This window comes from Anneissia japonica, unplaced genomic scaffold (assembly GCF_011630105.1).
Source record: "Anneissia japonica isolate Jap-2015-1 unplaced genomic scaffold, ASM1163010v1 scaffold287634_len692169_cov176, whole genome shotgun sequence".
NCBI classification, from domain to species: Eukaryota; Metazoa; Echinodermata; class Crinoidea; order Comatulida; family Comatulidae; genus Anneissia; species Anneissia japonica.
The window spans coordinates 530769-602857 of NW_022739883.1; the positions used below are offsets into that span (position 1 = coordinate 530769).

At 35.4% G+C, this 72089-nt stretch overlaps 6 protein-coding genes across 8 annotated transcripts in view; 3 read left to right on the forward strand and 3 right to left on the reverse strand.

Moving 5' to 3' along the window:
* The window catches only part of LOC117118108 (growth factor receptor-bound protein 2-like), a 12860-nt gene extending 4904 nt beyond the window's left edge, over positions 1–7956 (reverse strand). Inside the window, exons 1-5 of the mRNA XM_033262606.1 lie at positions 7613–7956; positions 3806–3903; positions 2317–2442; positions 1733–1895; positions 1–1165 (exon numbers count right to left, since the gene is read on the reverse strand). The exon at positions 1–1165 is cut by the window's left edge and continues 4904 nt beyond it. Coding sequence (XP_033118497.1) covers positions 992–1165; positions 1733–1895; positions 2317–2442; positions 3806–3903; positions 7613–7690 — 639 coding nt within the window. The 5' untranslated portion in view covers positions 7691–7956 and the 3' untranslated portion in view covers positions 1–991. The remainder of the gene's footprint in view (positions 1166–1732; positions 1896–2316; positions 2443–3805; positions 3904–7612) is intronic.
* Positions 7957–12245: 4289 nt separating this feature from the next.
* LOC117118101 (TATA-binding protein-associated factor 172-like) lies at positions 12246–33797 on the reverse strand. Its single transcript, XM_033262596.1, has 41 exons — positions 33720–33797; positions 32333–32409; positions 31745–31868; positions 31456–31579; positions 30539–30679; positions 29754–29923; positions 29516–29655; positions 29006–29129; positions 28691–28849; positions 28405–28500; positions 27957–28133; positions 27529–27669; positions 26622–26873; positions 26024–26131; positions 25438–25587; positions 24871–25007; positions 24398–24578; positions 23868–23978; positions 23605–23663; positions 23050–23214; positions 22785–22902; positions 22296–22574; positions 21407–21692; positions 21072–21178; positions 20604–20805; positions 20281–20429; positions 19907–20059; positions 19674–19811; positions 19351–19502; positions 19011–19088; positions 18769–18898; positions 18454–18595; positions 17979–18109; positions 17618–17740; positions 17042–17190; positions 16494–16637; positions 16095–16172; positions 15443–15572; positions 15130–15221; positions 14627–14735; positions 12246–14210 (listed from the first exon to the last, which is right to left on the reverse strand). Exons 2-41 carry the CDS (start codon positions 32344–32346, stop codon positions 14064–14066), a joined length of 5610 nt encoding a protein of 1869 aa, XP_033118487.1. The 5' UTR covers positions 32347–32409; positions 33720–33797; the 3' UTR covers positions 12246–14063.
* Position 33798: 1 nt separating this feature from the next.
* Positions 33799–37135, forward strand: LOC117118104 (nucleolar protein 12-like). The gene is made up of 5 exons (XM_033262600.1): positions 33799–33994; positions 35920–36080; positions 36216–36340; positions 36446–36561; positions 36674–37135. Exons 1-5 carry the CDS (start codon positions 33894–33896, stop codon positions 36825–36827), a joined length of 657 nt encoding a protein of 218 aa, XP_033118491.1. The 5' UTR covers positions 33799–33893; the 3' UTR covers positions 36828–37135.
* A 174-nt stretch (positions 37136–37309) lies between these two features.
* On the forward strand, positions 37310–49192 carry LOC117118102 (CMT1A duplicated region transcript 1 protein-like). Of its 3 annotated transcripts, none has more exons than XM_033262597.1 (10): positions 37310–37587; positions 38486–39071; positions 42076–42527; positions 43091–43326; positions 43496–43699; positions 44521–44642; positions 45174–45322; positions 45719–45870; positions 46017–46175; positions 46664–49192. In XM_033262597.1, the coding sequence occupies exons 2-10, from the start codon at positions 38534–38536 to the stop codon at positions 48183–48185; spliced, it is 3534 nt and encodes a 1177-aa protein (XP_033118488.1). In that variant the 5' UTR covers positions 37310–37587; positions 38486–38533; the 3' UTR covers positions 48186–49192. The 3 variants fall into 3 exon arrangements, with proteins under 3 accessions (XP_033118488.1, XP_033118490.1, XP_033118489.1); XM_033262599.1 differs by lacking the exon at positions 37310–37587 and adding an exon at positions 37616–37790; XM_033262598.1 differs by lacking the exon at positions 37310–37587 and adding an exon at positions 37805–38035.
* A 1022-nt stretch (positions 49193–50214) lies between these two features.
* LOC117118091 lies at positions 50215–59058 on the reverse strand. The gene is made up of 7 exons (XM_033262587.1): positions 58729–59058; positions 57314–57613; positions 55778–55974; positions 55120–55249; positions 53722–53806; positions 53028–53233; positions 50215–52615 (listed from the first exon to the last, which is right to left on the reverse strand). Exons 1-7 carry the CDS (start codon positions 58835–58837, stop codon positions 52338–52340), a joined length of 1305 nt encoding a protein of 434 aa, XP_033118478.1. The 5' UTR covers positions 58838–59058; the 3' UTR covers positions 50215–52337.
* A 3268-nt stretch (positions 59059–62326) lies between these two features.
* The window catches only part of LOC117118094 (chromosome transmission fidelity protein 18 homolog), a 23082-nt gene continuing 13319 nt past the window's right edge, over positions 62327–72089 (forward strand). Inside the window, exons 1-11 of the mRNA XM_033262591.1 lie at positions 62327–62531; positions 63810–64020; positions 65013–65118; positions 66044–66211; positions 66516–66649; positions 66932–67055; positions 67891–68003; positions 68771–68864; positions 69517–69615; positions 70830–70957; positions 71819–71979. Coding sequence (XP_033118482.1) covers positions 62453–62531; positions 63810–64020; positions 65013–65118; positions 66044–66211; positions 66516–66649; positions 66932–67055; positions 67891–68003; positions 68771–68864; positions 69517–69615; positions 70830–70957; positions 71819–71979 — 1417 coding nt within the window. The 5' untranslated portion in view covers positions 62327–62452. The remainder of the gene's footprint in view (positions 62532–63809; positions 64021–65012; positions 65119–66043; positions 66212–66515; positions 66650–66931; positions 67056–67890; positions 68004–68770; positions 68865–69516; positions 69616–70829; positions 70958–71818; positions 71980–72089) is intronic.

Here is a 72089-nt window from a genome sequence, read left to right on the forward strand (position 1 = left end):
CATTGAAATCTCCAAAAATAAGATAGTATGTTTCTTCCTAATTATATCAATTTAAAGCATTGAGAAAAATTAAATTCTTTAACATTTTTTCCCCACCTTTCTCAGACGATCTGTAAAAAAATAAGTTCACAAAACAAAATATAAAAAAGTCTCGCCTACTGTAATTCATTGGTATTAAAAGTCATGATTCTTTATAAAAATCGGGTCCCCTTACATGATTCTCTGATTAATACTACACACACATAAAGACAAAAAAATATATAAATGGCAAAAAATTAAAATCTTTATAGACTACTGATTAAAAATAATATTTATCATTCACAGGTGCATACCAAACCAGACATTATAATGAAAATGCTTACTTCAAATAGTAAACCTTGACTCTTATAATTATCCATAGTCTTAAAAAGGAAAATAGAAGTAATATTATTATTAAGCGATATTCAATGATTTACTCATGATAAACACTTCAGGAAGAAGATCATCTGACTGTAAATTTAGATTATCTACACATTGTACTGTATAAATTTGGCACACTAAAAAGAAAACAAAATTTGTGTTATGACACGATGCTTTATAAAAATCAGGTGCCCTTACATGATTCTCTGATTACTACTACACACACATAAGACAAAAAAAAAATATAAATGGCAAAAATTATGATCTTTTTAGACTCCTGATTAAAAGTAATATTGATCATTCATAGGTACTGTACATACCAAACCAGACATATATAATGAAAATGTTTATTTTAAAATACAAACCTTGAATCTAATCATAGTCTTAAAAAGGAAAATAGAAGTAATATTTAGCATTATTCAATATGATTGTGACTCGCGATAAAACTTTAGATAGAAGACCATGTGATTGTAAATTTTGATTATCTATGCATTGTGTTGTATAAATTTGGCACACTATAAAGAAAAAAAAATTGGTGTTATGACACTATGCATTTGTTCTTGGCACCACAACTGTGTACCAGTTTCAATTCTTAATTACATTTTTGCACGTAAGGTGTCGGGAACATTCCTTCTTTTCCATTCAGACAACCTCTCCACCAGTTAGCATCCGAATCGTCTAAAACATCGATGACGTCGCCCAAGTTAAAGCTCAATTCTCCATCTTCTTGTGGGACAAAGTCAAACATGGCTTTGACTCTGCATATCTGCAATAGAAAAGTTACACATATTATGTGTATTACAGTACTTATGGCACTCTATTTACTGAGGGTGACCCAAAACAATGGTATGCTGACAATCATGGCGTCCTCATGTAAAAACATACAACAATCACAAAAACAAAACAAAAAAAATATAAAGAGAGTGCACTGCTATACATTTAAATATACTGTGAATAATCAATCAATAATTTATGTACAATGAAAAAACAATGCATTAATTAATAACTCAATAAAAAATAGGATTAAAATAGGATTAAAAAAATATATAAAAAAAGAATATAAAATCTATCAAAAATGTAGTTGTATTTTACATTCACACTCCAGTTAACCTATTGCTAAATATCAATTTTATTGCTAAATATCAATTTTACCAAGGTAACACTACCCATTAGACTTATAAATGGGATGAAAGAAACAGAATAAAATATATGGATTTTCTACTAATATGTCAGTGCAAAATGACATATAAGCATAGAGAATGAGGACCACACACATTACAGATGGTTCACTGTATACTTTTACACGATAAAGATAAATATAAATTTTTCTTACTGTTCGCCTCATATCTTTTAAATGTATTGTTTGTGTCCGACTGACTGACGAGTTTCGGTGGTACTGAATAAGCTCATTTAGAGAATTGAATTTGACAACCCACAGGAAGTACTTCCCAGCTCCATCTCGTAACACTTTAAAATGTTGAACTTTATCCCCATATCTAGTAGAAACAAAAAAGTACATACAGTGTATATATTACAGAATGGAAAAGTTTATTGTGACAAGGGCTAAAAACTACTTTACAGTGAATGCTTGACCACCATCAAAATGAATTATTATATATTTATTTATTCTTGATACCATAGGCACCTTCAGCACTAGTAGGTTTGGATAGGTACATACCAATGATTACTATTATATAATTAAATTTATATAAACAAAAATAAGCTTAAATTGTAAAATAAGCTGGTACTATAGATGCTGTAATGCACACTGTACTAACCTGCACTTGCAAAGAGAAAATTATTCAAATATTTTAAGTTAAAAATATTCAATGTTTTTATTTCAGATAGTATAACTTTTAATTCTTCCGTATCCAGAGATCCACACAATGTAAAATTTGTGGGTATACTGGCACTTACTTTACTGAAAGCGAGAATTCTCCAGGGCTGCTTTCGCTTTCTCGTACCAAAAAATGGCCGTTAACAAACTGATCTGCACCGAGGATTTCTTCAGCTTTTGAACGAGGTATCTTGCCGTAATACCAACTGTTGAGTAAAAAGTAAAGTAATTTACTGCACAGTTTGCCCTCCAACTGGAAACCACTTTGAGGGTCGCTTTGTGTTAAAAGATTGATGATTGTAATTTGTTCTTTGAAAAATTAGTCTCGGATTAGAGGGGTCTCGGAATTAGAGGGGTCTCGAATTTGAGGGGGGCACAGTACAGTGGTTTTTAGTATTTTCATTTTGCTGGTTTTAAATCAGCTGTGAAACAGAATATTACATTCATGATGGTGGTCAATATGATGATTTACTGCTTGAATGAGAAACCTGATAGCTTTGATAGCCATGTGATTCCCTGATTGCGTCGAGGAGTTCTACTGTATACAATACAACGATTGCACTAAAACACAGTAGCACCAGTGTAGCAATTTCCAGGAAACCAGGATTTAGAATTTGTGGAAAGTACTCTGTTTACCTTAGCTACGGCAGGCCTTTTTCCGGTAATCTTAAAGCTTTGTTTTTATTATTGCATTTCCTGCTTTATTTTCAATTTTTTTTAGGACAAGCTACAATCCTACAGTACAGTCGCTCAGCCCCCCCCCCCCTGGACCCTGCCCCCGTAAGGTTCTTGAAAAAGCAGATCATCTAAAATGCCTGGAAATGAATTTTAAATTGTTATTGTTAATAATTATTATTTATAATAATTATTTTTTATTAAATTTAACAGTTATTAGGCTATAATACTTATAGCATATAAATTTTTGATGTTTACTATTATTAGCCTATTAATTATTATTATTCATTAGGCTATTACATTTCTCTTATTATTTATCAATGTTATTACAGTATAGTCATTATTTATTATTATTGTAATTGAAGGTCCTTGGATTAGCAGTTGTATGTTCTTTTTTAGCAATACTATTTGTATTTTGTGGGGGTAGACCAACCAACTTGAGCTGATCATACTACTGTAGGATTGTCTGCTTATAAATGCTATGTCACATGTGGAGTGTAGTGGTCAGCAGTGGCAAATTTAAGAAAGTGTGCGGTGGGAACAATCCCCATCCCAAATAATCACGCCCCCCTCCCCAGTCACCCCCAAAAACCACGCTCAAGTAGTTAAAAATCACCTTATTTTGCTAGCTACTGTAGCGCCCTTCACCTAATCATCGAGTCCCTCCCATGTGACCTTCGCGCCCCTCATCAGCCTCCAATTTTAAGACTCCTAGATATGGTATGCGACTGGTGGTCAGTCGCCTGTCAGTTCTGGTTGGAAACCATCACCGATCACCATGTTAACAATCCTAATCATCATAATACTGCTGAAAGCAAATACTTATTGTATATGATGCCATTACAAGAGTATTTTAAACTTTCTATTCACTTTAAGCACAGAAATCAAACTCACTCATGACATTTCATAGTGATGTAATTTTTTGGCACAAGTCCTTCTCGTCCCTCATGTTCTGCCTTAAACCAGTTCCTATCATGGTCTTTGTTTAAAATCTGTAAAAAAGAAATATTAATTATTCAAATTTGGCACAAGATCTAAGGTTTGTGTTAATATACAAGTCAATTGAGCAATTCCCTTGACATAAACCAGGAGTGGGCATAAGAATCGGTTGGAGGGCCAAAGTAAATTTTCGATTTAACACTGCGGGCCACACCCAAACTTTGATGTTTATAGTGTGCTTCCAAAAACCTTCATGCACTCCTTTTATATCACTTTATTCTCAGTTTTAACCTTACTTTTTAACAGATGATCGGTGTAGGGACGTAAAAAACAAGATGTTTTCTAGTCAAAAATGTTTGGCAGACCGCACTCAGGGTTTTTAATTCATTTTCCTGGGGCACATAAAAAATAACTGTCGGACCACAGACCGTACCTTGCCCACCTGTGACGTAAACGATCCACCCCGGCTTACTCAATCACTCCAACGACCTGGCCTAAAAACTAGGCTCGTTAGTTTGGAACTTACAATGAATTAGTTTGGGAAGAATATGCAGATTGTATAACAAATACTCAAGGGTAGGACACCATGTGTACGTACAGTACATTATGGATTTTTTATCATTTAAAACAAAGCAAAATGGATGAATATAAAACACTGGCTCTCAGGCCTAATGTTACAGCAGATAGCTTTATCCAACAGTGTTGAGTCTGACCAGTGGATCTGTGTCGTACAAATGTAGCAGGAAATACTGTACATGAGAATTCCTGCTGATAAATTAAACTTGAACCTGCTGATTAATACCAAATCTACAGAGACCAAAACCAGGATGCACAGTATGTTGACAAATCAATTGTCAAAGACTTTATTCTCCATGTGGTAATCAGGAAATGGGTTAGGGATCAAAAGTCAACTAATGTATGAGACATTTAAGCCATTGGTCACATTGAGGCCAGATAAAATAGAATACTGTAGTCGCCTTTGCGAGCAACGAATTTCCATGAAGGATGAAATAAGAGTCCTGAGTGTCAGGGCTAAAAAAAGCGCGCGACCATGCGACTGACGGTCGGAGGCATCATGAATGTCCCGGAAGCATTTTTAGGGGGAAAAAAATTTAAAAAATAAACTGCTGGGCTATAATGTACAGATAAAATTTTGTGCTGGAGGCATTTTATTAAGACAACTTTCATGGTCAGAGGCACAAACATTATTTTTCCGGATTTTTCAACCCACTTTCTGTTTTTTTTTACAGTTGTTCCAAAAAAACCTTTAAAAATTAGCTGAGAAATTAGCTGACAGTAGTAAGCCTAGCCTTAGATAACAAAAAAGTTTTTTTTTCAAAATGAACGACACCCACCTGTACCACTTTCCCTCCCACAACCAATCTGTGATAGGAATCTGTGGTAGCAGAAAATCTTTGCCTAGTGTATTGTACATATGGAATGCATTCCATAGGACGACATACAGTACGTGCTACAGTATGTGCATTGTATGTGCATTAGTATTGTGCATTGTATGAATCTTGTATTGAATTCTTAGTTTACACATTCAATAGCCCAGAAGTCTATGTATTGTTTTGATATATATTCTGTACAAAAAAACCCAATCATTTTTTTCCTCACAAGCAAATACAGTCCCGTATATATTTTTGTCTTTATATACGCTGTGTTTATACACTTACTGCATCATCAATTCTATCTTTTTCATCAATAACAATTTATTTCATTACAGTTCGTGAATTTAATGTATCTAATTCAATTTTTGAATTATTTTTTTTGTGAATTGATTTATGAACTGTGATTAAAAAGGGAAATTTATTAATAATTTGATAATGGATAAGTTAAGCTTACTGTATATAAAAATCAATTTTAATGCTGTATTTATTTTATTATAATCTGTTTTTTATGTATTTATTGTAATTCAATCAAATTTAGCTATTTGCTGCCAATTATAAATTATCCTGAATAAATATATACAGTAGCCTAATATAAAATTGAATGACATTGCAATAATTCAAAATAAATCCATAAAAACCTATTACTGTATAACCAAAGGTATGGATAAAAGTTAAGCTTACTGCATACAATATAACAATGAATAGCTAATGCAATAAACTGTATTTTTATGTATTTTATTGTTAATACCGTAAGCAGATTGTCTTATAAAAATACCATATTCTGTTGTACTGTATGTACAGGGGTTGCGGACACATTCGTGTTATGACGCAACCCCTGGACCGTTTGATGTCAAATAAATAAATGAAAAAAAATTTATATGAATAAATGCCCCAGCATTTATTGCTGAGAAGGGTTTTTGAAGGGGTGGGCATTAATTTGAGGGAGGCATTTATTTATTTTCTTTGGGTGTAAAAAGATACGGGAGAGTGGGGTTAGCTGGAACGCATTGTTTGTTGAAACATTGATATTTTGTGACATACATAAAACAAATTTGTCAGTACACTATTACCTACAGTACTGTAATGGTAGGTATCGAGGGGGGGGGGCATTTATGTGGCAGAACTGTCCATACGATTCATATTTATGGCAGATCATTTTAATCATAATTTTTATCATAAATTGTGTACACGTTTGCTGTGATTTTTCCCCTACAAACTTGATTCAATGATGCCAAAAAAATTCAGATCAAATAAAAACAATACGTAGCATATACCGTAGTTCCCAGGGTATAATCCAACCCCCCCACCATGAATGCGAAATTGGCTCGATTTTTGAGGGGTGGGATTATACCAGGGGATTCCTATGTGCATGAACAGAACGAAAATGATGATCGTTCTGCGAGTTGGCAGATGCATTTGAACAACTGCCCTACAATTCAATGGCCTATCCAAAACTATATTCCCGTGAAGAAATCAGAGTTTACTCAAACATCAAAGGGTACAGAACACCCTAATGCCTAGGTGCTTAGCTAGAAATCCCATATCTTTGGGTGGGGTGGGATTACACTGTATATCCAAGGTGGGACTATACCCGATCTCTCTAAACAATCTCTTTACTTCTCCAATCGCCATGTAGCCATTGGATGGTAGGCCTAACCATTAAACAAGAGCGCCCTCAACTCATTCTGTTCGAGGGTCTGTGAATCACACTTTTCACATCGTAAAATGACATCATTTTAGTGACATAGAAAGGATAATTACAAAATAGTTATTAAACCTGGGGGTTGGGAAATGGGGAGGTCGAAAACTGAAGTGGTCGAAAACTAACGCAGGTCGAAAATAAGCGACTTACCCTAGGCCTAGTCAGCTAGACCTAGGCCTTTTCCTAGGCTAGGCAGTAGTACAGGCTGGGCCCTAGTAACAGTAAAGAGCCAGAAATTTCAAGCAAACTTGCCTGATCATACATTTGGCCCGATATATAATTATAGGAAATAAAATATTGAATTGTCTTAAAATGGACCATCATTAGGTGGTACTCCAGCCGGAGTTTATAAATTACACTATCAAGATCAAGACCGATCGTCTCATCATGGATTTAAACAATATTAACAATCCTGGACCAGATTGTCTTTGTTTCTAGCAAGCCTAGGCTAAGCCACCCAGGGGCTTTCTTAGCAGCAGTAGCCTAGTCCTAGGCTAGGCCTAGAGGCCTAGACCCCGGGCCCTTGTCTGCCTAGGCTACGCTGACTATCACATGTGAAATGATTAAAATAGCATTCTAGGTTAGCAGACGAGCAAAGAAAATATGCCTTTAATTATAAATATGTACTTCAGCCTACATATTACTATGTTATTGGATACAATTTACCTTTAAAACGTAGCCTTTGCGAAATGAAAGTTCGTCATCATCTGACGCTGTAAAATCATAAGTTGCTATGGCTTCCATTGCCGATAGTGTTCGAAAATTAGTGTTTGTGAGTTAAAATACCCAAATACCACAAGTATATCACTTCAATCAACACATGAAGGTCGGCACTATTGGTTCAATAGTGTAGTTTTACTATAAAATAAGATAATAATTTCCTTTCAAGGCGAGAAAAACACGCTAAATGTGGATGTTGTCGTATTTCCTATTACAATTACCGCAATGGATTCTGGGTGTGATGATGTATTCTATAGCTTCCTGGTACGACGGCGGTACACAACAGTATTGTCGTTTTCCAATAGCTGTACTGCTGCTGTAGCAGTATGTACTTAGTCATCAGCGAGTATAGGTTCTGTATGACGTTATGGGAATCTGGGAAGTTCCAAAGTATACAAAAAGAGGCTCGCTTAAAGTTATGCAATGTCATGTGAACTGTTAATTCTGTAGAAGGGCTGTCTCTTATACACATCTAGATGTGTATAAGAGACAGATCCTTCAACTAATAATTACATAGCTGAAATTAAGGAGGTAATCGTAATTGTGATACTAGAATTAGTTTTCTTATATTTCGTTTTAACAGTTAAACATTTAAACATAAGTCATCAGTTAATATTAAGTCATCTTTAAAAAATTCAGTGGCGATCGAATCAAGAATCAAATAGGGGGCCCTGGAGGGGACTTGACAGATGCGGATACAGGTGCACGTCTTTAGTAGCCCACAACAAGCCAGAGGAGGCTCCATGGTTTGCCGATGCCCCCGACGGGAGATTTGATGTGGAGTGCGATCGCACCGTCTGCACCCCTGTATCCGCCGAAGTTTCTCCCCGACGAATGTGGTTTCTCCGGGAGTGTGGGGGGGGGGACGTATGTGCAGCTCCCCCCGACGCCCGCCCCAATGGCGCTATCCCTGACCTCAGCCCCACGATAGTTGGGGCCGAGTTACGAGATTTAAAGCCGGTGAATAGTAAAGTATAGGCCTAAAGATAATAAAAAATATTATGCTTTCTAATAATTTGGGACAGTGGGAAATTCAAGTGTAAATAGAAAAAAAGAGATCGGTACCTATAATATTTTATACTGCTGTTAATTCTTATACTCTTAAATTGATATACCGAGTTTCGGCATATGGGATTCGGCAAACTGGATCTCCCAACATTTTGTAATTTGGCAAAGTCTGCAAGTCTGCAATTTGGCATTCGGCCAACTGGGCAAGTAGAGTCAGTTCTCTGGTGTCTATATTCTAATTGAAATCGGTACTGAAGTTGCGCAACAGAGACGGGGGGGGGGGGATGTTGAGCCTCCAGCCAGGCACCATCCCATCCATAATTTGAGAAAAATAACACTCAAATCCGTACCGTACTCATATCATCTCATTTGTCAGGACGGTGTGTCTCTGCACATTCATTCTCCCCTCCCCATCAGCCCTTGATAATACAAGTAATGAGTCCAGTCGGTCTGGGTCAGATAGGCCTACCCCTCTGAATTTTAATAAATCAAAAATTATAATAAAAAAATTAAGGGGAAAAAAAGCAAATATACATTTTGAGAGTGCCATTTTCGTCTGGTGTCATAATCACAGATTGTCATTTGGGGTTGAAGTGGTCTACACCTTCAGTCCGTGAAACCCCTCCTTGGGACTCCTCTATTTCGAGATATTGGACCCGAAACTGGAGGATGCTCCTTAATTATGAACTTCTGAAGTGTATCTGAAGATTTTGTTTTATATATTGTTCTATAGTAAATCTAAGCTCAATAGAATACACTGTATATTTTACATTGACAGTGGCGGATCCAGGAAATTGAAAGAGGGGGGCCAGGGAGGGACTTTGACAGATGGAGGGTACCACCCTAGCCCGACCATAGTTGGGGCTGAGATAAGAAAATTTACGATGTCACCTCAGAAGGCCGGAAATGGCACTCTCAGACTTAAAATTTAAATGTAATTTTCTTTTTTTCTCCAATTTTTTACAATTTTGATAAATTTAGGGAAGTCCCAGGCCGGGTGCCTCCCACTACTTCCTTGAATCCACCACTGATTAAAAGAAAATAACAAAACAGGTGCCGACCAAAACGTGGTCTCCGTCCATCGGAAGTTTGAAATATATTCAAATATTCATAGTTGGTTATTGCATATACGACTCGACGTGAAACTACCACGATTGACCAGTGGCGGATTCAAGGGGACCCATTCGGCCCGCCCCCTCCTAATTTTTTAAAATTATAATAAAAATGTAGAAAAAAAGAAAATTATATTTTAAGTCTGACAGTGCCATTTCCGGCCATCTTGAGGTGCCATAGGCCTATCATAAATGTTCTTACCCTCCATCTGTGAAAGTCCTACAAGTCGCTGAAAAACTTTTGAATGTGGTTCGGGGGAAAAATATGACAATTTAGTGATTTCAAAGGCTTTAATCGATGTTAGGGTCTACTAATGGGCCCCGAGGAATTGTGGCTTTTCTCGAGTCCTGGATCGCGGAGTTGGGGATGGGCGGGGGGGGGGGATCCACTGCATGCGCCACCCCTGGTCAACTCTTCTTCAAATTTCAGGTTCCGCCATTCAGTATACATTATGTAATCTCTTCTCTCCTGATCTGATGAAACAAAAAACACACCCCAACCTAATTACTGAAGTGTGTTTAGATTTTTTCCGCTTATGATTACTGTAGATAGATGATTTGGTGCTTTGTGTGTGATACAATAGAAATATCTTGAGCAATTCAACTGTGTCATTTCCTATTATTTCTTCTTTATGTGGTATTGAGAATGTATTGGAGGCGTATAATCGGACGCAGATCAGTTTACTCTTCTAGAAGGCCCCGTGGTTATTTATACGACAGACAATACTCAGGCTACGGAAATTTATCATTATCATAATGAATTTTCCATATTTGGTTATATAGTCCATAGACACTGATAATGTTTTTTTATTTTAAACACAATAATTCATTAGTAGGCCTATTTATAGAAAAAAAAAAAAAAAAAACGTGGAAGAATATTTTATGTCGCACATTTTATTGATTTAAAACCTGCTTCCGACTCTGATGACACCACCGTTTTCTTATATTTGTTTTGAAAAAGCATATTTAAAACAAAATAATATTTTGAAAATAATTATTATTTCAATATTATGTACAATTTCATTCACCCACGTCAAAACCGGTAACACTAATAAGTAATCCATTCAGAGATGTTAAATAAGTATCCAACAAGGGTCACCATTGTCTTCTTCTGAAAATATAAACAAAATTCAATTTGGCAATATATTCTCAACCACTTACAGATGACCTTGTCCATATTAACGACACAGTTTTTGGATTGCTCACTCGAGCACATATTGTGACAAATGGGTCCTACAGTTAATATAAAAAAAGTAATATAGTTGTTTTTAAAAATAGGGAAAATTTAAAAAGACTTAAAATGGAGGGTGTATTATTAGAAGTAGTTAATTTTATAAATATCTTTGTGTTGTTTTCAGTTTCAGTGGTACCTGGACGGAAGCTATGAGTTCGAATTTTATTAAGCAAACAAAGCCTTTTTTACTTTTAAGGCCTGTTTACTTTATGACGATAACGATCAACGATAAAAAGTAATTGTTCATATACAAAATAAAAGAAATGAGAAGTTTGTACACTAGCACGATTCGATAACGATTTATCGTGCATACGATAAAAAAATAATTTCACAAATCAATTAAAATGAAGTCATAATCATGCGAAAACAATAACATTGCTTTTACTACTACGGCAATCGGGCCTAAACCCTTAACAAACCCTTAATTTACGTTTTATTAAAAAGTGGACTCGGCAATCTGGCATTCAGCAAACTGGGTTTCGGAAATCTGGCCTAACCTTATCATTGAAAAGTTACGGTACATTTATATTTTCCTAGTACAATACATGTACTAAGATAGTATAATATACATACGCCAAGTATCGAAATACACGCCATCGTGTCGGGATTTAATATTTCGACATTAATTATGTGATCATCAGAAATTCCTGATGATAACGTAATTAATGTCGAAATATTGACTCCCGACACAATGGCCTGCATTTCGATACTTGGAGTATGTATTATACTATCTTATCTGAGATTAATCAGTGAATCTTTAGATGCATGTACTAATTAACTAATACGAAAAAGCTAGTGACCTTCGGAGTTTCCAAAGTTTACTTGATAATCGTGAAACCAGATTTCCGTCTTTCCAATATCAATTTAATAGGAATTCCGTCTTTCCATGGAGTAGTTTAAACTTATTTTGCCATAGTCATTCCTGGAATCTTCCATAGTCATTCCTGAAATCTTCCTGGAATTTTGCCATTCCGACATAAATTATTATTATATTTATTTAGAATTCTGTCTTTTCAGGATAAATTACCTTAGAATTCCGCTTTTTTCAAGGATATTGTATCTGGCTCTCCCCCACCCCCGCCCCTCTTGAATCCGCCACTGCTAATATCAGGTACATGCTTACAAAATATGGATTTTATTTCTGATTTGAAAATATAATGAATTAATTAATTTTGCTACTGGCTGAGCTGACAACAACCACATGAATTAAAAGAACAAGATCAAGTGAAATGTATAAGATTTTAATCTCTTTCAAATAAACTTTAAATAAGGCATGTCTTTTTCACTCATGTTTTCTTCTCAACACGAATACATTTTTTTTCTAAAATGAAAATGTAATATAAAAGTATGTCTTAATTTAATAACATATAAAATAGAAAAAGAAGGAAACAACCTATTAAAAAGTATTTACAATAAATTTTATACATATTGAATTGAATTGTGAAAAAATCTAGTCTTTACACAGAGCATAAATGCTCAATAAACGAAGTCTTGCATCACATAAGGGAGTGGTTTTTAGTTTTGAGAAAACAAACACACTGTAAGCATTTTAACTGCCTAGCAACAGCTCAATTCCACAACTTTCAGATTTCTATAGGCCTACATTGCCCATGTTCGTTCAAAATTAAATTTCAAAATAGTATTTTGAGATGGCTGGGCCCCCTACCCCCAATTGTGGAAGAGTTCCTTCCTACCATCAAGAATTAACACAAACCGTTGAGGAGAAAAAAATTCCAAAATAATTTTTACACATTATGAGGCACTAAAATCAAAATGGCTTTTCCCCATGTAACCCTCGAACCCTCCGCAGGCAAAACCTTGAACCACCACTGTTTCACAGAATATTACATCTTTACCAATCATAATTACTTTATTAGATATCGCTCTGATTCACCACATTGAATATTACTCTTAAATAACAGAGTGTTACTCAGTTCATCCAACTCAGCATTTCCTTAGATTTGCTTGGTCCACCTCTTAACCATTAGCGTTTCTTCAAAACATCAACTAATGTTACTCCAAAAACGGAAACTTAAAAACTAGAGGTCGGATCACTTAAGTTGAAACGGTTTATAGAAAGTTATAAACATAGCTGTTGTAAAGAATTTACAAAATATTTGTTTTCAAATATTTAGCTCCGTCATTTTTCGGTTGAATTACGAAAATATAAGTGATATTAGCGTGTTTTCAGCGGGATTTGTGGAGTTGTTTATTTACGTCATAACTTTGCCTATACCAATCCATTTGCTTAAGGTTGAAGCAGAAACAGAAAGGCAATCATTTCTATATTAAATATAATCTCATTGGATAACATTTTCTTCCGTCATTTTTGCATTTTCTTATAGGCTTTGAAAAAGGAAAACTGACAGAGGTCACAGCCGGCCCAGGAATCCAGGCGCGTTACATTTTGTGAACTGATACAAATATGGTACCTGCTGAATCAAAGACTTGTTAAAATTCAACAAATGAATACGCTTGATATTGGACGTCCATTTTTACAGTGTTATGAATAGATTGGGAATTTATTTTTAATAGTGTTCACAAGTTAACGAAGTGCATTTTTATATACCCTTTTCGGATAATGAAATCGTCCAAACATTGCGCCGTGCGGTGCACTCAATCTGTTCATTTTTGCCTTTCGTACATGCGCACAGTATTAAAATTGTTTTGTGGTCAAAACAGCCTAAACAAAATGATATGTCATTCTCATATTGTTTGCATCCCAAATTTCCCCTGAGGCCTTGTTCAACTTATGTTAGTGACTGTATAAAGCTGGACAGGTCATACTCATTCTCATATTGTTTCTAATGAGTATCACTCAACCTTATGTTAGTGATTGCATAAAGCGGGACAGGTCATACTCATTCTCATACTGTTTCTAATGAGTCCCGCTCAACTTATGTTAGTGATTGCATAAAGCTGGACAGGTCATACTCATTCTCATACTGTTTCTAACGAGTCCCGCTCAACTTATGTTAGTGACTGTATAAAGCTAGACAGGTCATACTCATTCTCATATTGTTGCTAATGAGTCCCGCTCAACTTATGTTAGTGACTGCATAAAGCTGGACAGGTCATACTCATTCTCATATTGCTTGTCATCCCACAGCTCGCCTAGGTTAGACATCACTGCTTTCATGGACTGGGGTGTGTCCTTCTCCTCTGTTTGATCAATGGAACTCTGGTTACCCTGGTAAATAGGAAAACAAGCACATTTTTTCATATCTTATAAAAGTGAACAATAAAATCCTGTCCAGACTATTAAATTTTATTTGACAAAAACATGTGACATGCCTAAATATGGCCTGATGACATCACATCATGGCCATATATGGGTATATTATAACTATATATGGGCATACAAAAGTTTTTTGTCCAAGAAAATTTGATAATCTAGACGGCTTCACATAGGATATATTTAAGTGCCGCTTTCTAATAAGCGCTAAAGTGAAATATAAGGTGAAATTAAAAAGACTTTCATCCCAAATAGATTATAATATTACATTAAACAACATTCATACTATTTATGATATCACATCATGACCATATATAGACACATCATGAATATATATGGGCATACAACTGGTTTTTTAAAAATCATTTTACCTTGTCTAGAGAGAAGAGATCTAGCAGCTGCTCTGTAGCCATTGACTGAAGGGCTGAGTTGTCTTGACTTATGACAGTATTAGCAATGTTCATTTTAAACTTCTGAAGCCTGTAAAAACATGAAATTAATTTTTTTTAAATAGTGGAGTTCTATAGTTTAATGGTGGTGCCAGGATTTGTCTGACATGGGCTTTTGCTGTCCCCAACGAGAGCGTAAATGGGTGTGGTCAGACGTCACTCAAAATCTGCTAAAAGTGATATATGGGGTGAAGTGATCCAGCGGACGAATCCTCCGGAAACTATGACAATTTAGGGGTTTCATAGGCTTATTTAACCGATTTTAGAGTCTACTAATATGTAAACATTACAAATAATTTTTTCTTCTGCCCGACGAATTATGTCTTTCCCCCGACAGACGGGGATCTCCTGGCCCAGCTGACACCACCCCTGATCTCAGCCCCACAAATTTTATTACTATAACGTTAAAAAAATATTTTACTCACCCCATTATTTTCTCTTCTAAGGTTCCCTTGGTGATCAAACGATATACGTTCACTACCTTTTTCTGACCAATCCTATGTGCACGATCCATTGCCTAGAAATTTAAAAAAGAAATGTTATCATCCAATAAGTGCAAATTCAATGTACAACATACTGATACTATTATGAAACAAGACACATGCAGTAAAATACTGTTTACTGAAACATATGTATAACACACAATATTGCTGCTTTGCTGGATTGAAAATTATGGTTGGAATTAAACAAAAAATTAAATGCCAATCTGTTCTGTTTGTATAACGGTACGCAGCCTACCTGCAAATCCTTTGTTGGATTCCAATCATGTTCCACAAAAATCACAGTGTCTGCCCCAGTTAAATTGAGCCCAAGGCCACCAACGTGTGTTGTTAGTAAAAGAATATCAATAGATGGGTCATTGTTAAACCTTTAAAAGAGATATGAAAATAATATATCACATTATAGTTTTAGGTTTGTCAAGATCAAGGGAAAAAACAGCTTTATCATCTTAATTTCATAGAGTTTTATTAATAGTTGTTGAAATGTGGTTGCAGTATTTTGCTATAATATACCAACCATACAGTAATAATAAACACCTTATAGTTTCAAGTGCATGTCTACATGTCAAAGATCATGGCATATGAACATAAATGTACATAGCTACCATCTGCATTTTATAGTTTTATTGTTAAATAGTTGTTGCAGAGTGATTGCAGTAATCATCTACTATGTACCCTAATACTAATCAAAACTATTAAGTAATTAACACTTTTTTAAAAAATCAGAAAATAGTACAAGCTGTATAATGGTCTATTTTGTCTTAACCTTTGACATAATCATGTGTACTAAAAACTAGAAAGCACTTATAAAGAATATTCTGAAAATTAATGTTATATAATGTAATAAATGTTATAATTACTATAAAAATTTATAATTATGATGCAGATACCTGTTTACAATGTCATGCCTACTACCAGCTGGGACACTTCCATCTAAGCGCCTGTAAGTTACTTTTGGTAGATGGGATCTGAAAAACAGCAGCTAATTAGTTTTAAAATGTGCTGGCTGTTGTAAGTTACACAATAAAGAGTTTTACAATGAGATTTATTGATTGTATCAATTGTTTTAGGCCCAAGGAGCAACAGTCACTTCTTTAAGTGGCATATCCCTTCACAAGTCCAACATAAGCACAAGATTCTCATCGTAGTCAAGTCTCAGAAACAATCCTGTTACCGTGACAGGAATTGAACCCAGGACCCTGGAATTGGAAGGCAAGCACCTTAACCACTCAACCCTTCCCACGATTTCAATCAATAGCTGTCACATTGACAGGTTAGCATTTACTTACTTCAGAAGGTCTTTCTCCACAATGTCCAGCATGCTCTTCAGCTGGCAGAAGAGTAGCACTCGATGTTGACAGACAACAGCGCCACCGATCTCATCCTGGTTGTCCTCATCATTACCACCTATGCCGCAGTCAAGTAGAAGTTGTCTAAAAAATAACAAGCCAGTAGTAAAATACTGTACATAAAATCATCGGTAATGAATAATGAATAGCAACTGTAGCTACATTAATCTAAATTAAAACAATACATATTTTTATTTCCCTCACTTCCAACAGCAAGTACACCTGCTACTAGCAAGTACACCTGCTACTCTCTTTATGGGACTTAGGGAGTGGAGTTGATTTTGTCAATATGTCAATACACTCAGCACTTTAAAGACTACCCATAAATTTATTAAATTCTCTGTCTTTCTTCTACATTGTGGACTTCCCCAAGAGACTGAGATAATTCCTGAAGAGGTCCAAAGTGTGGACGAAAGCTTGTCACATCCTTTGCCCTTGTGCCTAAACCTGAATAAAATATAAACTTGACTAAGAAAAGTGGAGCTTACTTGAGAGCAGTTAGCTTCGGTGCATGTTGGATGTCATTGAGTGATGAGTTCTGCTCCTTTAATTGCCGAGTGATGTTATCGTACTGTGGATGCTTCTGATTCACCACTAATAATGGATGGTTACAAACTTTACGAAGATATTGGAGTGCCTGATGTACAAAATAACATACCGTATTTATTCAAATAAACGCCCCGCTTTCAATAAACATCCCCCTCAAGAGCCTCAATTGCAATAAATGTACCCCTCAAACAAACACCCCCTCAACAATACTTCTCAACTGGTAAGTATGTGTGGGTGCAAAGAATAGTCTACATGTAACTTTTAACTTTGATAACCAGAATTTTTTAATTCTGATATAATTTACATGAATAATTGTTTTGGAAAAGCACAATGCTGCAACTGAGTATGTCATTAATATTATTATTGCATTTCACTTCAGTCACAACAAGGATGTGTGTAGTCATTATCCACAGCAGAATACAATGTTCAGTGGCCTTATTTACTCAAAGTGCACATTACCAATTGAGGTTAATTAACAATACTATAATTCTTACAAATAGATTATTGGTACAGACCTGGAAAATGTGTGTGGATCCTTTCTGTGGAATTCTTTGTTTATTTTCACCTTCGTTGCTATGGACAGCATCCTCAACCCCCCTCTTGGCTCTTGACTTAGCAAAGTCCTCGTAGAGTTGAACCTGTTAAGAAAGAACACAATGATATCAATCAATCAATTAACCAATCAGGTTCATTTCTCCATTACTGTGTTAAGTCCTTCTCTAAAAGGTAACACTAATGTACGTTTGAAGGCTTTTCTGTCTGTAAACTGCTCATGCAGGAACCAAATCCTTGTCAAAACTTGGAGGGTTTTGCATCCTGAATACTTGCATATGACTGACATGTTATATAGAATGTCATTCACGTTGCTCCACCTACCTGGAGGGGACTCAGCTCACAGTAATAATCCTGGATGATTTTGGGTGGAAGATCATCTAGTACATCTTCTTTGAGTCGACGCAGGAGGAATGGAAGAACCTGTCGATGGAGGGCTTCCATTGCAAGAGCACCTATGGACAGGAGAAATATACTTGATGGGAGTAACATCATCATTATTATATCATTATCATCATCATCACTATAAAATCATTGTCAAAATCATCTTTATTATCATCATGCAGAAGATATTTGCAGGCAAGTGTCCAAGAAGTTTATCAGGGTCCAACTAAAGTGTATAGAATTGCAAGAAGTCGGACTGTTGAGATTTAGTTGAAACAGAATCCTATCTCGAAAAGTATTACCACAAATTAGAGGGCGCCCTTCAAAAGAACGTAAAAGGCATCCATATCGAACATGTGCTCAAGTTTTTAAACCTATTCAAATTCTAATAGAGCGCCAGGTTTATGATTCTTACCAGCTTCTTGTTCTTTGGTGGAGCTCTTTGCATCTTTGCTTTGTAGAATTGGCTTAGCATAACGAGCAATGAACTGTTTTTCAGTCCCCAGAAATCCAGGCATTAAAAAATCAAACAATGACCACAACTCCAGGACATTATTCTATAAAAGAAAAAGTATGCTTATGTTGATACAATTAAATTTAATACTTAATGCATTTAACTATATGTACATTTACATTATATATTTTACTTTTAAAATAAAAAAAAATAATTAAAACAAGAAAAATAATCCTAAACTTAATGACGCTTTTCAATATAAGGAGATTCCATTACCTGAATAGGTGTGCCAGATAAGATCAGTCTGTGGTTTGCTATAAGCTGCTTAATAGATTTAGCTATTTTTGTTTTGCCATTCTTGATAATATGCCCTTCATCCAGAATACAATAGTTCCATTTGATATCTCTGAACGATAAGAAAATAATTCACAGTTTGAAAATCAAACAGATTATTAAAGAGAAATTATATATCTTTCTTTACATAGACATTTGAGGAAAATGAATTGATGAAAACTAACCCGAAGAAATCAATATCATTTCTGAGTATATCATAAGAAACCACTACTAAGTTGCAACGCTTCATCTTACTTCTCAATCTGAAAGAAAATCAAGATTGAAATTACAAAAGAATCATTAAAATTCCTAATTTTTCCAGGGCCCAAACTTAGACATGCCAGTGTTTTTACCTAATGTGTGCATCGTTTGGCTTCTTGATAAATATATGCCCTCTTTTCTTGTTTTTTTTTCCAATTACAACTGCTCACTTGTTTTGCGCATAGAGACTCCTGTATTTTGCGCAATGTAAATGTATAACCTTTAACCTTTAATATAATGTACAGTATGCACTACTACTCTTACCTGATGCGTTCATTTGGGGGTCCAGTATAATGCAGAGGGTGGAGGTGCTCCTTGGCACAAAACTTCTCTACTTCGTACACCCAGTGACCTGTCAATGTGGTCGGGCAGATCACAATGGATGGAAGCCGGGCACAAGCTGGGTTCTGGGAAGCCTTAAAGATAACAAAACAACACTGATAAAATATATGTGAACCCATTAACTCAAATCAGCAATACTCGGCCTCCTAATTCATATTGATCCCATTACTTTGGTCAAATGGCTAAAAATAGATTAATCTTAGTGATATTTACCAGCAATCAACCCTCTACAACTCTCCACTTACTTTGTATTCCTTTTGTCGCAGGAAGTGATCTCCAGCAATGATACAAAGAGACATTAATGTCTTGCCTAAGCCCATGTCATCACAGAGAATTCCATGTAATTTGTACTTATTCAGAAAAGCCAGCCAGTTAATACCATCCTTAAAAAAATTTAAAAAAATTTTAATTAGTGACCTTAAGAGCATTGCATACAGCAGATAAATATATTATTTAATGTCACTGCTTCTTCCCATACCTGTTGGTATTTGCGGAGTTCAGCTTTGATTGCTACTGGTACCCTGTAATTCTCTAACTTACTGCTATCTAACAATTGTTCTAAGAAGCACCTCTCTCGCACCTTCTGCTCTATCAAGGTTGCTGTCATTGAAGGTGGGTCTGGAATACCAGCCTGGAAAAAATAAAGTTGTTGGTGAAAATTAAATAAAAGTAAACTTTCAACAATTTGTCTTCTGATTTTTGACTGTGATATAGAATGATCAAGCCCATTATAGCACAGTACTGCTTTGTATGGCAAATGCAGGAATCTTTTTGCTTATGGAGGTGCAGCCAGCCATCTTATTAAACTCTTATTATGATTTTACATTGTGCTTTTCAGGATGATATACTCACCTCTAGAGGCATAAGCCGGATGAGTGTCGCAAAGCACTGTGTGGCCATCAAACGAACGCACTCTACTTGATCACTCATTCTACCTAGGACTGGTACAACCAGGAGCACGATATAAGGCACAAGATCAATGCCCAAAAGGTCAATAACATCTGAAGGTGGTGTCAAGACAACAACAATTCTTTAACCAAAACTAGATTGATCCGGTTTTATCCAGATACATCTAGTTGTTACACGGTGTTCAAAATAACATATGTATAATACCACATAAATATAACAATTACATTACACCTATACAAACATTTGTGATCTTAATGAAAGGATACTAGCTAAAGCCTCAATCGCACCCTGACGTTTGATCTCATTGTCTGCTGCATCAAGCATTGGTTTAACATCCTCTAATATCTTATTCATACAGGCTACTGTTGACACTTTGCTTAATACTCCAAGGCAACGAGAGGCAAGATGGCGGACAGCTGTGTATGGGTAACTCAGACAGGCAATGATATATGGAAGTAGACTTTCTAACTGTAAAATTAAAGTAATTGGAGAACATGGTAAATCAAAGAAAACTTTGATATATGTATCATTGGAAGTCAATATTCTTTACCAGGAATCAAAGGTGATAAAGCCTAATTCTTTACTACAGTGTTTTCACTGCAAGTTTTACACTACATAGCTATCCCAAAAGCAATCAAGAAGGCTCCCTCATTCAACTGACCAATCAGGATTGCCGAAAACTCTTTTACAGAAACCAGGCTCAATATGCATGGTAGCTTATTCCAAATCTTTACCTGCGGGTTAAGGTTTTGGTGTGTGTTTGGTGATATAACCTCTAGAACTTGGAAAGAATTTACAATCTCTTGAGCAAGGTCATTTTTGTCTTCATAAAAGGTGGCATCTGTGAAGAAAGAAAATAGGCAAAAATTTGAAGGAACATTTTATGAGTGTAGGGGCAATGAATATGTAAATCAGGTATAAGTCACATTTTTAAAGTGTACAAAAACTAGCAACTGTGGTTGATAATAACAATAACAATAATAAGAATAATAATAGAATATAAGGATAAAAAAATAAGCAAAGATGGTTCTATAGTTATATATACTTGGAATACAAAATAAATAAATACCAAATTTATGTGGCTTTATATTTGTTTGCAAAACACTGGTGATCGTCATCCAAAGCTTGTCAAGAACAACAAACAACCTATCACCAAAATGAAGCGCCAGGCTTCCGACAGCAAACTCTGCCCCTCGACGCTGAAGCTTCTCCTGCTCTTTCGCCTCGCTCATAATATCACTAAAGTTTGGAATTTCGACACTCGTTTCTACACTTGAATTTTGGCTTGTATTGCTGTGTTTGCTGCGTGATTTAGCGAATGCTGCCCGTCTAGACACAGCAGATAATGCTGCCGCCTGAAAAAAACAAAGTTTAACTGAGAGTGAGAAATATTAAATATATGGTACTTGCAAGGTCTTCCACAAAGTTCAGCCTCCTCCACTCAGACTTACACAATGCTTAACATTCTCCACTCATAGGGATTTAAGACAGACAAACACTGCATCAATCGACAGATGGCTGATGGGTCCATCTTTGTTCTGTGTGAGCACTTGACGACGCAATGCCATCTGCTGATTGTGTGGTGGCTGTCTGCACGGGTTGTCATTGAAAAAAATCCATCACATGCTTCATTGTGATTGTCTCCATAGAAAAGTGTCGGTGCAGAACGTGCCCTGCTTTACATAATAATAATAATAATGGTAGACTTATATAGCACATATTGCTAAGCCCTCTATGCGCTTCATATTATCATTACCCCGATCATCGGATTAAATAATGAAGTAAATGTTAGCTTGTAGGCTATGATGATGACGTAAAACTCTGCAACATAAACAATTTACATTAGCAGTTATGCATTCCAATACAGTAAGTATATGTATAAGCATTACACTATAAATCCACCATAACAAAATTTAACACGAGGAAAATGTCATATGTAATTGAAAGATTTTACATACCTGTTGCTGTTTGGCAAGGGTCAGTATTCCATAAGTCTTCCCACAAACAGCTGCTTCCATAACAAGTGGCGTGTTGATTGGAGTTGTTGGCCGTGAGGATGATGACCCAGAGCAGGTCATTTGCATTTCAAGTGGGTTGATTGGGGTCACAACGTTTGGAGTTTGAGTTGAATCACAGCAAAGAAATGAACAAAGGTTTTTGATTATTTTCGGGTTAGGGCATGGAGTCCTGGAAATGCATTGTTCAAGTAGTTTTGCCAGCGCTGTTGCTGCTCGACTCTAAAAATTAAATTCATTATATAAAGAGATTAGAATATATCGAGGGCAAAAAATGTTTGTATAAATTTAATGCACTATATACCTTGGATTGCTATATTCACCACTCACTTGAACATCTATCAGTAAGAAAATTCTATTATAATGACCCTTGTTTCTATATAAGGTAAACTCAATACAGATTTTATAGTTTGAAGCAGGTGTAATTGTTACCTGTATAAGTGGGTTCCACTCCTTCTTAATCGCCTCCATCAGAGGCTTGATGATAGGGTTTAACTTTTCTGGTAGGAATTTCAAACTTACTGCTGCTGCTGCCAGACAGCACTGCACTCTGTAAGATATGGGTAAAAAACTTTGCATGATAAACAGGCTATTCAAGTGGTTATTAACAAAAACACTCATAGAGGTTAATACTGCTTCACATATTCAAGTGGTTACTTTGATCAAATTTCAAGAGGTTAATACTTCTTCACAGTACCTAACTGTCAGTACTTGCTGTTCTTTCCTGACCTCTGCTCCAACGGCCTGCACTTTCTGGCACTTCTGAGTTAAACTGTCTTTCATCTTAGGGTGCATTCGGCTTTGACCCAGCATACCGTAAATGGAATCAGCAAATGGTATGGCTTGGTCTACTGTAAACATGCTAAAATATTTCAAAACTGTTAAGACATTTGTAGCAAAATAAATCTGGTAGTAGTAATCTTGTTCTAATCATTTCTAATGATACAGGCATATATTTCAACCACTCTAGGCTAGGAGCTAAATAAAAAAGAAATGAAGCCATGCATATTGTGGTTTCATTACGCAATACCCTTGGAAAGAATATTCTAATATTTTCCAAGGGTAATCTAGTTAAGAAAAGATGGTTCCATTTATTGTTTAAGCAAATATTCTCAGTAAAGACCAAACAAGAACTTCTACACTCCATTTTTTTCAATCTACTACAGTTCCATTTAAGTAGGCAGTATAGTCAACTTGTCATTAATTATGTTCTTTTTTTAATGTACAATTCCAGCCAAAAGGGACAACTTACTTTGGAAAACTATTGTTCCTCAAATCTGGCCGAGCTTCAATCCACATTGTAACTAAGGCCTGAAAAAAAAAAAAATTTAGCATGGATGACATATTCCAGGATTCCCATAGCCTCTATAACTATGGTTAAAAAAACCATTGATTTCAACAGCAGCCAAGCAAAGCTCAAACTTAACTGGCCAATAGCAGGCTGCTTATAGTAAACCTAACCAACTGATTTTAATTTCATTTGATTATGTGATACGTAGTTGCAAATAAACTTACCTTACATTCAGTCTGCATCCGCATAAATGAGGAGGAAACTTCTTCGAAGTACACATTGTTATTCAACATCTCCATCAGTTTTAACTTGACAGATTCTGTGCACTTACAAGACTAAATAAATGCAAATTCATATTTTTTTTAAAGTATATTTGTTTAAGCTTCATTGATCACAATAAAGAACAATGCCAGCAAGTAAAAGAAAATTAGATTAAATAAAGAACTTTTTTTTATCAATCAGATCTTTGTCCACACAATTATGTGTTATGTGACACAAAGTCTGTGACATGCCCATACTGTATATGTCACATTTATTTGTCACATGAAACTCGATAAAGTGGACAGAGCATTTATGTGCAAATATTGCACAAGTAAGGGTTTGTCCACACTACCAAAGTATGTGGCGTGCTGAATTATGGTCAACATTATGATATTACCATATATAGGCACATCATGACTACAGTATATAAAGCCATACAACAGTTCTTTAACAAATACAATTTGATAGTCTGGGGGATTTAGGAACTGCTTACTTCATCCTGTACAGACCATTCCTCAATAATCATACCAACGACCATTCTCAGCACCGCTGAATTACTGCTCAGGTAATGCTCTAGTAATTGGCAAATGGAACTGGCTGCATTACCATCCAATGGCAGATCTGGTAAGTGAACCATTTCAGAGGTCAGTCTAGCAGACAATCTACCAATCAAACTGCAAAATTAAAAACAACATGTTTTTACTAATTAAAGAAAAATGCTTAATACATTAGCATAGCAGTAATAATGACTGCGGAAAGTAACCATGGCTGTTGCACTACAATAAAAAAAATAACAAAGAGGGCACTATATTTTGCGATTATGTATTACATAGAGGTCGCTATATACAAATACTTTTGTCTCACGACAAAATTGGCCGGTATTGAGTATCCCTTTCTTTGTGTTTGTCATTGGATTTTATATTGGGTTATCCAAACAGACAATGTTTAAGTTTGGTCAATGCTTACCGTGTAGCTCGGGTCCTTGCCTGCACTACGGCCAAATCATGCTCTGCGTTATCGTCAGCAATTGATGTAGCACCGCCAAGAAATTCCTGACATTTTTCTTTGACTTGTTGTTGACCTTTGGGACTTTTGTTTGCAGTCTAATTATAAAAAAAAAAAAAAAATCACAAGTTATAATGATCCAGATAAATATTTAATTCATCAGATTTAACAATATGCTGTATCAATACTTGTTAATGCTCATATTTGTGGCACACGATTCTATATACCGCATACATGTAAACACAGTATATTTCAGGCATCTGATTGGTTAACAAGTGGGCAGTAACTCAACCATCATTCCTATGATGTAGGTTGTATGATAGTTCATAAATTCCAGGGAGGAAAAGTACTATCACGTTAAATGATAGTACCGCTTTTGCCTATCGCGATGTAATCTCTTATCCGTCACTGTGTAATTTATGACACGCGCGGAGGGTAAAGAGGACTGCGACCTCTACGACGAAAGACCATGGACCACGGAACCCTGGTCCCAATAGTGATATTTAATTGGAGGGAGACCTATATTACCTTATTTCTATAGGTAGAATTGATGAGAAGATTACTGTCTAGTGGCAATTTTGATGACTGCATACACAGACTAAGCCATGCACTGTACCATGGGATCGTTGCTTGCAGTATATTTTGTAACACTGCTTTTTGTAAAATGGCATCCCAAACCTACATAAGAAAAAAGCATGCACACATTAATACTAATGGATAAAATCTAATTTCTTAGTGTGAAAGACAAAATTTCAAAGACCTATTTTCAGTGGGGTTCTTCTGATGGTGGTATGGCAAGTCCATAAAGACAATCCTTACTATTTTTGAAATAGTATACTGTGTTGTTTAACATGCATATTGCACAAAAAGGAACATACTGCACGTCTACAGTAGCGCATTTAGGAATTTGAAATACAGGGAACAAGGAAACATGAAGAGGGAATTACATAGATACAAACTAATACAAAAATTTTATATATGACATTACTAAATGGCCAGAAATAGTGCTCTTAAACTTAAATTTGATTGTAATTGCCTTTTCCCTCTATTTTTAATTTTTAGAATATTAGTGTGTGTGGGGTAAGGGGAGCATGAACCAGTTGCAATAACTTACCTCTTGGATAAGATCCAATGTATCACTTGTTGTTTCTACAAGGCAGCGTTGAAAGATATGCCGCATGGCATCTTGAAGAATCACTGGCAACCATGTACCAACTGGAACCTAGTACAAACAACAACATTCTAAGCCCCTTCTCATTCAACAGCTACTGAATGACGTCAATTACTCATTACATAAGACTGTGCTTGAATAGACGATTCCATTTATTTTCCAAAGGTAAGTTCCACTAAAGGAAACTTATGCTCCAGTGGGTTAATTTCATAAAATAGACTTTAAAATTGAGTGATGATAGTATAATTTAATAAGAAACTATAATGTAAAATTGATTTATAATAGTAATAGTGTAGATTTGTTTAGCGCCAGTATCCATCAAACAGGATGTTCATGGCGCTTGATGTGTGGACTAGTAGCTTCCTGTCTATGCCATCTGGCAAACCAGTATCAGTCGATAACTAATTATATAACAAAATTTAAACACCATTTACTAAAACCATAATACTTATGTTCAAGCAATAACAGCAATTACTAAGAAACCTAATTTTAATGTAAACATCCTGCTTCAAATGTATCCCATCATGCCATGCTGACTCACCTCATAAGTGTCTGCCTTGAGGAGTGTGAGTAACGTCTGTAGTGCAGCTTTCCGTACAGAAAGAATCGTATGTGAAAGAAAAGGCCAAAGGCGGGGAATAAGCTCTCCCAAGGATTGTGTATGAAAGCACTTCTGGTGAACCATCGGATATGAAAGCAATGAGGACAACAGAACCATGATGCTATTGGTCGAGGCTGTGAGGTCATCAAGGTCAAGCAGAGTGTCCCACAGTGTCCTCAGGATCACCGGAACCTATTGAAAACCACGAAAGTGAATCATTTTTTTAGTGCATTTCACAGGCCCTCTATCATTCGCATTTTATCTAGTCTAGTTTCTGCTTTTTATTTTAAAAATTATTTATAGTGTATTCATTCCTGATTTCTTAGGACACTTTTCTCTGAAGCCAAACATATTGATATTGTGCTGAAGCCATCAGTGTGATGACAGTGATAAAAACCAAGAAGTAGAATAGATCTTATTTTATCTTCTGTTTAACCAGGGTCCCAAGGTTATAGCGAGTAGCAGGAATCTCTTGGAAATCAGCATGGCCTCTGGTACTCCTGCAAGCATACAAAAAAGTCCCAGGAACTAACTTATGTCCCGCAAATTCAAAATGTTTGCATAGTTTTGCTAACTACACTTAATTGTCTCAATGAAGATAAATAACACGGCCAGAAATCATCACATTCTTTTGCTATGTGTGATGATGTAATGCACTGATTCACTCATCCGTGACCTACATTTTCTGCACAACATAAATCAGGGCAAACTGTTCCATAGAATCCAGGTGGTAAGAACTCAACGTTCTCGCATGCACAGATGACTTCTTTGAGGACACTACGTTCTAGGTCCTACAGTCGTTGTGCAATCCAAAGCTCCCTAAAAGCAGATGAATGTTACTACTGACCTGGTCTGGGCAGATTCTGACTAGAGTGTCTGCAACGGGATTCAAAGCAGCAGCAGCTACGGACATCACATCGTCATTGCAATCTTGCAGTCCATCAATTATGCATTGCAACACAGAGGGCAGCAGACTGCTTGTCATTTCCTGTGTAAAATAAAATTTAAAAAAATGAGGTATATAAAAGGCTTTTAAATTTTGATATTCAGAGCATGTTTGTTAACTCTAATTCCGACACTACTGTTTCAAAGAACCAATTAACAATCTTCAATCTCTTAACATGAAGCTAAATATCTAATTGAAGAATGAACCACAAGACCCACACACTTTCAGGAACTTAAAGGTGGTCTCGAATTGGAAGGCGAACTGTATATACTGTAAAGTCTTGAAATTTAAATGATAATGGAATAAAACAAAGACCAAAATGTGAGCACCTTTCTGACAGCTAGAAGATACTTGAGGCCGATTAGACCACCATGCCGAACCTCCCACTGCTGCTGGTTGAACAACTGTAGGAGAATGCTGAGCACTCCATGTACTGATTCCTCTGTCATGTGATGAAGAACCACTCCCAAAGCTTGGGCACAGGTTTCTCTAACTGGGGCAACAACCTAGAATCAAAACATGAGGATTTAGTTTAATCCACTCATATGCATATATTAGCATTTTCTATTTACTGTCTGATTGTAATGGTTAAAGTATGTGAATCCTTAAGTTAATTGATTGTAGTCAGACTGGGTGGAACTATTTGACAAGTCCCACAGTTCAGGAAGTTATAAGGAACTTGTAGTGTGGGATAGGAAGAAATGACACATCAATCAATCTTTAAATGTTACTGAAAAAAATTGAAAGATATATATATAAATTTTGTTATATAATTACCTCATCAGACACAAAGTCCCCGAAGCGATCTAGAGCGAGGACACAGAGTAACCGAAGTGCTATGTCTTCAAGCCATGCCTGATTCAACTCATCTTGCTAAACATAAACAAAAAAAAAACACTTGTTATCTTTACAGTAAAAGAAGTTGTAAATGTACAACTAATTTGGCAAAGCTGATTGGTCAGTTGAATCAGGAAGCGTCGGGGAAAGCTATGCAATGTAAGGACTGCAGTGAAAACGCTGCAGAGACTATATAGAGATTCTATAGAAACTAGACTTTATTTACCTGCGATACCTGATATTCTAAAGATTTTCCTCCGCTTTTTCCATGCGTTTTAACAAGTTCCCTGATTCCTGTTGCTGCTCCATGTCGCACTTCCCATGACTGGTGGAATAAATCATTACAGAGCTGCTCGGAGAACGCCATAAACGGCCAATCACCAGGCTGGAATATAATCATGTGATGCATTTTATAAGTTTATGAAACTTGCGCATAAATTACTGAGGATTTGTTTTCAGTGCCATCAGTCAGAATATCCTTTCTGCCTTATAGGTACAACAAATCAAATCACAATAAAAAAAAGAACCACCTAATACATACCGCTTCGATAAATACACTGCTGTCTTGGCTAGTATCTGATGTCCTTTCGTTTACGGATGCTTGCTTGGACAGCGTGCTAGTCTTTGCCCGTTTTCCTGGCGGTTCATCAAAACTGCCCTCAAAGCTGAAATAAGAATCAAGTCAAAGAACACAAGATTCATAAATAGTTTTAATAGGACGCATTTGATACGAATACCTTTTATGTCCTTTTGAAGACACCCTCTAGTTCGTGATACTGTATTTCAACAAAACACTGAGACTCGAACCTCTTGCAATCCTATATTCTTAGGTTATGAATTTTAAATATAAAAAGTTTGTAACCAGTGAACTTGTTTTGGATTTACTTTAATTTATCTTATTCTTTAAAATGAATTAAACTTTTAAATTGAAAAGTAAATGTTTCTCACAGCGTATCTTTAAATTTGAGTAATTTTTTACATATGTATAGTATTTTATTATGATTGAGATATTTTCATAAGGCCACTTGATTGTGAAATGAAATATGCCTACCTTGAGCTGATGCTGTCAGGATGGTCTTTGGAACGTTGCTTAGCAAGTATCCTAGCTTTCCGCTTGGCACGGTTTCTTTCCCGGGAGCTTAAACCTGGCATCAAGTGATCCATTTCTTGCTCCATTATTTCAGCAGCAGTCTTCGGATGGAAAGATATATAATTATTAAGATTTCATAAAATGACCCATTGGCCTAAATGAATAAAATCAAATAAACTAAAAATATTAGTCCTTATACCTGAGGAACCGTGAGAAACTGGTTCCTCTTTTGTGGTTCATCCTTGACCTCCAGATCATCATCATCGAAGAGATCATTGGTATCCATGCCAAGGACTCCACCGACATCTAGGCCAAGCTTCTTCTGAAGTAGTTTTCTCTGTTTTGCTAGTCTCTGCTTTGGGTCAATTCCTGTTGAGAATGAGAAGGCAGGGAATGAATACAATATCAGACCACCTCTATATGTGAACATTACATACTGTAAGTAGTGATGGTTTGCATGATGGAGTCTCCAATTCTTGTTTCAAACGTGATGGTGGTCTGTATGGTGCAACACAAATTATAATCTTGTGTTTTTTACAGGTGTATATCACATACTGCAAATGTGGTTGTGGAGCTGAGCAGTTGGCTGAGAGGTATTGTTCTTGCTTCTTGTGCTTAAGACCCAGGCCTGCGTTGAGTTTTAACTGGAGTCTGATTGCTTGGCTCCTCGAATAACACTCATATTTAAAATTAGAAAGATTAAGGACAACGCTTGTATCCGTTTGTGTTCGTTATGTTGTAGTTAAGTTGGGTGGCACTGCACTGCGGCTGCTGTGTGTCCCCAGGGGCCCAGCCCGAATTTCCGATTTCCTATTAGAATGAGGACCAACAAAGCATTATTAATACTATTTGTATGGTGGTTTCTTATTGTATTATTGTTTCCTCTATGGGTGTACTTCAAGTACTAAAAGTGTGGTGGTGGTCTGTATGGTGGAATGATCCTACTATAGTTGATTCTATTTGATTTGAAGTTGATATGTTCACCTGTTTCTTCAAGCTCTTGTTCATACTCCATTCCTGATGATCCTAGGAGAGAGGTACCCTTCTGAAGCACACGGTTGATATCAAACTTAGCAAAATTGAGGGAGTCTTTTGGTAGTGTCGATGCAGAGCTTTCCCCTGCATCTAAAATTTGTTCAAATGTAACACACAACAAATAATAATCTTTGAGTATTATAATAATAATATAATATGTTTTTTATATACTGTACAACACATATTACAGTAAAACCAGGCAGTCACTGCACTGACGGTCGTCGGTTGATTTGATTCTATTGAGAATGCATGCCATGACCCGTTTGCAACGGATCATTTTTAATAATGATCCGCTCGGAATGCCATCGATAATCAGCAGATGGCGTTGCATCCCCTAGCGCTCACAGGGAAGTGGAGTTGGTTTCGTCGTACGACGCAATGAGTGCCCGGCTTCAGCCACCTTTAATGCACTTCACATTATTACCAGCGGTGGCTCCAGGAACTTTCCGACAAGTGGTTTGACATGTCCGACGGAGGAGTCTGAACCAAAAGGCCCACATATCCTCAGTCGGCGTCCCGAAATAAAAAATCTCTGGTAGGGTTCACAGGGAGATATATAATGGCTTTGTATGGTCCAAACTGTGCTTTTAGACCACAATATTAGAGATTGGCAATCAAAATAATGTTATTCTGATAGGCAAATTATTATTTTTTTAAATTTTGATCCGATGACCTTGTTGTGGCATCAGATGACAGGGGGTCCAGACTCCCCTATCCCCTCCTCTGCTGGCGCCAGCACTGATTATTACTATGATAATTGGAACTAATATCTATGGGATATATCCTAAGCCCCCTGGGGTACAGCATTCCATTAGCAATTGAAATCAGCGCTTTATTAACAATATAAACAAAATTATATTTCTCACCATCTTCGACTTTAACAACTGGTACAACTGGTTGCCACTGGGGGACATTGCGACTGATTGCTTCGATTGCCTGGCCAGCGGCAATGCGAGTATCCCAAGTTCTGCTGCGTAAGTACACATGGACCTGCAGTTGTACATTCAGAAAAAAAACTATCAGAGTGAAAATAGACAATAAACACTGAAATTCGTACAAGACAAGATAATAACTTTTATCCTTTAATGCCTGTTAAAATGTAACCATCCTTAAATTTACATTCTATGATTGGCTATGAACACACATACTGTTTACCTTAAATAGAAGATTATGCAAGTCCTGTGGGTGAAGTTTCTGGACTTCTCCAAGTTGTTGTGCCGCTGCTTTCCGAGTCACCGGTGTTGAACCGGTGTCCAATAAAAGAAATAAACGGTCAAGCCTAAATAGGGATAATATTTCTTTAATAGTTTCACATACCATAAAAAAAATTGAGCTTACTTGCTAAATTATTGACAATGTAATGATCCTGAGTTTTCAATCATGCAATTGGCTGCAGTACATATAGCTGCTTCATTGTAGTCTTGCTGGATTTTAATTGTACCAAGGGGGTATAAAATAATATTTTATGCCTCCTTGATTGTACTGTTTATCTTATTATCTTGGTCGAATAAATAAAATAAATAAAAATTTACATTGTATTCACTGAGGATTAGGATCACATGACTATTTTATTGAAATTACAATTTTAATTTTTGGAAAATTGTCCTTGAATTTGCAATACATACTAAATTAGTCTACGCATGATTTAATCTACAGAGAGAATAATATCAATTGGTTGACACCTCAAACTATTGCTGAGTATGAATGTCAAAATAATATTGTGTTTTATTATTTTCAACCTACCTTGTGGTAGCCATGATGGAAAGTTTATCACCCCATTAAACAGTTTCTTTTGTGTTCAACATCATTACCTAGAAATGCTAATAAAAATTGGTTCAATATAGGTGTACATTTCAGATGAGACATTTTAAGCTGTTGGTTCAATAATGCTTAACAGCATTCATGAATGCAGTAAACTTCTAAAAAAAAAAAACAGGGATTATACCCAGGTTATCTACCAGAATAACTCTACGTGGGAAAAAGTCTTTGGTTTTTATATGGGGCATTATTTGTTTGTTTCACACAAAGACTTTCAATAATTAAATGTCAATGATACAATTATACATTTTGTAAAAAATTATACAGTAAACAAGACTAAATCAATAAAATACTGATAAGAAATAAAGTTATATAACTATTATTTATTTTTATGACAACATATCAACTGTTTTTGCTGATTTACTACAATTTTACAAAATTACCAGGCAATATCATCAGAAGACGTTGTCATTGGATAATGATTTTTATTTCATAAAAAGAAAAACCACGTTCAGGAATCCTATCTTGTAAATTGAAAAGTATTATAAAATAAAGTCCTATATAATTTGCCTACATACTTTGTCTTACAAGGTTAATTTTGTTAGTTGCCAAATAAAAGCCTGAAAGATGGGTTTCAATGTACAGTACTCGTTAGAAACATGCTTAGCCTAGGCCCTAGTTAGGAGGCCTACTGTAGGCTAGGCCTAGACCAGATGAATCTGCAAAATTCCAATCGATTAAATATTGGAATTTCCGTATCTCTCACAAAATACATTATGTTGAATCACAAACTATTATAAAAATATCAGTTCATAAATATATATGTCAGTACATTTTACCACAAATGCTGAAAGAATCCTTGCACAGTTTGCATACTGCACGCACATTTTAAAACGACTTCTAGATTACATCAGCAACTTAAATTGAGCAAAAGGAACAAAATGCGCAGAACGTCAACAGCCACATTTATTTTAATCATCGTTGGGAGGCTTTTTAGGAATGGACTAGCCTAATCCTAACTAATTCAATTCATACATGAATGGGGGTGGGGCCGGGACTACCTACACCTAGGCCTTAACCAAGTTTCCAGCCTATGCCCAGACAGAAATAGGGGGCCTCCTAGGCCCAAGAGCTAGGGCATTCCCTCCTAGTGCCCTAGGGCCGCCCAGGCTCAGCCTGGTCGGTAAAATAGCAGCACAGTTGCAAGGCACTTTGGGCAAGGCCTAACTTTCTAAGCGTAAATCAACGTTTATTTTTTACCTCCACAAGTATTCGGATTGCTGGTGAATGTATACGAATCGAAATCATGCAGAAGTAGAATTTTTGTAAAATTAATGTAAAAAATAACGAATTAATTTCTAATTATGTGTACCTGTTTTAAGCTTGCAGTGTGTTATTTTCATAAGGCCCAGTTTCTTCCTGGCCGGAATTAACTTTACCCTTTGAACTTCGACACGACTAGCGTGGGAAAAAACGTGTTTATAGGCTAAGAGGTGAGAGATTCAGTGAGACGGTTGAACAATTTTCTGCTTAACTCAGCATAGTTATGGGCGGTGCTTCAAGAGCCAAGTCAAATTGGTTTAAGCATAAAAATCCGAAGAATCGTAACAGTAAACTTGTCCTGAAATTTGACGAGGAGGATCGAAAGTGAGTGAGCTCACTGTACTATTAGGCTAGGCTAGGGTAGGCCTGCTTAAAGTGCTACACTCACACGCACACAGCAGTGCTACTCTATGATCTGTGGCACACTGGGCTAGGCCTAGGCCTGCACCTCGTCTGGTCTGTCATGCCTTGTAATGTAACGAACGACTAACGTACGCTTCTACACAAATGATGAACGACTGTAATCCACTGGCAGGGCTTTGCAGTGTAGAAGCGATCCCATTTTTGTTATATTTTTTCTAAAATTAAATTTGAATTGAAATTGAATGAATGGAGGTCTAACTGCAATGACCCCGGATTCGCTGTGGTGGTGCAAGGTATCACAGGCTGCATCCTCCAGCGAGTGGGGGAAGGAGGGGTGGGGGACTAGGCCTAGGCCTCATCTGCTCTGAGAAACAGTGAAGACGGTGGGCCAGGTTTTAGCTAGACTGAAACACAGTCTTAGAGCTCACCCGGAAGAACGACCTACACCTCTTTCTGAGATTTTGAGTCCATTTTATTTTCCCTTATTTCTGCTGGTCGCTTCTAGCTTGGTGGCACAGCAGTATAGTGTGTCACCACATACTCTTCAAACAATGGGAGAATGTAGTATCAGCCCACTGGAGGTCATCATACGACGCACACTGGCGCATCTATTTCCTGTGCACTGTACAGCCAACCCTGGGAAGCCCTCGGAAAAAGGATGGCATCCAAAGCTGATACTAACAACATGTTTGTTCAATAGTCCACCAGGAACCAATCAACCAGTACAAACAAGTACCGATTGTTGGCTATTTTACAACAGCAGCCATGGCCCATTATACTAAGGCAAGTGTAATGAACGGCATCATTGATTGTGCAGAGGAGGCAGTTGTTGGTAGTACCATAAAGTACATCCACCTCCTCAAACTCGGTCAATTCTATAAACTTCCAAGAAGAAGAGGATGCATGCTTAGAACAAAGAGCAACAACTCAAGCAAATGGCACACCCACAGTCCTGAGGGAATCTACAACAATCTTAGGGTTTATTGCCAAGTGTCCAACTTCTATGAACAATCTGTGCCGGACGCTGTTTCCCACTACTCTAACCTGCAATCTACTAATAATGACAGTGTGGGCCATAACATTTTCTGTGATCTGGAAACATACCCCATGTCAGCAACATAAACAAGTGTGCCCATCAAAGGGGGATGGCAGGAATGCAATGGCGGAAAGGTCAGCAGTATGTTGTTGAGGCCTTTGAAGAGCATTTCTTCAGGAGGTCTACTTATTGGCATCAAATTTTTGTTGACTTCAATTTGACGGCCCGCAGACTCAACTATCAGCAGCGGCAGGCATGTGGGCCATCATGGTAGCGGTTGGAGAGGTGCTTGGCCGAGACCCAGGCAGATCTTAGATCTGACCTGGAAGAATGTTCAAAGCCTTTTCTGAGCAACTTTCTCTACAAAGAAATGTGTCATTATGTTTCATGGAAGATTATTTTCCATGAAACATAATGACACATTTTGTTTCATGGAAGATTATTTTCCATCCAAATTTTTCGACAGTGCTGTCATCCTGTTTTCCTGTTATCTGTCTTTTCCATCTAGATAAAGGGGTCATCCGGGCTTGTGATCTACAGAGCCCATGCTTCATTCAACTGATTTCTGTAAGGTATCGTCACCTCTTTTTAAAGTGGGAGGAGTGTATTGACGACCACCTTACGCTTGTGAATACATTAATGATAAGTCATTAAGATCTGACTTGATCAAACTCACAGACATTTGGTTAGATTGGACTGCAGCATCACACCATAGTATGTAATTTTGAATGAATACCAGTAAATTAGTTGTGATATCTATTATTAGAATAACACTTTGATTGAATATGGTACCTTATGTAGGCTTCCTTTATGCATGTAGTGATGTATATATATTTCTGTTAAAATCTAGTGACTTTTTAACTGGTTTTCAACGAAGAAAAAAAGAACGAAGGGAACATGCTCAGAAAATTGCGTTGGAAAGGCAAAAGGAAGAAAAACTACAAGCAAGAAAAGAACGAAGAGATGCCAAGAAGGAGTTGCTTAGCAACACAGAACTGTATTTTCCAAAAGGTTAGGAAGAAATGTTTTTTTTTGTTAATCTTGATAACATAGACACTTCAATTTACATTTGGTTGCCAACTAAGATGTGAGTCTAAGAAGGAGTATTTTGGATTTTATATTATGTTGATTTTCTTTCTTCTGCAGATTTTGAAAGTGAATTAAAACAGAAAAGTAAAGCAGAGGTGTTTGATCATGCACACCACACAGTTACTGTGACAACAGTTACCAAGGTAGATTTGTCTGAGCATGGTGGCTTGGGAGCAAATAAGGTAAGCTTATTATATTTAAACTGAATGATGTAATACTGTATAACCCTGCAAATATGTATAGTCCCTATATATGATGAATCATGCCTACTAAATTTTATTTTTAAGTTTGAATATGAAGATGAAGAGAATGTAGAAGACAGTGAGGAAGGTTCAAATAGTGAAGAAGAGGAAAAAATAAATATAAAGAAAACAAAGAAAACTTTATCTAATAAAAGCAAATGGTAAGAAGATTGGTATCAATGATTTTTTCAGTCCTTGTATTAATTTATACTATTATAAAGATTGTTTTTGAAGATAAAGTAGTTGATTGCATTTATCTCTGACATTTCACAGGCATAGCTCGGATATTACGAGACAGAAATTCTGGATGAAACTAAAGGCGAGGAAGCAGAAATTAAAGAAACTCTCCAAATGTGATCCACAAGCATTTAGTAAAAGTAAACAACAACAGAGAAGACTTTTAAAGAAACATGGTCGGAGGAAATGACATTTGAATTACATTATTTTGGTTATGAAAAGTTAAAAAAGGAAATTCTGTTGGAATGTAGTGAAGAAAGTGTGTTAAAAAAAGCTTGTCTTCAATTGGAAGGAACAATAAACATGTGAAATGTATTAATATGAATTGACATGTTAGCTAATGAATATTATATATGTATGTAAACGAACATGAACATTTAAGGTATACAGTACTTTGGAACGTACAGTAATAATGATCCAATTTCAGTTCATATCTTTGAAACTTATTTGTAAAGTGACAACTTGTAGAATTAGTAAAAGTAATGATTAATGCATTTAGTTTTGTATTCGAGCAAAGGTCAAAATTGTATCAATATGGAACTGAATAATGTGATACTACTTGGAGATTTTAACTCGGTGGAATTAGCGTCCCTCAACTGATCATCGAGGCCCCCCTCAACTGATCGTTTGGCGAAATAGTTCTCTTGATAGTTTCTATATTATGTAAATTCTTTTTTATCCGATCCGATGGAGTTTTATGTGTGTTTGTAGACCTAAAATCGTAAAAACTTTCAATTGAAAAAAAAATACCTGTAGCTACGAACTCTCTATAATTTAATTTATTTCTGTGTACCGCCCTCTGTTGACTGAATCAATTATTTTGTTGCATGGAAACACATAGCATGCAGTGTGTCGGAAGAAAAATAGGGAAGTGTTGCGAGGTTGTTGCTTGAACACTTTATTTATTTTAACCTCTCTCTTACTTGCATATAAAATCCAGTAACAGAAAGGTATGTACAATTTTTGTCTAATAGACAAAAGTAAACTTACGACACATTCATTGTAGTGCAATTACTATTGTTATTTCGGCTAGCAAAGCTAGGCCTAGGCCATTCGTCGGTCACTGAATGAACAAAAGTTAACGCAACCAAGTCGTCAAACTTTTTGAGTACAGTACTTGATACACTCCGCGAACTCACCTTCACCAGTATTCGTAAGCTCAGTGCCTAGACTAAGTAGTCACTACAACAGCTCCCTGGTAGAAGTATCATTTATACTTCTAATCGCTACATACAATTAGGGCCTCCCTCTCAAGGCAGAGGCCTCTTTCATCAACCATGGCATTGACAATAATCATGTTCTTAAATTAAATCTTACGCCTAGCCCTAGGCCTATTTTAGTTTAGGCCTAGGCTGCTAACCTGAGGCTTCTGTTGTCTTGTGTGGTGGCCTAGCCTAGGTAAGAAGGAGGCCTTTCTTCAGCCCTAACTAGGTTAGGCCTAGTAGGTATGGTTGTGGTTCAATTCCATTATATTGCTACTTCTTGTGCTTCGATTAGATGGTCTATAGAAAAATCAAAGTTTACTAATAATATTAATAAGTGCAGAGATTGGCTTTTGGAAGAGAGCCTTGGTTTCATGTTTTTGTACAAGAAGTGAAAATGAAATTTTGTTTTTACTTCTGTTTTCTTTTTAAAATTTTCATAAATTACTTAATTTCTTGGGTGGCTTTCATGCTTGTGACCTCTCTGGTCTTCATACAAGTCTCCCAGATTCTACAATTTCAATATTTTTTATGCTTACTTGTAACATTATAATTTGTAGGAAGTTGAATAAATGTACAACAGTTATTAAGAGAAAACTGTTTTAAACAATTTAAATTGACTTCCTTAACTATATTTTTTCTCCAGGAATTGTTTTCAATATGGGGTGACCAGTAACTTCAATTGATATCAAATATGAGACACCCACCTGAAAACACCAGCCATTTTGAGTTCAACCTCGGGAAAGCACCGGAACTTCGATGTGTTCACAGTCAGATCACAACAACATGCGGTGAATGTGCCTCATGCACACTCGGGACAAAACTGATTCAAACCAAGGAATGGTTTCAACGTGCAGGAGAAACCACACGGCAGAAGTACATCCTTGGTTTAATTCAACGCTTCCACAGTGCCGATCTTCTCCGGTATGTCGTTCGTCTTCTTAAACCTCTCCTCTGCAAGGACTATACGTATGCACGGTCAAGAACAAATGCCAGTATTATTGGTGACAGCGCAGAGTTTTCAACTGACCGTGCCTTATCAAAGTCTGATCTGGATGAAGCCATGCAAGAACTATGGGACTGGTTCCTTGAAGCAGGTTATTGGAGCAAGGCAAACTATATGATGGGTGTTCTTCAGAATTGTAATGGAGACCTTCTACATAGGGCAGGAACCTTGGCTAGAACTATGCTTGTCAACGAAGAGAAATTGGAAGAGAATCAGCGTAAAAATGGTCAGTCTTTCAGTTTACTTTTATCATTTTCTATCTCAAAATACAAAAAAAAATTAAACTTCGTCACAGCCTTATAAGAAAATACACTGCAATTTGTTTTTTAAGTAAATTGTCCCTTTAAAAAATATTAATTTTTATCATAATAAATACATAATCTACAATTAACAGGGTTGTAGCTTTAAGGGTGGGTAGATGGTAAAATTAATAAACTCTAAATAATAAGAAAGAGTGGATTTAAAGGATGGAAAGTTGAGGTAATAAGGGCGGGTGGAGGGCCATGAAACTAGCTTTAGACTGGGTAGAAAACTTCAAGGCTTGGTGGCCCCACCCACCATAACTAAATCCCTGAATAAAAGAACCATAATTAACCCAGGTGAGCCGTACTTGTCTGATGATATAGTACAACACTAAAAATTTTTATTATATATAATTATAAAAAAGCTAGTGGAGTTGAATAGCTTGGTGGTTAAAGATGCTTGCCTTCCAATCCCGTTATCCTGGGTTCATATTCCTGTCAGTTTTGTAGGATTTTTTTTCTCACGACCAAAACAACTCCACTCCCTAAACCTCATATTGAGATTTAGTTTGTGCAAAGCATCGTGTGTGTATTATCTTGTGAAAGGGATTGTCACCTACAGTCCAAGTAGGACAGTGATATATCCGCTATTGACAATTCTTGGTGTATGTGTTGTGTGGCTAAATAAATACAAAAATTAAAATAAAATATTTTTATTTGATGACTCTTCAACACAGTACTCTTTTTTAGGTCATCCCTCCTTTGTATTGATTGTGATTGTGTTTGAATTTATTGGATATATTATTTTTATCATTAAAATATAGTACCAGTATTAGATTTTAAAAGTATGAGATTGCAATTTCCATGTACTTTGAGATCCATATTCTCAAAATCTTTTCACCTCACCCCTAACCATGGTGGGGCTCAGGTTATGTCGATTCTCACACACCCCCTACTGCCAAATCCTGCATCTGCCCAATGAAAACATAAATATTTTTTATTACTCTTCATTCAATATTGACAATTGATTAATGGTTATTTTTTTCCTTTGTTAGTTAAACAGGTATTGTACAATTATTGACACACTCTGTAGGTATTAATGCAAAATTGAAGTAGTTAACTCAATTGCTTGAAATAAATTTAAACCAAGTAATTGGAACTGTTCAAATGTTCCACTGACATAAAAATAACTGAGCAACGTTGCTTCTGAGGAAAATATGTATCTGCAGTATGTACACCATAAATTTACAATACAAATTGGCCAGACACAAATAATTATTAAATAGAATTAGAGAGTCAAGCTACAACAAAATAACAACAGAAATTGTCTTTCTGAATTATTGTGTACCAAAAAGTTAAATAATGTTAACAAAGTGCTTAAAAAGATATTTTACACAAAACTATACTCTGAATACAGTCCTCATCCTATTACTCAACAAATCTATGTTTACATTGATCGTCATAGCAACATGGAAACCTAGTTACTATACAGAGAGTCATCTTAGACTAGTAGTACAAAAGGTACTTTGTTTTTTTTTTCTTTATTATTATAGATGCAGGATTTAATTGCGTACAGGTGATACATTTCATAGATCAATATGCCGGATTGATTCAGTGCGCCGTAATCAATCATTTACATGACCGCCTTTATTCGTACAACAATTAACTGTGTAGATTTCCAATGGTTTATTATGATTAGCTTTGATTCCCCGTTTCCTGAATGATATGATCATTCACAATTAGCCTCGGTGATATCAATTTCCGTTGGAATTATAAATAATTATTTTAAAGAATATAGTATGAGAGTGTATCACAGTAGAGTGGCGAATAACAGATTTTGAAAATAAAACAACATATAATGAGGTGGTGATGCAGGTTCAAAACCTGTTCTAAATAGGGAAATTACATATTTTTGCAGTTAAACTATTTTATGTATTTTATTGTATTTTAATGTACTGTATCTGTATTTTAATTTGAAGTGTGCACATTTACTGGTATTGCTTGCCCTACAGTATATTAGATCTTTTTAAATCATTGAAAATTTACCAATATTTCAAAAACATTTTAAAATGTTTTATGGTTTTATATAATGTTAACTAATTAGTGTATTTTAATTTATTTTACTGATTTTACATGTTTTTATGATCTACTGTATTATATTGTATTTAGTGTATTTGTTTTTTAATGTAATCTCTTAATGTAACTTTTTTTTTTATGCTCCACAACCTTACAAGTACCACTTCAATACAATACATGTATGTTTGATAAAGATTATCATTATGTTTATGAGCGGAGTGGGGGTGGGTTGGAGGGAAAGGGGGAACATTTGCTGTAATATCCTCTAAGCATCCAATAAGTTGCAATGCAACTTACTTACTTACTTGAAATTTATGTTATTTTATATAATGTTTGATACTAAAAATGCAAATAATTAAAATATGTATTTTATTGGATGAATTATGATTTGGAAGCTATGCAGTTTAGTTATGAATTGGTAGCCTACTATGCAGATTACTGTAGAAATGGTTTAAAAATTGGCATTGATCAAACATCGATAAATTATTTGATAAATTATTTAAGTGGAAAAATAGAATTGTAGTTTGCTGTACTGTACTGTTTACTGTAGATACCGCAGCATTACTGTAGTTACTTCAGCATTTTTAATGACAAATTAATTATCTCATGCTGTGTTGATTGCAGCTTGTGGCCATCTATCTGATAAAAGTTAATTAGTATTCAGCAATTTGACTATTGCCATGCCTGCAGGGGATAAAAACACACAACATAATTAAAATATAAAAATGTAAAACATTTGAAAAACTAATAATGTACTAAAAAATAATATACTATACTATACATATTCTATTTGAATAATATATAAACATTTTAATTGTTTTGTATGACTTATAATTAATAACCACCTTCCAACCTTGATTGTCTTTTAAACATTATAGTATATAAAATAGCTTTATTTTTTTCTCTTTTTAGAATTTCTAGATGATGTTGAATCATTGGCCTCTACAATATATTCATATGATTCCTATAATTACCCCGAAAATGAGCTTCTAAGTTCCGCTAAACCGGGATATTTTGATCCAATAACGAACCCTCTAGCCAGTGAGCACCTAGAGCCCGACCACGTCCTTGTTGAGGATTATGAGGAAGATTTTGACCAGATGTCACTAATCACAGATTCATCAGTCGACCCAACACTTAGCATCATGCCAATGTCTATGAGAGCTACTAGTGGTGTTGCGAAAAGACGCGACTTTATACGTGATTTGCCTGTGTTTTTAGCGAAGTATATTTTGAACTTTTTGGACTGCATGTCATTGGCACAGTGTAGGCAGGTGTCGTTAAGTTGGCATGTCGTCGCGAAAGAGGTCGAAGGTGAAAGAATCGTGCAGCAGGAACTTGTTGAAGATGTCATGCTAATGCAGGTACAGTTTGCCGATTTTCATTTTTTTTTCTTTAAGAAATATGCTTTCTTTTGGTTCTTGCATTTGACTGATTGTGAAAAAAATAACTTTAATTGGTTTTAAGAATGTCCATTGGGAGTTAACAAGAGAATCCTGGCCAGCAAACATATAGCCATCGGAATGTAAACAAGAAACCCATTACAATCACTCACTTCATCTAATGGGCTCCACTGGCAATAAATAATTTAAGAACCCATCGCTATTCAACAAACCAGCAGGATTTATAACCCAAGTTTTTCCAAAAGTCGGTTGCCATGGACCATTTCTGTTAATGGCCAAAAATGCAGCATGGAGCTGTGACTTCTCAGTTACTCGTGATAGAAGAAAATTGTGGCCACCAACCACTGTTAACGAACAACCTACCTCATACCAGTTAATAAGGTCTAAATGGTGTCTAAAACAATAAAACCTACTGAGCATTCTTAAAAGATATTTATAATGAACAAAGTATTAAATCATGTCATGTGCGCGTCATTCTTTTCCCACTTTGTAACACTGTATCATCTTTCCCTACCTTTCTGTAGGGATCTTCAGCTCAGGGTGGGAACCCTGTCTATGCTAAACACATCAAGATTCCAGTACCACAGCTTATTCCAGACACAAGAGACCCTTTACCTGCAGATACACCTCCTGATAATGTGTCTTATCGTAGTGAGATCAACATTGACTCGTGTTACAGTGGTATTGTTACAGATGAAGTTGAGATGGAAGAACGAAACGTCTACTGCGGTGGTTACAATGTTATGGTATTATCCGATCAGTAAGTTTTACCTTCTATTATAATTTACTAGGAGATAATAGAGAGAGTATAGTAGCTTAGCTCAGTCGGCTAAACTGGTGGTAGCAACACTTTATAAATGTGACACACCCTCTATAAATAATGAATGCTTAACTCTCAATTATTTATGCTTATATTTTTTCTATCACAGACACGATTTTAACCGAGTGGTGCACTACAACTATGGGAAGTTAACTGCCATTGGTTCATTTGACCGTCATGTACAATTTCTTGACGTGGCAACAGGAAGACCATATGGACCAGTAATGACCGGCCATGCAGGGTCTGTTCGTTGTGTTTATATAAATGAAAGCCGAAACTTTGTTCTTAGTGGGAGTTATGATACAAGTATCAGGTGAGAATACATGCATACTTTGAATGAGAAGATTATAATATAATAATAATAATTATAATAGTAATCATATATGAATTAAACGTACCATGCTTTTTGCCAAGAAATACTGCACTGGCAATGTTACTTATACGATAGTCATATTGATAGTCATAGTGATATTAGCACACTGGCTCAGAGTGCAACCATCACCACTCTATGGGCTGTGTACCTTCTTGCCTAGCAGTATTATTAGTCATTGGATTGATATTAGCAAACTGGCTCAGAGTGCAACCTTCACCACTCTATGGGCTGTGTACCTTCTTGCCTAGCAGTATTATTAGTCATTGGATTGATATTAGCAAACTGGCTCAGAGTGCAACCTTCACCACTCTATGTGGTATACCTTCAAGTATTATTGTGCAGGGAGCAATACTTTCTAAGCCACAACTTCCTACCAGGTACCCATTTATACTCCTGTGTAGAGGGAGACAAATGTAGATATAGTGCTTTGTTCAAGGAAACAAAATGAAATGAACTGAACAGCGAGAGGCTTGAAGGATATACATACGGTATTCTAAAAGTAGAAGATTAACACATTTTTATGATGGGTAATCAAGGCTCATTATTTTAAAGTGAGAGGATGTTCTCATACTTAATAATGAAATTAGATTTGAAAGCTGAAGATAACGAAGTTGAACTCATTATTAGAGTGAAGTTAATATTCAGCCTCTAAGTGTGAAGTAAGAAAATGGTATCTATTCATCCATAAAATAAAATTTAAAAAAAAAATTATTTATGTATGTATCAATAGAAGGAATTAAATTATATTTGTTTTTTTGTAGATGTTGGGATCTTAAAACAGGTCGGCCAATCAAGATCTTCCGTGGACACCAGGGGACTGTTATTTGTTTGGATATGTTTGAAGATTTTTTAGTATCTGGAGGAAAAGACAATGCTGTTAAAGGTCAGTCTATAGTCATATTTTGTTTATGGCTAATTCTTCATCAGACAGAGAGCCAAAATCACTATAAATTTGATCTATGTGAATCTAAATCTTAGTTTCATTTTCTGAGTACAAACATGTGAAGTTTTAGTATAATTAATTCACATTCTTAAAATGTTTACTTTCACTCACAATTGTGCAACTACAAGCTACAAGGTAGGATTAGTTGCCCATAGGCAAGTTGCCATAGGTCAGATGATATCAGTTGAGTTCAGTCGAGTTGCAGGGTAAAATAATAGGGGCTAATTTTGATTGCATGCTGCGGTGGTGTAATGACTTCACTAAAAAGTTAAGCTGCGCATGTGAAAAAGTTAAGTTCTCCTCGTTGCATGAATTCTAGGATGAAATTCGACCAGATCTATTTTGGTGCAGAAAACGTACAATGGTCAAGCATGAGTTCTAGCGTTTTCACGCAAATCAAAAACTCCCTATTAAGTCTGGTTTTAAATCCTGTTTATTTTATGAATATTTTTTCTTGCATTTTTTCTTCAGTTTGGAACTTTGAATCCGGTAAGTGTCTTCGTACATTTAAACATCGGTATCAAGTGCTAACTGTAGCTGTATATGGTGATCGTGTTGTCAGTGGTTGTCAAGGGGGAAAGGTCAAGGTCTGGTCAATTGAAGATGCATGTCTGATAAAGGTAGTTATTATACATATTGGTTTTGCATTTATATTTTTACAAGGTTGTGAGTGGTTATTTCTTTTTTAATTTCAGTAATGGACTGCATATTATTATGATTTATTTTTTATTATTTTCATTCATTTATTAAAAAAACATAGAAATTGCTTCCTTACGGCTGAATTGTATGGTATTTACAATACAAAGTTGAATTAAATCAAATTACAGAAAAACATGACATTTTTTATTTATTTTTAGGTGTTATTATTTTACATTAATATTCTTTTAATTTTCAATTATATAAATGAAAATTCTTGAACCATAATGAGATAAAAATTATACAAGAAAATATAGGCATATCGAAAAACTATTTCGTTTTTTTCTGCATTAAACTCTATTCATCGTTTTTCTGGATAGCGTTTGGATGGTCCATTAGGCCATCGCGGTCCAATTCAGGCGGTGAAGATTGATGAATGGCACATAGCTACTGGTGGTAGTGATGGTTACGCTTTGGTTTGGAGCGCCGTTGGAAATCACAAGAGAATCATCAATTCTTTACGACACCCATTGTAAGTTGATAATAATATGTATGTTGTTTATTACCGGTAAAAACTCGTTGGTGACCTCAATAGAAAGATACGTATTAACATCTACAAAAGGAAGTGGAGAGAACAAGACTAATTTTTTTTCTTGGTCTTATCATTTTCACATACAGGGCTGTGCTGTGTCTGCAGATTACGTATTTACGCCTGGTAACGGGTTGTGAAGATGGAAAGTTGCGAATCTGGAATATGCTGAAGTCTGAGTGTTTACGCGTGTTGCGTGGCAACAGCCGTTCTGATCCCATCCTCAGCATATGTCCCTGTGGAGAAAGGTAAAGCTGTATTTTGCTCATCTTAAAAACATTCTTTTGTGTTGAAATCCAAATTAAAAAAAGACTGGCAAACAGACAATAATAGCTTTAAAATATACATACATTAAAACAAATCGAAGATTGATAAATGGCACAACACATAAAAATGTTTGATTTTTAATTTAACATGTTTGTCTTATGTGCAGATCGTCTGTAACATGTGCTACTACTGAAAGTATGGTACTAACTAACTATACTGAAATAAGATTTTGATAAACATATAGCCATACATTTGTCTCTGAATTTAGCAAGCTAGATGGAGTATCAAGACCATAGAAAATAGCAGAAAGTAGGAATACTGATGATGACACATGGTCGTCTTATTTTTCTGACAATAAAAATTCATCCAAAATCTTCGCAAAGGGGATCACCTTAGACGTGAGTATATACCATAGGTTAATTAAAGAGTAAATGAGTGTTTTAATTGTATACATCATTATTTTTTTCAGACTGATGTTAAATACGATAAACAACTTACTTATTTTGAACTTTGAGGAAGTAAAGTGGAATTATGAACAAGTAGAAGAAAAAATAGAATTGCTGCGATACAAAAATCATTACAAGGATGCACCCTTAAGACACCATTCCTACACTTATGTCCGTGCTCAACGCAGTGATCGTGCGCAGTCAGCCAATCCAAAGGTGATCAAACATGGCCAAATTGAGCCTGTGGTTGAATGTATCAGTCCAGGTACAACAAAAGGTAAAAGTTTACCTCATAGTACACGAGGACTGAGTGCAAACAGCCGCAGGAGGGCAGAGTATTTTCAGAAGGTTGTGAGGGATGTAAACCTGACGCAGAGCCTCAGGGGTAGTGTTTTCCACAACACACAGGCTTCCGAGTCTAGACCTGGGTCAGCAATAAACAAAGGCAGGGCCACAAGACCTCCAAGTGGCGCCGGCAAGTGGAATGCTACCGAAAGATCACCGAGCCAAATGTCATCAACAAAATCGTCAGGAGAAGATTCCCGCCCTACTACCTCGCTCTCTAACAGCCTGCAAGTCTCGCGTTCTCCAACAGGAATACTAAAAAGTCCAATCATACGTCCTCTTACATCCTTCTCAAATAATATGGAACCATCAAGTCTAAACCAATTACAAGTGGAAAAAAGAATACAAAGTGCTCCAGCAAGGGTGACATTTCGAGCTGATTCACACCTATCGTACTCAGAAAGTAAAGCTCTATATCGATCAAAACTACGAACAAAAGGTCGAAAAACACCCCAGGACCAATTGTTACTGACTGTCAACAGTATTGAAAGCTCAAAACAAAACACTGAAGTTGTACAGAACACTACGCATAATGTCAAAGATATTTTCCACGCCCCCAGGGTTGTCAACATCAGCAACATGCCTAAAACCAGGTCCGTGATTCGCAAGGCATTCCCCGCAAAACAAACTGACAGTTACCGTACCAAAGACAAGGAGTGGCTTATCACAAATATCGAGCAGGTTCCTGCAGATAAAAAAGTATTTGAAAGTATACACCCTAAGTGTGTGCAGACAAGTATACCAAGAGTACAGGTCATCCGACCAAACACAGCGGAAATTATCAGAATTTCTCCAAGCAGAGATAATGCCGCATTACGATCAAGTAGTGCTGGGCCTGTTCTGAGACATGCAAACAACTTTGAGAAAATAGTACCAAAGGCAGCACAGAGGCCTAGGAAATACCATGGATATACCACATCGTCCACTGCCGATGTTGTTCCCATGCCGATGTTTATTGGAGAAAGCAAGCCAGTGTTGAAAGCTAAGCCTCCGTACCTCGGTGCGCCAGATTCCAGAGTGTCAGATCCACTTGCATTCAACTCAAATTTCAAAATTCGAACACGGGAACAAACAGATAAATATTTGAAGTTTGTTTCTGGGCTGCAGAAACAGTACGAGGAAAGTGAATCATTAAAAGCCGAGAAAAAACAAAAGAAACTCTGGTTAAAAAAGGCTACCTGTAAGGCAGTTAAGTGCTAGTATAATTAATAATAGGAATTCTGTATCACCGCTTAGGGTATACCTATTTCTATAGTATAATATGCTACATATGGGTAGTGGTACACAAAAATAGTGTTTGTGCATTCAGCCATTTAGAATTTTTTTATACATTGATATGGAACAGCTCAGTTAAAATAAAACGCAAGTTTTTCCTTGTTTATTTATTGATTTTTAAGATAAAGCAATATTTTATATTTTTACCAATAGTGTATGTTTTTTCAATAACTATTAATAATAATAAAAATAATAATAATAAAGATAATAAATAATAATGACAACAATAACAATAAAAAGTTGTAAAATTAGCTCAAAAATATAATTTTCATGCACATACTGTATGTACAATGAAGTTGGTGTAGGCGGTGGGATGCTTGTCTTCCAATCCATGGGTGGTGAGTTCAAACCCTCCCTTTGAGGGCCTTAAATGATCACGTCTCCACTCAACAAGCCTCATATACTGTATAGAGAGATTTGGTTTATAGAGCGCCAAGGGACACATTATCAGCTTAGCTGGATGGACCCCCCTCATTAAATGTGGTGTAAATTAAAAATACTGTATATAAATCAAGTCAAGTTTACTTTGTAAGTTTGTTGTTGAGGTGATTAAGTCTTGAAAGCCAACAGGTATATTCCTTCTCTTCCTTTATACTGTGCTTTACAGTATTAACTGTGTGCCAGTTATTGTACATATACATTTTAATGAATCCAAGATTTGTGTTATATTTGTGCTGCCAAAAAAACATTAGTCTTTCCATGTTGTGTATTTCCAGTTATATAAAAGTTGTTTATAGCGAATAATTTGTGCTACGCATTAGATATTATTAGCATCTATATTTAAAAAACTGAAAATTTGAAATTAATTTATCCATTAACTAATGTAGCTATGTGAATTACTATGCAAGTGTTGAAAAAAAAAACCAAAGAATTTAGGTGCAAATAAAGATTAAAATGGCTGTACATAATGAAACAAAGATTTAATAAAAAAATAAAAAAAAAAACATTCTGTTGATACTGTAGTTGTGAATGCAAGATTATTATTCAGTAGTTATATCAGAGGTGGAAAAGTTGTTGGAAAAAGTGTCTCCGTGAGATCTGGTTAAATTAACTTTTTCAACTTTCCAAACTCTGATATGAATCATTTCAGAGACTGGAAAGTTGTTGGAAAAAGTTTACTTAACCAGATTTGTTGGAAAAAGTCCCTTCCATTAGATCTGGTTAAATAAACTTTAAATGTGTTATTAAACTTTATTTAACCATTAGATCTGGTTAAATAAACTTTAATAACACATTTAATTTTATTTTGCTGTGTGTGGCAATAGCCATTGGCACCGACTTCTGTGAGACAATTGATAATAAAGTACAGTGGTAAAACATGCATATATGAGGCATGTTGTGGCAAAATGGCTAAGTTGTAGCAAATATTGAAATTCAAGTTATTGGTATTTTCAGATCTTTAAAATGAGGGGTCATTCATAGAAATTGGACATTTCAAACCTAAGTTATTGGAAAGTAAAAGTACAGTAGTCTTAGAATCAAGATAAACAAAATTTTGAGTAATTGCCTTTCAAAGTTATTTGTGCATACATTGTTTAATAGAATGAACTATCAAAATAACATTAAATAATTTAGACAGTTTGTTGACCACTTCCAGAACTAATACTTTGGCACATGATTAATAAGACAATAAACTGTTGATCTATAGTGAAAAACAAATTTGTATTTTTAGGCAATTTTTTGAGCTCCAATATTTTAAAGCTCATTTACTCAATACTGGACTGTGCGACAACTTAACCATTTCGCCATGACATGCCTCATATTATCAATTTGCGGAAGACTGGTTATTTTCCGGGAGATTCTTGCTTGTTACGGGAGGCTGTCCCGATTTCTAGGAGACTCCCGTCATGTGGAAGCATGAGGTACAATGCAAAGGTCCCCACTGGGGGAGGGGGAAAGCGGCCTTTAGCCATTTTTCGTTACACTGAAAAATATTTGGGCATAATACGTCTAGTTAAAATGGTCTAAATTTGAATTTTATTCTTGGTGTTGTAGACCGAGATGGTCAACGTTGATCAGACAGTTTATTCTCTTCTGTTGGGCAAATCGTGGTGCCACTGATGGTTCAGTTCAATCGGTGCATTAATAAAGAAAACTAAAAAAGCTATGTCGAACAGTAATAGCAAGGCTGGAGTTAAGACAGGATAATGCCTAATATTTATAAACATATGCAAGAAGTATACAGAATGAAGCAAAGTTTGACTGTACATATATTATTTATAGTAAAATATACTTCATTAAGGTGACTGATAATAAGTGTGATTGTATACAATTATTCTAAAGGCATATACAAGATTTAATACAGGTATGGTAGGTCACTTTTACAATAGCTATTCAGGTAATAAAGCATTGACTAAATATTAACTTGATAAAAGCTTTGTGCAACAGTACGTAAATAGTACTGTATTAATAATCCAACATTTTATTGCATTTTATATAGTTATTATATATTTTATTATATACAATACTGTACTTGAAAGGATATTTTGGTTGCCTTTAATTACCATACTGTACTTGCAATTGCCACTTCTATTCATAATCAGTCAGTCGGTCATTGTTTTTTTTTTTGGCCTAGGCTAATTAACTTACATTTAAGGGCAGTCAGGATTGAGCAGCACTTACTTTCTTTTTAGTCATATAGCATTGATGAAATAAAATTCAGCACTTGATTACTTCTTTGGCTGTGGGACAGTACTTTATAGAACTTGTATAGAATTATATTCGATTTAACAAAAAATAAGTTTGCGAAACAAGGTACTGTATAAAAATTCTTGCCTTATCTAGCAAAATGTATATCCTTAATTCATTACTATAGACTTTTGCTTTAAGTCTATAAAAGAAAATAATAATAATAATTAACATAAGATTGCACATTTTAACTCAATAATATAATACTAAAAACTCAATAATTATAGTGAAACTGTACCCACCCTCCAATACCAGAATACTCCCTCCAAACCACATTAAAAGGTGCATGAAAAGCATTGCTAACAACATATAGCTCCCAGCTTCATTGCCCGACAAGATCGACTGATAGTGGAAGAAAAGCGTAGCAGAACGTATCCTTTTACTGGGTTTTAATACTAGGAATATACAACAAATACCTAAATAAAAAAAACCTAATGAAATTATTTGAAGACCTCAGCATAAGACTATCAGGAATCCCAAAACTAACTCATCTCCTGCAAATTCTTAATATTTACAAGTTTTCATTGCTAATGTTAGTGGCGTAGCTACAGGCAGTGCACTGGGCCTTTTAGAGGAGTAATTATTGATTACTCTGTTGATTTTAAATCAGTGGTGTATTCAGCCACCCCCCCCCCTCCCAATTTCTTTTTTCAAAATTATAAATAGATCCGGAAAAAAGGAAATTTTTTTTTCCCAACCATGGCGGGGCTAAGTTGGTCTTCACCTGTGAAAATCCCTCACTGGACCCTCTATTTCAAATTCCCTGACCCGCCACTGCAACTGTTACATTTAATATGCCACCAATTTTTTTTTTACAGATGTTGAGTCCGAATATGCTACCAGTGGTAGCGTAAGGGTTCGCCCGAAGACTTGTCCAAGTTCCACAACGGGAGGGACGATTTCCCTGAAAAAAAAAATTGGGCGTGGTCGTGCATTGCTCAAAATCTCTTAAAAGTGTTCCATAGGGGCAAACCCCCAGAAAAATGACAATTTAGGGGTTTTAAAGGCTTATTTAATCGATTTTTGGTCTAATAACACGTAGAAAATACATAAACATTTTATTTTCTCCCGACAAATTGTGGATTTTCTCCCCAACAGGGGATGGCCTCTCACCGCTGGCTAATGTACTATATTATCAATTACCTCCATGAATTTAGCTAGCAATGGGTATCAATCCAAAACAAAAAGAAGATGGATGTGTTGCGGAAGCTAAGTTAACCACATTTTTCAGAAGTGGCTTCTTTCAATTTGAATTTCCCTGCTTGTACAGGGTATTAAAATGCTTTGTCAGGAAAGCATGCTACACTCCTTTCTCTTGACAGGATCTGAATCTGGGATCCTGGGATTGGAAGGCAAGCATCTCAATCACCAAGTTAAATCTGCTTTGAATTATAAGTCCCTATCCTCTTGCATTAGAGGCCTATACTCCGTTGCCTGTTTCGAAGACATTTTTGATGAGAAAAGTTTCCAAGTCTCTTTCACATTGTGTGTGAACATGCGAAAATTTGAACCACTTTCATTTTGTTGGAAATCAAAGTTTGCGACCTCGATGTTCGTTCTTCGTGACTTTTTAACTTGCTGAGCAACAAGATATAATGATATGATGCAACATACTACGCCAAATAGGACACCGATCGTGATGGAAACGGCTTTCTCATGCGGTATTTCTGTGAAGAAAAAATATAATTATCATCACTATCATTATCATCATAGCGGTGGTTCCAGAAATTTGCCGACAAGGGGTCCGAACAATGGGGCCAACTAGACCCTTGGTGGGGTTCCCAGAATAAAAAATCCCTTGTAGCGTTAATGGTGAGATTTTTTATGGCTTAGTATTATGGATTGGCAATCAAAATAACGTTATTTGAATAGGCAAATTATTATATTTTTTATTTTTGGTCCAATGATCTTGGATGGCACCAACACTGATCATAAGTGTGCTGTGCTTTATCACTCTTAATATTATCTCAATGGTGCTTATCTGGCTTCCTAAGCACTACAAAGTCGCATAGGATGACCTTTGTAGGTGGCGAGTTAAAATAATACCCCACCCCTAAAATAAAATGTCTTCTTCAGTACCTTTCTTAACTTTAATATTTTGACCTATTCCAGAAGTACTGACATCATTAGAAACATTCACACTTAGACAATGTGTTCCAGAAGCGTTGAACTGTAGGTTGATCATAGCCGAACAAGTATCGTTGAGTTCAACGGGGACACATCCGTCAACAGCGTTCATACACGATGAGTTAAGAGACAGATGGCTACATAAATAAGCTGGAAGACTGAAAGGAATGGAAATTACGTACTGTTGAAAGATATACTGCCACCAGACCAAAATATTTCAGAGAGCATGTCAAACAGCAAACATAATAATGACAGTCAATTCGCTGACAAACATAAAAAAAAAAAAACAAGTTGGGCTTATACTACGACCAACGGTAGTTGGGCGACGCGATTTTATGAACGACGCAATGCCACAATGAGTGTGCAAGCGATCGTTTTTATTGACGATCCTTTCAGACAGTCATCGACAATCAAGAGACAGTGTCGGTTTGTATAACCCTCACATAGAACGGAGTCGGAATTATCGTAAGACGATCGTACGACTGCCGTACGACGATGTGAGTGACCAGCTTAAGTCTCATAAGGAACAAGAGAGTGGGAGGCCATTATTCTAAATGACATTCTCCATGGGCGTTTAATCGGTGAGGTGGGGTTTATTTAAACAAATACAGTGTATTAAATGAGCTAATCAGTGTTGTTTACTTACCTTGCATTGCATGTGATCTGATACTGGCGAGTCTCGCCAGTTGTCACTTGTGTACTACCGGTCATTTGCAGATTGCTAACCTTATCTGAATAGGAACAGGAGTAGAATAATTAAAACTTTTAATAATGGGGTCACATAAATGAAATTGTTAGACCTGCCCTGTGCAGTAAAAACTTAGCAGACATCCCTTGAATCAGTTTACCACTGATATCAATTTGATTAAATTATGTTGCCATGACATACCTCGATTCCTGTGTACCAAAGAAAAAATTGAGCCATCGTTTTTTTAGTTGTCACTGTGCTATTGTTATATAATAAAGCGGAGAATAAATCGTGCACTTTTGGATTTCAAGATGGCATTATTTTTTGGGGTCTATTTTTTGCTAATGATGGTGTCATTGTATCACTGTGGGAAGTTTCATGCTTTTTTCCAAAAGTGCACAATTCTGCCTGAAATTCAACCTTAGCCACTCTACTAATACACCAGTAATATAGAATACACCAGTAGATAATAGTCAAATTTTGAGACAAAGTTACTGAAATGCATTTTATCAAGATGAGAAAACTGACCTTCAATGCAAGACTAATAATTCAAATGTTCTCACGCCTACCACCTATCAACTAATCAATTACTTTCACTTTCAATAGTCATAATACTGTAGACAGAAGCGAAACAGTTTGTTCCAACAATAGGATTATCATTAATCTCTTTGTCACTTGCTAAAACATGTGATTGTGAGGTAAATAAATGAAACATCTTATTGATATGAAATCATCACTCTTGTATGTAAACTTTAGTAGGTATACAGTGTTATATCTTTGTAACATTAAGCACACACTTGCATTTAAAATTATCATCTGAATTGGGTATAGGCTGAAAATATCTAGATTTGTATATACCATATTAATTCAAATCAAACCCCTGGGGCATCTATTGTTAGATTGTTTATTCGAGGGTGTGTTTAAAATGGATACGTATACACTCAAATAAACATCCAATTTCATAGTAAATGTGGAACTCACAATTACCATCAAAATGTGTTACTGTGTGATCATTAAGACTTATTGATCCCAACCATGTCAGAAAACAGCATAATTATACTGAACTACAATATTATAATAGAATATGTTGAGAAAGATGTTTCTTACATTAGTTTTGTTTACAGTTATTTGGGGGGAGGGGGCACTTATTCCAAATGAAGTTTTGGAGGGGAATATAATTGAGGGNNNNGCGTTTATTCGAATATATATGGTAAATTAGCACGAACATCCAATTTTGACATGAGTGCCACCCCAACTTATATTTACTTTAATATATACATTTTTTTCTATTTATTTAATTTTCTAATGAGTACAGTTTTATCAATATTGTTTTACAATTGTTTAAATTCAACATACCTTTTATTAAAACAGAAGAATTAAAATTTCCCAGTTTCTTTAAATAAATCTTATCTTCAGGAACAAAAGCTGTTATAAAGACATCAATTTCATACTTATCTGGGACAGTGAAGTTAAAAGAAATTCTTGGCTGTAATAAAAAAAAAAGAAGTCATATTAATAAGTCAATTTGTGGTTTCAACTGCGAATGTGCAAATCCAGTGGTATCCAAGGTCAACTGACATAAACCTATGTTGTGTATGTTTGTTCATTTTGATCGACCTTGATAAGAACATGTACAGTTAAAACTACAAATTTGCTGGTTACATTTGATATTTTCGTTCGCCAACTATTAAAGTGAGCCTGGTTTCCAAATGTAATGGTGACTCAGACTGGGCAACACAATTTTTTTAACTTACTATCAAAATTCTTATTATTTGATTAAGTTTCCATATGCTTTTCCAGGAAAAAGAAATTTGTAATAGAAAAGACAGCAGAAACCACACTGAATGTCCAAGTGGAATAAAGTACATTAAATATATCAAAAAAAGATTGTACAATGAAGTCTATCCTGCGGTTCCAATAGGAACTAGAATCAACAAATAATTTCTAGTTAAATAAATAAATACTGTAGATTTTGTAACAAAAATTATTTCTAAATCAACTTTTTACATTTTACCTTGTTGACAGTAACCAACTGATATGACTCGGACATATTCCAAATTTTCCATTCATAAATAATGTCTGCATTTTCAAAATATGCGGATGGGTCATACAGGCTGGCAATAATCTGTAACATCTTGTTGGATTCAAAGATGTCTGAGTTTAAATTTGTTGCATTGCCTTCAGCAAACTCCAACTGACCATTGATAGTTTCTGCAAATAGAAGCATGCACAGAAATTAACTGTCTATTGTGGCGTAACTTGAAAGGGCGCTGAATCTACATCTAAATTACCCTAAATTTGACCCCAACAATAACACATAATTACCGTCAAAATGTGTTATTAGGTGAGCATTTTAATCCCAACCAGGTTAGACAAAAACTTACTCCCCACTGGAGTAGAACAAATTATTAGAATGTGTTGAGAGTTATCTTGCTTCCATTAGATTTGTCATTTACAGGGGAATTTATTCACTTGGTAAAAATTAACACATTGGGGCATCTATTCAAGGGAGGTGTTGTTCCAAATGAGGCTCTAGAGAGGGTGTTTATTCAAGGAGGAGTTTATTCAAAGCAGGGCGGGGTGTTTATTCAAATAAAAACAGTATTTCTTTAATATTCGCTAAAAATTATTAATACTTTTCATTTTAACTGAATATTGATTTCTCGTCATTTTTTTTTTGCAATGATTTTGTATGTACTCACTGGTGTCTTGATCGAGTGGATTTACTTTGCTTTTTGGCAATCCACTAGAATAGTGCTGGTTATTTGTTTCCTTGCTATAATAATTATGTGATGTATGTATGATTGAATGAATGAATGAATAAACTTGTATATGACTAGAATTCTATTTCTTCAGCAAATAATTTTCATTATTATATTGTTTATCATCATGAAATAAGAAATGAAATTGTTTATAAAAACTCAGTAACATTACAATAATGTTATAACTACAATCCTCTGTTTTATATTACAGTAGACTAGTACGTCAGCTCATCTTATTTTATTTTATAAAAAAAAACCAGTTCACTGAATAGGCGTATTCGACTGGTCCATTTCGTTGACTACGATTTTTCGTTGAGTATTATTTTCATTCGACTGGTTCATAAAATAGACTTCGTTGACAACGAAAGTTAACGTAAACCAGAGTGTGTTAATCAGCGTTTAGTTATCCACGTGACCAAAACAAACATGCTGATTGGTCAGTTTAGCCTTAATATAATTTAGATTAATATAATAATTTAGCCTTAATATAATTTAGATTAAATTTCAGAAAATCAAAATTATAAAATTTACATAAGTCAAAAAATATTGTAGGCTAACAGAATTCAGAAACTGGGTGAAGACATTTTTTTACGAAAAACCCATACTGCCACAATCTGAAGCAGCCTTGATTACGCAGCGTGTATCGCGGTAACTATGCAGCCATTTTGTTTTGTCGAGTATCTAACAGTTTTCTATTCGACCGGTCGTCTTCGTTAAGTAGGATTTTACCACTGCGCAGGTGGGCGTGGTTTAACGAAGAACGACCAGCCTAATACGGCCAATATTACCTGTGATATTAATGAATGTTGTACTGTCTGCATAGCGTTTAAGTAGATAATAATAATAGACAGTTAACTGTACAGTATGTTCTCCAATCGCTTTGTCTTTAGAATACTTCCAGGTAAAATTTGAAGTTGTGTTTGATAAATCTTCATATTCAAAGTAAGACTCGTCTTGCCAAATGAAGAGAAATTCTCCAGACTCCAAGTCGTTGCCATCATTGTCAAGAAGTCTTGCATAAAAGGTTGCAATCGATCCCAGGATAGTGGGTCCATCATTAGACACATGAACCTTACCCTCAACAAATACTGAGAAGAAACAAGGTATTTCAATAACCATGGTTTAAATGAAATTAAATAAGATATTTTTTTTTTTTTTTTTTACATGCATTGGCTCCAAATATGAATGTATTACTAAATACATATCTCTTCAGATCGTGGAAATTTTACTTAATACCCGAATAAAGACAAAGAAATAAAAATTACAGTTATGAAACATTAATAAAATTGTGCATCAGTCTACTTATTGTAATGTGTGCGGTTATCAATACAGTAGTTTCATTTTCAATAATATACTATCAAAACATTTGTACTTGTGTGACAACTTGAAAGTTTTAGTTTTGTTATTTCAATGTGTTTGGCTTTCATTATCTCATCAATTAAATGTATATAGTTTCCAATAACCCATATATTTCAGGCAGTAAGTTTAAAAATGTTTGCAGTCAAACATCTGTAAATCATTGGTTTTCTTCAATCTGAAACTTGTTGGAAGATTTGATAACTTATGTGGTTCTGCTATATGCGTAATTTAAAGTTATATTCATTTTTTATAGCATTTAAATTTATTTAATTTTTTATGAATGAAGTGGTATCTTTTAATTGGTTGACAAAAAAATCAAGTTCACATGGTTCTTCTGATCTCAGTTAGGCCTATTCCTCGCGTATAAACAACTGATGTGATTTATTGACTTTCAGGCGCAGATCCTGTAGGTGGACGTGTCCCCCGCCCCGTTTTGCCACTAAATTTTAAAATTTCAATGCATATCAATGTTTTAGTTTTTACTGTATTGAAATCAGCGCTTCTCACTGAAAATTATGGATCAACCCTGACTTTAATCACTCAAACTAAAAAAAAGGATACGAGTTAAACTTTGTTATAAGCTGCAAATGAAGATGATATGTTTTGTGGTGGTAGAGATTTTATTAATTTAAAGAAAGCAGAGGTTTATGCAATTCATGATTTGATTGTCTTAACATTACCATCATGGTTTAACCAGGGAGTAAGTTTAACCTAAACTAGGCCTAGATAAGAGTACTAAGACTAGAGAAATCTCTGTTTAACATCAAGGAGGAAATGTTTATACCTCCTTGTTAACACCCTGCTTTAACCTTAGATAGCAAGAGCTTGGCTAGGCCTAACCTACCTGGGAAACTTTCGGGTCTTGCACTCGCTTCGGTCGAGTGTACCGCTTCCGTAGGGCGATGTAGACTGATGCAAACCACAACGGTGCACCAAGCGAGGATGATATTCATTTAACAACTGATGACAAACTTTTGAATGAGTCAAAATGAAATGTTGGTTTCAGAAACGCTTATGCAATCCACATGTTAGACAATATTTTCTTTCCTTTCATTTGAACGAGTCTATAAACGATATTCAACATCATTAACTGTAACAACTAGGCTACTACTGTATTATATACTATATAATATAATATTTGGTATCCGTACCCCACTCGGTTGAAATTGTGGTATTTTAGCAGAAAATACTATAGAGGGAGGCACACTGATATGTGCCGGTATCAGTTCAATTAAAATAGAGGGCGGTAGACTGATATTTACCGATGTCAGGGCTTAAACACTGATATGTGCCGGTATCAGTTCAATTAAAATAGAGGGCGGTAGACTGATATTTACCGATGTCAGGGCTTAAATTTTGCTATTGTTATGGTCCTTTTTGAAAGGTGCTAAACGTCTGAAATGTATTTGTAATGTCTGAAATTTAAACAAAATCATACTAAAACACTGATTAACTTATTTCAATAAATAAATTTAAAAATGAATTGAATGAATAAATAAAACCAAAAAGTGGAAAACGGTACTATGAATAAAAGTTTTGAAAATAATGTGTGACATTTGTTAAAATATGGTTGCTGCCCTCTGTAATTACAGACTTTTCAAACTTTAAAGACAATATTGGAGCCATCAAAAAGAAAGTAGCTAATCCCTAGTTCTAGCCCGGGTCAATTTGTGCCACAATAAACAGCTTAACATCTTTAATTTAAGCAAAATTTAATAATAATATGACACATACAATTTGACTTTGATTAGCTTCATTGATCATAATCAATTAGAAACCAATTGGAAACATTTTTATTTATATTTTCAATTTAATTTTTAATTTTAATAATAATAATAAAAGTCTTTTAATGAAATAAATAATAATAATAATAATAATAATAATAATAATAATAATAATAACAACAATAATAATAGGGTCCTTATATATGCACAAGCGAAATAATATCACAAGGTATTATAGAGAACGGCTGTACTTCCAAATTCCAGTAAAGTATATTCTGTGTACTGTATTTATTTATCTTTTTTAATTCTTTGTTTATCTTACATTTAATTTATATTTTTTATATTTAATTTATATGTTAATTAATATTTTTGTTTAATTAATCCCTCAATTAATGAAATTAATTATTTTTGAAATTGATTATATTAGAAATTGCAATTTTGTATTAAGTCAAAAAAATTAATTAAGACAAAAATTAATTTTTAGCATTGTATATATTTGACATGGAAAAAATTAAACGAGCTTTCACACTGGCCAGGACTCGCATCCTCCGCCACCACCAGTTAAGCGGCCAGACCTATCCATTCATGCAGGGGTACGCGGACATACCCGGACATATCAGACCATATATGCTACATCACCCGGCCCCGAGCGGTCCGTTCCAACTGAACTGAAGAAGCAGAGCTGACCCTAAGCTAATGCCCTGAACCTTTGCCGAAGCCTGTCAGTTGAACACATGACCACCCGAGACTCCCTTCACTGCACAGGGCATATCCTCTCTAGCTCCGAACATTGGCATAATCTAGCAACGTACACCCATGCGGCCAAGTACCAGAAGACGCATAATCGGACCAATAACAAGAAGGACGAAGGTACTACGGTACGGATGTAAAATTTATATATATATACACGTGCATTCAATATTCTGCATCGTGTTGGTGTTGTTTCTGCTTTTCTTTTCAAGGCATAGGAAAGTTTGAGTGATTTTTTTACAATGTTATAATCATGGACCTATTAATAAGTCCAATAATAGGTTCATTTTATAATACTTACAATGATTTGTGTAAGAAATCCTTCATCCTGACTAGAAATAACTTAAAAATGAATTTTTTAATATTAAAATATTTTAATATTTCAGATCATATGAATATTCATTATACTACTTTGCACCAAACTAACGTTTAAAAGTAGTAGAGGGCGTATAGCATGTATAGCAGGCGTAATAGGTGGCTCCCCACAGCAAGATATTTCTCATAACCGGGGTGTTCAAACATGTTTTTTTCGGTCTGCTCAGCTGTTTTGATAATCAAAAGGGTTAGTGCTTTTGTAAGACAATGTTGTAAGAACACTTAGGCCTATTGTAATAAATTCTGAAATCATGAAGTGTCGTCATGGATCATCTTTCATTTACTAGGCAAACCAAGGCCTAGCCTGATCATGCCATCATCACATAATTAATTAATGTGGTGCTGGACAATGAAACTCTGCCAAAGAAGGTTATGTAGCCTATTCACCACTGCCTTCCTGTCGGGTTAGGCCTAGCTGTTAGCAAAATTATTCCAAAAGAAAGAATAGATCATGATAAAATTTAGTTGAATGGTACATATCAAAGAAAGAGATTTTTCTAAATTAATGTTGCAAACATTTATGTGCACTTTATGAGCTGCTAAGCCTAGCTAGGCCTAGTGTCAATGAGACAGACTAGGCCTAGGCCTATATGGAATTGGAAAATCCGGCATTCAGAAGTTCGTTTAAAAAAAATATTACTGTTATATGTTTGTGCAAATAAATAATTGACTTCACTTCATCTAATTTAAATTGTATTTCTGTGTTGCAAAAATTTTGAAATTAGGCCTATAATATTTATATTAATATTTCCATGGAAGGCAGCTAGAAAGTATGGACATGTCTCAAGTTTACGGCCGTTACACATCAGTCTCGATATAACTAATACAGATAAACATCTGCACTGCCACTGGTTCGAGCGGCACACTCTTCTATGGTACTGGTGGTGAAACATGTCTTCTCGGATAAGCACTGTAAACTAGGTTCATATTGATAAATAAAAGAAAATAGCCCTGTTTTGTACCATTTGTTAGGACTTTGCGATTTTATTTTTGTGTTGTTACTGTTCAGGTACCCGGCCGATATAATATATAGATTTCTCTTATTAAAAAGTACAAGTTATGTGTTATAAAGAAGTATAGTATAGTAAATCATGTTTTTAACACAGGAAACTCTCATATGGTAACTAAAACAATACTAGTCTAGAGTATAACAAGTACTACTGCACTGTAATGCATATACGTCCTATTTTAATACACTACTAGATAGCCTTTTCTTTTTTCTTTTTCATATGGTGGTGTAGACTAGTCTTTAAAAAAAATTTTGCTGGAAATTTTTGGATACGACGCCCCGTTATGGAGTTATGATTTTTTTAAAAACATGATGTCAGCCCAAAATCTTATCTTATTTCTGTTGGTTATGCACCGCTGATTCACAATGTTTGTCATCACTTCAAGATGTCTACCGATTCGTGAAAAATGCCGTGGTTAAAATATTCTAATGTATGTATTCTTCAATTCAGATACATAAGTGACTCACAAATGAATATAATTAATGAATGCGCTAATTAATAGGGAAAATTGAAATCAAACACGCAAAAAGAGAAGAATAAATTACATTAAAAAACAAAACTGGGTAGAAAACTGAGAGGTTGCATGGCAACGTTTTTTTTTTCCCGGGAACCGATGAAAACAGTGTTGTGTTTGTTTGCTTTTTTTTAGTTCTCGGATATGGATTGACTTTCTTCTTTCATATTAACATTCTTTTGATTTAATTATAACATGGAACCCGATGACTTGTATGATGACTTTGAAGCTCAGTTTGCAGATGAACTTGATGCACTGCGAGATTTTGAATCAGGTAGTTATTCTCTATTCGTTTAGGCCTAGTAGGCCTAGCCTCTACTAGGGGCTAGCTAGGTGGGGCCCGGCCCCGCGACCGCTAGGCCTAGTGGGTCCTGGTTTTGCTAAGCCTAGCATAGGCCTAGAGTGTTTCCTAGCCTAGCGCAGGCCGCTAATGCCCCGGGCCTAACCTTTGTCTAAGCTGTGTTGTCACTATAACAACTCCCTGGTTGTACCTAGTCTAGGCCCTAAATTAAACCTAGGCCTAGCTAGGCTTAAATACGACAGAAGAAGTAGGCCCTGCTAGGTCTAGTACAATATCGATGGCTAAAAGAAGTTTAGCCTATTAATTAAATTTATTTAATAATTAAGTAGGCCTTAGTTAGGCCCTCCCCAGCCTAGAGCTAGGCCCTCCTTCCTAAACTTAGGCCAGTTGTTTTTATCCATGTTCCCCTAGCCAAATTTAAAACCTAAAAGTAAATTGTATTGAATCATCATAAATCCAACCCAACATAATCTACAATAAATAATTAATGAGGTAGAAAAACTGACATAACCTAAGTATGGTCGGTAGTTAACTGACTTACAATGGTGATAAATAGCTGAATTGCTTTGAAATATTTTAACATTTTAAATTTGAACTTTTAAAAAGAAAAAATTATTACTGGAAAAATGTAATATTTTAAATCCAAACTTATTATAATGCTTGTTTTACTACAATTTTAAAGATTTTTTATCTTTGAATGTTTCATCTTTCTAAGCTCGTAGGCAGGATTTTTAAAGGGGTGGGGGGTTTCTAATTTTTCATAATTAAAAAGGCACTTTGAGTCCTTACTCACCTCAGTCCCACCATGGCTGGGGTAAATTTTAAAGATATACACCTCAGATTTCTGGAGATGGCAATAAAAATGCCAAACTTCCATGCAAATGGTACTTTTTAATAATAACTTAAAAGGGCATTTCTGGAAAAGGGGGTTTCTTTTGGACTCCTCGAACCCATGGCTACGGGCTTACTTTAAACAAAACTTTATGTTGTAAGTACCCTATCATGTTTTTTGAGAAGCGCCCCCTTTTGTTCAGTGATTTAGTTTCTGTCATATATTCATTCGTGCTTGTTTCTTGCTCTTTCTATTCTTGTAAATTTTAATGTTTTTAAGACAAATAAATGAAATAAAATAAGAACAATGGCATAGTTAAATTGTACAAATAGGCTTTTATACTAAAATACTGATTAAAAATTTTAATACAGGTAAATATGCAAAAAAATAAATTACATATTCTAATTTTTGTCTTGCAGATATCCAATATGAAAGAAAGGAACCCGATTTAAGGCAAAATCATGAAAATATCAGGCAAAGCTTGCCAGCTGGAGCAAAAATTAAAACAAGTTCCTTATCAAATTTTGATAGTAATTCTAAAAAACGTGAGAGAGAATTAGATGAATTATTTGCTAGCTTATCAGATAGTGAAGAAGAACTTGTTATTGATGAGCAGATGCATTTATGTAAGTCAGTGTCTTATGTTCATCTCATGTTTATGACCAGCACTGGTAAAACTCTCCATTTGTCGCAATTTTTAATTTCCCACAAGCACCCAAAACATTTGAGAATCAGAATTTGGAACATTTTCAGGTTTTTTAATTTTAAAAAACTTAAAAGAAGATATATTGAAGAACATTTTTGCAAAATATCAATCACTTAATCTAACTAAAAAAGCATATTAAAATAATTTTTAAAATACAAGTCTTAATAACAAACTATTGATTTTGGAAGCTGTTTTCTCAAAACCTGCAGAACAAGGCTGATATCAAATGAATTAAATATTCATAACTATATTATTTATATTACTGTATGACCCCTTCTGAAATGAGCCTAGCAGCTTAAAGGGTTATCCTCTGTTATCCATTTTGACTTATATTGTCAATCTTTTGTTTTTTAGGTTTTGTAATGATTTTTTGATTTTATAATGCAAATTGATTCTGTGTTTTTGGAATAGATCAATAAATATTATATACTTAATTGCTTTGATGCTGTTGAAAGATTTGTTTGATCCTAAAAAAAAAAAATTTAAATTTAGTGATGCAATGCATTGCAATGTGGCAATTTTAATTCTTGCGATCCAAATTCATAAACAGTTAAGCTCTGTCCAGTCTATTTCGTGAATACTTACCTGGATAAACCGACTAATTGCCTATTCTTTCTCAAACATGTGAACACCCCTCGAAAACAAAATGGAACCGTAGGCCCTGGATTGGAATACCTTACCTCGATTTTAGTTTTAATAAAAAAAAAAAAGTTTTAATAAATTTTAATGTTTGTTTTAGTTTTTAACCAACTTTTATATAATATTTTTTATTTAAGGGACACCAACGGAAATGAACCAATTCGGTTTTTTTTTTTAGGTTATCCTGAGCTGTAAATGTTTTACTAAATTATCTTTTTTTGTTCATTGTTTTGTTATTATAATGAATTTGAATGGAATTGAATTATATTTTACACAGCAATCTTCAAAAGAAGGCTGCAGATGGGGAGCCAAGCCGGAGACAACCCACACTCTGGGTAGACAAGTATTCACCCAGGCACTACACAGACTTGCTAAGTGACGATGTGAGTTTTTTTGAAGTTTTAATTGATAAGACAAAGCCTTTTTGCTTTTATTAATATTTGGCAATTATTAGGGGGTTGTCCTAGGTAACCCCCTGGCCTAATTAATAGCTGACTGATGACCTTCACTCAGTGCTACACACCACAAACAATAATTCTTCACACAATTTAGCTCACAATGGACATTTCTGGAGTGTCAATCAAACTTTACAACTGACCAATCACAACAGCGCTAAGAATATGCGCATGTCTAACAAGCAACGTGTGGTCCCACAAATGCAGATGTTTGCGTATGCTTTAACACCAGGGAGCTTTCGATTGCACAACGACGGTAGGACGTAGAACGTAATGATGTCACTAAAAGTCATCTGCGCATGCGAGAACGTTAAGGTCACCCTCGTCGTGTAGATTCTAGAACGCAATTTGCGTATGCAGAGAACGTAGGACGCCAGGTAGGACGGTCAGGTATGAGTGATTCCGTTCTAGCTTCGCTCCCTACTGTCGTTTTGTGGGACCTTTACAGCAATATCCAAGGGAGGGGGCTTAGTGGAAACGTTCGTTGTAGCGCTGCCCTCACTTGCACCTTCTGATTTTAAGTGCTGGATTTGCCAGCTTTCCAGCACAGATTACCCTCTCTTAATATTTATTAAATACTTGTAATACTGCCAAGAATGAAGGAGAAATAAGTACTACAGATTCACCCATACAAAAATCAACCTAAAGCCATATCCAAACTATCAAGTTTTGTTTGACGAAAACATGACATGCCTAAATATGGTCATGATGACATCACATCATGACCATATATAGGCATATCATGACTATATATGGGCATACAACAGTTACTTGTGAAAGCAAATTTGATAGTGTGGACAGAGTGTTAGTCAATGAAAAACCTATTATTAAAAAAATATATATTCTATTCCAGGGTGTGAACAGGAATATTTTGTACTGGCTGAAGCTCTGGGACACCTGTGTATTCAAGAGAGAAAGAGTAAAACGTGAAAAAAATCAACAAGAAAAACGGAATCAAAATTTCAAAGGAAACTTTAAACAGAATAACTTTAAAGCCACACCAGAAGAGATATTAAGTGAGGTAATTATGAAATGGACCAATCAGTGGAATTTGTCCATAGTCATGTGATTTGAAATTATGCTAAAAGTATGAATTATTGTACCATCAAATATGACTGTTTATGTTGTGTGCAAGGACACATTTTCCAGTAGGTTATTAAACTGTTTCAAAGACCTTTACCCCTAAATTATACAATTAATGAAAGGTTTACAAATGATTTGTTATACTAAAAGATGATGTCCTTTGTAATAATTAACTATTTAAATGAATTGAACTCAAATATTTCTATTATATTTTAAATTTTCGTATATTTGGCAACCATCAGCAAAAATTTGATGAACACAAAAGACCAGAACTGAAGGTGGCGCTGTTGTGTGGTCCTCCTGGTCTTGGTAAGACAACGTTGGCACATGTAATTGCTGAACATGCCGGCTATAATGTGATTGAGATGAACGCTAGGTAAACTTCATTCCAATTTTCTTTTCAATTTTTTACATAAGAAAATGATATAAAAATAATTAAAAAAATATGTTTTTAAAATTGCAAAATAATGACTTCCACTAACAATTGCCCCTTGGATATTTTTTTGCTCAGGATTGGAACCATAAAAATCGTAACATACGCACACTTGAGTGGATTTTTTTGGGACATGCACATATTATTGGCCAATGAATAACAGTCCCTGAGTGGTCAATTGTTATGTCTTATTGAAAAAAAAAAATTATTTGATTTTATTTTCAGTGATGATCGAAGCCAAGACGTGTTCAAGCGAAAACTAGAGTCGGCCACACAGATGCAGTCGGTATTAAGTCGAGATAATCGGCCTAATTGCATGGTGATCGATGAGATTGATGGTTCACCAGCTGTGAGTATTTAATACATTTTTTTTCTGTGACTAACATGTTTTGAAGCCCTTTCCAGACTATCAAATTTTATTTGACAAAACATGTGACATGCCTGAATCATGTGACATCACATCATGACTATATATAGTTTACATGACTAAATATGGTCATACAACACTTTTTAAATATTAAAATATTGGTAGAGACAATTTTTTTGCTACTGTTTTCTAACTTTTCTTCACAAAATTTGTATTAGTCCCTCTTCTATTATTTTTGATGAGTCGAGTTATGCAGAAGACAGAGGAGCCTTTATGGTTTGGTTTGTACCTCAGATAAGGATTCAAAACACCAAAGCTTAATGCACACATCTGTGCACTTTGAAAGGGCCATTGCATTGGGAAAGTATTAGGGTGGTTACCGATGCTGTGTTTCACTTTAGCGTCAGGGGTTTTGTGGATGGATGTGATTACAGAGTGTTGCTTTACGGATGCTATGGTACTCACTAACTTATGCGCAATTCAGCACAATGAAGCTGCAAGCCTATGAGTTATGGTTTAATTACCTATGTTTACATTATATTCATATATTTCTATATGACCTAAAAATTGAAATATGATATGGATCAATGGTCATGTATTTTTATAGCGCCTTCCACCGTAAAAACCATCTTTAAGCGCTTTGAAACTAAAAATTAATTTATGAACTGTCGCGAACGTTGAGGATGGAGGAAGGTGCACACCCCACCCCCCACCCCATTTTGAGAAAGCAGAAGATAAGAAAGAAGATGTATGGAACTCTGATTTGAAGTAAGCCTTCCCAGTAATCTTTGAATTCAATATTGTTTACTCTCCTCAGGCCACAATAAACGTTCTTATTGATTATGTGAAAGGTCCTGAAGCAGGAAAGAAGAAGAAAAAGAAGGGGCAGTCTGTCCTCCTTCGTCCTATTATCTGCATATGTAATGACTTGTAAGTAGAAGTTAATCATTTTTATGTTGTTGATATTTATTATAACTATAATATTTTTTGGCAGAGGTGCCAAAAAATTTCCACTAAGTGGGTTAAAATACTAAAAATAACCATTAAGTTTTCATTGGAATAGTGATTCAGTTCCATATTCTCAGTTTTTGCACCACCTCCTGCAAACCCCAGGCTGAAACCAGAGCCTGCACCCCTGATAATTATGAAATGATAATAATGCTTCTAATAAAACACTTTTATGGTTATGTTTCAAACAGGTTAACCTTAAAATGTAAAACACAATATCAATATGCTCAATATATTTGAATTGTCAATTTCATAGTAAATGTTGTGAACATAAACTTACTTAACAATTTACCTTTAACAAAATTATTAATTATCCACAGGGGTGGGAGGAGTGCATGAACCCCACAACATTGCATATTTTGGCCCCAGTATTGACTTTTATCTTTTAATATAAAAAATTATTTACTAATTTATAATACAATGGATATTAATTAGAATGACAGATAAACAAAATTAATTTGAAAAATCATCCTCATAATAAGTAAAATGAAAAAAAGATAAATCTGTGTAGATAGTAATCAAATTTTCTTTGACAAAAATAATTTAAATGTCCATTATATATGGTCATGATGTGCCTATATATGGTCATGATGTGCCTATATATGGTCATGATGTGCCTATATATGGTCATGATGTGATGTCATCATGACCATATTCAGGCGTGTCACATGTTTTTGTTCATCTTTTAGGTATGTTCCAGCACTTAGACCGTTACGGCAAATAGCTTTTGTGTCGCATTTTCCTCCAACTGTCGCTTCACGCTTAGCATCACGTCTCATGCAGGTTAGTATCCATCATTATTTCTACAATAAATATTCAATTCACACAGCCAGATGGGTGCCAAGAGGGACACCATGGTCCTGACAGCCCAACACAACCATGTCGATGCACCTTGAGCCAAGTAACCTTATTTTAAATACTTAAATAATCTGACCAAATGATAAACTTAAAAGTACAATTAAAAAGATAATCTATACATACCAATGATTCGTTGAATTATTATAAACAAAATATTAATAAAATTAACTTTTAAATAACTTAAAATAAACAATAGCAATTATGAAAATAATATTATTGCGATGACAACAGCACTTGGTTAGGTACTACGCTTAGGGTGCTGATGAGCAACTGAATAGAATTAGAACGAGTTATGGTCATGTAACCCTAATGTCTGAGTGCAATACAATAAACCCTAATTGAGCCAAAAGTATATCAGTAGATGTTGATAGTGTCTGTATGCCCCTTGTGTGTTCTGCTCACCGAACCATTGGGAAGATGCTTGTTCAATCAACAAGGATTTGTTTAGCGACAATATCCACGACAGAATGCAATGTGTAGTGGGGCTATGGTTGTTATAATCTGCTTGGCAGCTTGGATCTTCACATACAGTAATTCAGGCTAATAGTAATATTTTTTTTTTTTTTGTCAAATGTAGATTGCAACAAATAATGCATTGAAGACAGATATGACTACTCTAATGACACTTTGCCAAAAAACTGAAAATGACATCCGTTCCTGTCTAAACACTCTGCAGGTTTGCTGACAAATTGTTTTCATTTTGATGAATGATAATGAATGAGGGTGATGATTATTTTGTTAATGATGAGGATTATTAGTATGTTTGTTAAGACATTGTTGAAGGTGTTGTACTGAGATGATCATTAAGAATCTGTCCAAAACGAGAGCAGCTTAGTTCAGTTATGTGTGCACAAATTCCCATCGCTGCTACTTGTATATCAGCCGGAGGGCTGAAATGCAAATTACGAAGCGCACCGTCTTTCGGATGAGACGTTGGTCCCGTGTGCATTATGCCCTACTTGTATGTAAAGAACGCAGTACACGCTTTTGAAATGAGTAGGGGATTGTCTCCTGGTGCACTGCCAAATCACCACTGGAAATAATTCTTTTTCAGACTTTGGTGGGTTATTCTTGGTGTTTACACCAAAACAATCCATCCATCCATGCTAATTATGATTATGATTTTGAGTCCATTTAAAATCATAATTATGATTATGATTTTAAATGGACTCAAAATGGACGTCCAGTGTATACATCTGGCTCGTGTGCACTTTAAAACACCCATTGCATCTTTCGGAAGAGTAGGGGGTTACCCTGATTTTATGGTTCATTTCAGCCCCATGTAGCTACTATAAGCATGACTGCTAGATAGTCACGGACCACACCCATATGCAATTCAGCACATTGACACTGCAATTTATCGATTATTCTGCCTTTTATGATGAATGAAAATGTGGAATGATTTTTATATGATGATATAATATAATGGTTTATAATGGTGGGGGTGGCGAAAAATGTTTTTTTCCAGTTTACATATGGCTCATATGGTGATCTTAATGGTGATGTTGACTGCTGCGATGATGAACTTGTGATTGCTGATGATGGTGATGCACAGTTAGTATACTTATGGTGTAATGATGATAATAATGATGATGGTGCCGATTTATGAGTTATGATGATTATGATAGTATTTTAATATGTTGATTTGGTGAGATAGTGATGTTGATTATGCATAATAATGTTTAGTATTGTGATGATAATGATTATGATTAGTATTGATGATGTTTATGATCAATTATACAATATACTGTATATCCATTAGAACCCTAATGAGAAATATTTGAAGTGACCTGTCTGTAAAATATGAAATTATTAATACAGATAGTACTACTGTTGTTTTTCTGTACAGAAATTAAAAAGTTTCTGCAAATTGCTTGTTATATTTTTTAGTTCATACAAACAAAAGGAAATGGGTTAAGCTTGAGTATGGTCAGCTCAATGAACATAGGACAGAAAGACAAGCACAAAGGGTTATTCACACTTTGGAAGGACACATTTGCAATGCCAAGGCCACAGAGGTAGGTTTAGTAGGATTATTATAGGCCGACCCGTTTACATCAGTGATTATTATCTCTCTGTAGATCAGTAGCGGCTGTACGATATATTTTTTGGGGGGTGGGGGGCTAACCTGTTTGAAGGGGGACCTCTGGATGGCCGGAAATGGCACTCTCAGAGTGTGACAGACATGTGTTAGCTTGGCATAAGCCTTTTTCTTTTTTTTTTTTTTTGGTCCGACTGCCCGACGAGCTCTGGCCGGTGGGGGTGGAGGGGGACTTGACCTGTCTGATTGGGAGCTTAAGTCCCCTGCTTCCCCACTTCCGCCCCCACTGTTGCAGATGCCATAGCTCTGGGCTTTTGGTCACCTGCTACAAATGTACATATTGTATAATTGTACGCAGAATATGTTGCTCCAATCTTACTTTCTTTGGACTACTGTACATGGACGTGAGAAACAAGCGGGTGACCCTAAGGAGGTCCCAGCAATGGCGGCACCAATAGAGAGCGCAGTTTTCTACTTGGATTCATCTATAGCGGTATAAATATTCATAGATAGCTTTATTTTTTATTAAACCAAAATATATACATCACTCTCGTCAAACTTAATCCAAGTTCAATTCATTGTTTCCATGTCCCCATCTGCATTGGCAGGGAAAGGATATATTTCTTATTTTAAAACTTTCCATAACTTTCATGTCGAAATCCAGTGAGCACCAGGTGCTGGCCAAGATTATATTTTCGATCAGCCATAAGGTTGTATCAACATACAGTGGTTTGGGTGCTGACTTGGTGAAGAAAACTCACCTTTTTTCTTAATATTTTCTACATCTTTTGCACGTAAAAATATACAGTATAACTGTTAACAATTATCATCTCATCAGAAAGCGTTATGTAAACCCTCACGACGTTGATAAAAATGGTGTCGAACGAAAAGTATCAGCAGAAGACAATGTAGACTTCAATCCAGCCTCCCCTTCATCTAGATTTAACAACATGTTACAAGCAGTGCTGAGTAACGGAGACTATGACAAGTTATTATCAGGTATTTAGAATAGTTTATGGTTAAGTTTTTCAATTTTTTTTTAAACATTGTCTTTAAGCACTTTGACACAATTTTTGTTGCATAAAGTGCTATAGGAGTCCATTATCATT

Coding starts and splice junctions, on each gene's coding strand:
- LOC117118101 (XM_033262596.1), bottom strand. Junction 21,179..21,406: donor TATAAAGCCACATAAATTTG/GTATTTATTTAT, acceptor CTTTCTTCACAG/ATGCCACCTTTTATGAAGAC. Junction 18,596..18,768: donor TATCTGGCACACCTATTCAG/GTAATGGAATCT, acceptor TTTCTTTTATAG/AATAATGTCCTGGAGTTGTG.
- LOC117118104 (XM_033262600.1), top strand. CDS start 33,894: ATGGGCGGTGCTTCAAGAGCCAAGTCAAATTGGTTTAAGCATAAAAAT. Junction 36,341..36,445: donor GTGGCTTGGGAGCAAATAAG/GTAAGCTTATTA, acceptor TTTATTTTTAAG/TTTGAATATGAAGATGAAGA. Junction 36,562..36,673: donor TTATCTAATAAAAGCAAATG/GTAAGAAGATTG, acceptor GACATTTCACAG/GCATAGCTCGGATATTACGA.
- LOC117118102 (XM_033262597.1), top strand. CDS start 38,534: ATGAGACACCCACCTGAAAACACCAGCCATTTTGAGTTCAACCTCGGG. Junction 44,643..45,173: donor AAAAGACAATGCTGTTAAAG/GTCAGTCTATAG, acceptor TTTTTTCTTCAG/TTTGGAACTTTGAATCCGGT. Junction 46,176..46,663: donor ATATGTCCCTGTGGAGAAAG/GTAAAGCTGTAT, acceptor TATTTTTTTCAG/ACTGATGTTAAATACGATAA.
- LOC117118091 (XM_033262587.1), bottom strand. CDS start 58,837: ATGAATATCATCCTCGCTTGGTGCACCGTTGTGGTTTGCATCAGTCTA. Junction 57,614..58,728: donor AAGACCCGAAAGTTTCCCAG/GTAGGTTAGGCC, acceptor GTTTCTTCTCAG/TATTTGTTGAGGGTAAGGTT. Junction 55,975..57,313: donor AACATTCATTAATATCACAG/GTAATATTGGCC, acceptor TTCTATTTGCAG/AAACTATCAATGGTCAGTTG.